The sequence below is a fragment of the Nicotiana tabacum genome, chromosome 13 (genome assembly GCF_000715075.1).
Source record: "Nicotiana tabacum cultivar K326 chromosome 13, ASM71507v2, whole genome shotgun sequence".
Taxonomy (NCBI): Eukaryota; Viridiplantae; Streptophyta; class Magnoliopsida; order Solanales; family Solanaceae; genus Nicotiana; species Nicotiana tabacum.
The window spans coordinates 51731788-51803876 of record NC_134092.1 but is presented as its reverse complement, the minus strand read 5'-3'; the positions used below and the strand labels follow the sequence as shown (position 1 = coordinate 51803876).

The window sequence follows — 72089 nt, the reverse complement described above, 5'->3', positions numbered from 1 at the left end:
TTCATCAGTTTTTTTATTATAAAAGGGCCCTCTTTTATAAAAACAAACGTCTGTGTGTATTTAGCCACGGCATATTAAAGCATCTATCAACTTTAAATGCAAGAAAAGGCTCAAGAACTCAAGAGCAAAAAGCATACATAAGATATGCCACAAAGTAATGTTAGCATTAATGTTGATATTAAAAAACAAGGGAGGAAAAGTTTCCCAAAACCAACTTCAGTAAACCAAAAACAAAATAATCCAAAATGATGATCATTAAAAGGGAAAGAAACTAAGGAGCATCATCAGAATGGGCGGAAGGATCGACTTGAGGAGAAGACGAGGACTGGGCTTCAACTTGGTCAGCTTCAGAATCGTCCTTGCTCAAATCACCCTTGGAACTTTTGTCCTTGGGTGTTGAGAAACTTTAATGTTTCTGAGCACTCTCGATTGCATCTTTAGCCTTGGCAATCTCAGCTTTCAAGTCAAAGCCTTCCTAGCCAGCCTCGATCAAAGTATCAAGGAGTGTATTTGAAAAAGTCCAACTAACATCAAGTGTTAGTTTGTCTGCAAGATCCCCGTAGTCTTTCTCTAGTTGCTCTATGTCAGAATTCAAGTCTTCCTTTTCAGCTTCTGAAGCTTTATAAGACACCTTAAGGTTCAAGAGTAGCCTCGCGAAACTTGACTTTTTTATAAGAGGAATGGAGATCCTCTTGAACTTGAGTCAATATCTGAACTAGATCACCTACGTATACTTCCTTCTAATTTAGAATCACTTTCAAGCTCCTAATTTCCTCAGTGGCCCTAGAATGCTATTTAGCAAAAGAGGATTCCAGTCTATCTTTTTCCTTTTCAACTTGATTGGAAGAAGCTTTCAAAACCACCAGTTCCGCAGTGGTAATCTTTAGCTACTGCACCAAGGATCCTTTCTCCTCAGCAAGCACATCTTTTTCCAGTTGAGGCTCTCAAATTGTTCCTTTCAATTATTAGCTTGTGTACAAAACTCAGCAACTTGCTGCTCAGTCCAGGCTATTCTCCTCATCAACTTCGTACTTGTTAAATTTATCTACAATAAAGGCATGATGGAAGATTTACGAACTTAAAGAAAAAGGAAAGAAGGTGAATAAGAGAATAGGAACATACCTTAAGGGCAGAATGAATAACATCATTCATTAAAGTAATGGAGCTTCGAGACTCAAGCTTTTCTCTCTCCACAGGGACGATCAACTATTTCAACCAAACTGCAGCTCTGTTGGACTTCTTTAGCAAATTGCCATTCTCGAGGACTTCAATTAATACTTACTTCATACCTATTCTTCTTCTAGAAGGGCCATCCTCTTCACGAGGAACGTCAACATGAGTAACAGTAGGTGTAGCAGTAAAAGTAATGGAAGGGATGGCCGAGGGAGCAACAGAGTACCATGGGTTTTCACTTTCCATCCGAACTTTGGGAGAGAAATTTCCAAGATATTTGACCTATAGGGGCGGCAGTCAGCATTTTTTCTACCCAATCACCAAAGTCAGGAAGTTCACCAAAAACTTTCATAATTACTGAAAAGTAAGAAAATAAGGATTAGGAAAGTAAAATTCCGAAAAGTAAGTGACGAAGGGAAAAAAGTAAGTGCAAAGTTCCACTTCTCAGGAAAAGGAATGTTGTCATCACCCACTAAATCACGAGTGGGAACAACCATGATTCGAGCGTACTGGCCTCGGTCACGGTCATCTTCGGGACTTACTAGGACTCTCCTACTTCTCGCCATAAGAGAGAAAATACCTTCGCGGAAAAGCTTCTGGAAATATAGATGGAGTAGGTGTCAGAAAGTGAAAGGGGTTGAAATTAAGCCTGATAAGTAATGAAGGCAAGCCACCACCATCCACACTATCATGCCAATTTGACCAAGACATACATTGAAGTAAAGACAAAATTCAATGATCAGAAGATCAATAGGTGGATTGAATCCTAAAGTATAATAATAGGTATAAACAAACTAATTACATTCACGATAGGAGGTTATTCGATTATCTGCACTAGGAGATACAATAGGGAAAGTAGATTTTGAATAGCATTCATGGCGTACTAAAGGAAGAAGGCCATGAGTGGTTAAAGAAGGGTAATGATCGGTAGGGTTAAGTGCAGCTACGGAAGAAACTTGTTTTCTCCATTCCTCACAATCTAAAGTGAAAGAGAATTCCTATGGAATTTTTTCAAAAAACAACAGGCTCGTGCAGTGGTTCACTTTGGTCTTTTCCTTTGGAAGAGGATCTAGGAGTCGATGACGTTTTGTCTTTAGAAGAAGAAGATTTTGAAGTATTCATCTGGGAAGGAGTGGTGCTACAACTTGATATGGAGCCTAAACTACGGATCCTACCACCTCTTCTACTCCTAACTAGGGCTGTAGAAGGAAGGAGTCCGTGAACAATGATCATTTTTCTTGGGTTTGAAGATGAAGAATATTTTGAAGAATGGGAAGCCATTTTTTGTTAATAAAAGTACAAAGGAAGCAGAGAAATTACAGAAGATGCTCGTAAAGGAGTGTAAGAAGTAGGAAGAAGTTCTTGATGAAATAAGAAGTGGTATTTATAGGACAAGAACATCATTACGAACCATCATTATGAAACTGTCACTTCGAACAGATGCAGCCGCTGGAAACCCTAAAAAGACGCTATAAATTGCAGAACCAATAATAGCAGGACACGTGTCTCGAGCATTAAATGAAAAAAACATATGACTCTTCGCTTCTGAAGAAAACATAATGATGTTGGGAAGAGGCGGCAAGACATTCCTGCCATAAATAAACTTATCACTTCCCGGATATTCAGTTGAGAATATTCAAAAAAAGGGGGGACTATCTGTATTATTGGAAAAATAGATGACACGTGAATTAATGGAATGCTGTCACGTAGCATTTGAATGAGGCCAATAAAGAAGAATGATGAGGCATGGTTAAAACACCCACTAGATTGATTACAAAAGATATCGTATCTAACAAATGGAAAAGGTAGGCACGAGATGTATAAAGACTGAAGGAAAGAAAGATTCATCGGCAGTTACAGATATGGAAAAAGGCTTAGTATAATCCATGATTATATGCAATTGTTTTTTATTACCCTAACCGTTACGAATAATTTGATTAACGGGCAATTAATGCAGTTAATGTTAGTAACGGGCATAAATTAAGTAGGGGAAAAGCAGTTACACATTGTATCCTTATATAAGCACCCCATACCTTACTTTGTGTCATCATCAGGAAATTCACAAATATATGCAATCAGTTTTTTACTTTTACTTCTCTATTTGATTGAAAATTCTTACTCGCAATTCTTGGGAGGAAACAACAATCATCAATAAGATTTTTTTCCTTTGTTTATTGAATATTAAATTTCAATTACTTTTTACTCTTTTATTTTTGGAAAAGTGAAGCAAACTTGGTTATTAGAAACCTGATTTACTCTAATATTAACTTTGACCACAAAAACTATTTTTTTTGGTTAAACACATGAGTTGGTAAACCTCTTGTTATCTTCTTTAGTTTATACCTAGTCAGTGTTTTGGAAAATGTCTTTTATATTATCTCTATTTATAGACAATAAATCTTAGGGTTAAGTTTCCATACACTGATATTATGAAAGTTTTTTTTATCTATCAGATCACTATACAAGTATTACTACTAACATATTTTTATAGTCAGTGGATACAAAATAAATCTTAAACCCTAATGTGGTTTCATCACATATAGTGTGCATTCCCATGACTGTCATGATTATTGTTTACCCGAAAAATGGATGGAGTTGAATTTGTATGTAGTTTTAAGGATATATGATATAGATTAATACAAATCGTAAGGATAAATAAAAATATCAAATATGGATTGCAAAGAATGCAAAGTAAGCAAGGTTGTAAAGAAGATGATTTTTTGGACTAAGCAAGTTGAATCAATTCATGAAACTTAAAATAATAACTCTTCAATATAAGAGAATATAGTGCTTGAATTACAATGTAAGCCAAAAACTGCCCTCTACAGAAATATAGCCATCCTCTTTATAGCGGAGGATCCTACTTTAGACATAATTAAAAATACATAGTGGAGAACCCATGATAAATCAGCTTTTCCCTAATTTCCGTCGAGATTCTCTCCCTTAGTGTGTTTGCAACGACTCTTGTCTGTGAGCTCAAGCTCGATCGGCCTCGGTGTTGTTCGGTATTGCTTCTGGAACTCGATATGGCCTCGAGATCAGGTGATAATTCGGACTCGATCCCGGTTAGCCTCTGCCCCTTAAGCTCAAAATTATCTCATCATAGTTCGATTCAGACCCGAGCTCAATAATGTCTTCGAACTCAGTGTTTGATCTATACCCGAAATCTGAAGCTTTGTTTGTACCACCTTCGGAACCCATCTCGATATTACGAAGTCTTTCTTTGATCCATTATGTTTTGACCCCGATCAATCATATGAAGGTCGAATCTATTTCGACCGTATACAGATAGTCTCTTCGTTTCTCGGGAAGGAAGTGGTGAGAAACGATATGATTTCTCAATGGCTCGATTGGATTATAAGCTGACATTCACATTGGGCCCGATCATGACGCACGTGATAGTTGTCCCGTCAATTTAGTTTTTCAAGGAATTTAATGCATGTCAGGCTGTATGGGCAGGTTCGTTCGAGTAAGGACTTCAAACTGGATTCCGACCGAAAAGATGCCTTTTCCCGAGGAGTGGAACATGAAGCGTAAGTGTAATTCTGTTGTTATCTCCTACTATTTTATCCTTTCATTTCCTTTCTCATCGATATTCCCCCTTTTGTGATGCAGCGGTTTCTTGGATGTCTGGCACAGTGCCCAATCTCAAGTACTGGGTATGGGATCTGGTTTCGACCTCCTCATACGCCGAGCGCTCATAGCGTGACTTGTCAAAGGGCCGATGGGATGCCAAAAATCTTGGTAAGCCCCTTTCTCGTATTTTTTGGTAGTTTGAACAAGATGTTTTTCATACACTTTAATAAAATTTCCTGTATGTAGGTGTGGGCAAAGATGCGGTTTTGAGGCCCTCGTCCGTCGAGGAAGAGGCTTTAGCCTCTGTCCCAAAGCCGGTGAAAGATAATAAAAGGAAAAGAGCCCCCATTCCCGAAGATCAAAAATCGAAGAAGAGGACGGCTCGTAAGCCGAACAAGAATACCATTTCTTTGACCGTAGAATCAGTTCTGTGTCTGAGGGATGAAGAAGAAGAAGAAGAAGAAGAAGAAGAAGAAGAAGAAGAAGAAGAAGAAGAAGAAGAAGAAGAAGAAGAAGAAGAAGAAAATGATGGGTCCGCGCTGGCGGCCCGAACGAAGAAGACCACCGACGTTCCACAGGCAGCTGGATCGATGGTGGTCCATAAGGCTCCGCCTCGAACTGAGCATATATCGGAGAAAGATTCGAGCAGAGTCCCCGAGTTATTTGAGATCGAAGATGCTTCCTATCGAAGCCAACGGATGGGGGATATGTCTGAAGGGGCTCTCCCCGAATCTCTTCGAAACGAATAGAATGCTTCAAGTGATTCACTTGGGGCAGTAGCAATCGAAGACTCACCCACCTTCCCTGCTTTTTTTGCGGGGGTGATTCGAGAAGCCCAAGCTTTGAGGGGCCTCGAACTAGACAGGCCTCATGATGGAGAGGATCCTTTTCATGACCTGTTTACCGGAGTCGAGGATGCTATCGGTACAGGTGTCGTATCAGATCTTTTTCACGGAGTGCAGCAAGCTTTGAATTAGGTAAGCCTTAAATTATTTGGCATTACCTTTATGTTTGCTTTTCTTTTCTAACTTCATTTCTTCTTTCTTTGCAGTCCGCGGAAATTCATCAAGAAGCATGTTCTCGGTCCCGAACTGAGCTACATAGATATGAGGCCGACCTTCAATGGGTTACGGAGGAGAGGAACTTCCTTAAACTCCTCTTAGGGAAAAGGGGAGAGGAAATAAAAGACCTTCGAGCTGAGTTGGCCAAGGCTTACCAAGATCAGACCGATCTGTCCGAGCAGGTAATGATACTTTTAAAAACCTATGGGCTGGATACCAGAATGATGGCTAATATTTTGGTCACACAGCTGCAGCAGAAAATTGAGATGATCGGGAAACTCCGTGAGGAGGTCAATGAGATAAAAGCAGAGTCTTTGAAGTGGAAAGAAGGTATGGACCGCTTTGCTGCAGAGAAAGAAACTGCTCGAGCTCAATTATCATCGGCTGAAAACAAACTTCAAAGTATGAAGGAGAAAAGCTCGGTTCAAGCAAGAAGAATAGAGGAGCTCGAGGCTCGGTTGGCCTCTGAACTTGCCAAGGCCGAATCTAATGCCGAAAAGGCAAAGGCTGATGCAGATGCACTCATGGCCGTATATCGGGCCGACGCTGTAGATGTCCAGGTCCAAGCAAGAGAGGCAGCCGAGACCGTCGATACTCGAGCACATTGGGATGCTGAACTTGCTAAGTGTCGATCTCGGAGTGAGACCGTCAAGGAAATCCATGCTCGAGATTTCGATCTCGCTGAAGAGATAAAAAATGGCTAAAGAACTTGAAGCCGATGTTGAAGCCTTGGCTTCCGATGATGACGATGATGATAATGATGATGATGATGATGGGAGTAAGAGCGGGTCCGAGAACGGGGGGAGCCCGATGGGGAAGAGACCGCTCCCGGAGATAACCAAGAAACTCAACCCTTAGTTTCTATGTTGTAATCAATCATGTAAACAATCTTGTATATATAAAATATCTTTCTCTTTTGCCGACATACTTCTATTTTGTTTCCTGCCTTGTTAGGATTTTATTCATGCCTTATGAATGTTTTCACAGGGATTTAGGCAATTCGATCGAATTTGGACTTCGTAGCCTTTATAACGAAGTGAGCGCTTTCTCAAACTTGAAATAAGGTAGCTCATAGGCTTAGTAGTCGAGTTGAGTGATTATTTGAATTTGAAGTGATGTAGCCCTTAGGCTTATTAGTTGAGTGAGTGATTTGAACTCGAAGTAATATAGCCCGTAGGCGTAATGATCGAATGAGTGCTTTCTTGAACTCGAAATAAAAATAGCCCGTAGGCTTAGTAGTTGAGTGAATGTTTCGAACTCGAAGTGATGTAGCCCATAGGTGTAATGGTCAAGTGAGTGCTTGCTCGAACTCGAAATAGAAGTAGCTCGTAGGCTTAGTAGTCGAGTGAATGATTCGAACTCGAAGTAATGTAGCCCGTAGGCTTAATAGTCGAGTGAATGATTTCGAACTCGAAGTAATATAGCCCGTAGGCATAATGGTTGAGTAAATGATTCGAACTCGAAGTAATATATCCCGTAGGCGTAATGGTCGAGTGAATTAGTCTAACTTGAAGTAATGTAGCCCATAGGCATAATGGTCTAGTGAATATTTTTGAACTCGAAGAAATGTAGCCTGTGGGCTTAATGGTTGAGTGAATGATTCGAACTCGAAGTAATGTAGCCCATGGGAATAATAGTTGAGTGAATGTTTTCGAACTCGAAGTGATGTAGCCCATAGGCGTAACGGTCGAGTGAATGATTCGAACTCGAAATAATGTAGCTCGTAGGCGTAATAGTCGAGTGAATGTTTTCGAACTCGAAGTAATGTAGCACGTAGGCTTATTAGTCCAGTGAATGTTTCGAACTCGAAGTAATGTAGCCCGTAGGCGTAATGGTCGAGTGAATGCATCGAACTCGAAGTAATGTAGCTCGTAGGCATAATAGTCAAGTGAATTTTTTCGAACTCGAAGAAATGTAGCATGTGAGCTTAATGGTCCAGTGAATGATTCGAACTCGAAGTAATGTAGCCCTTAGGCGTAATATTCGAGTGAATGTTTTCGAACTCCAAGTGATGTAGCCCGTAGGCGTAATAGTCGAGTGAGTGCTTGTTCGGACTCGGAGATTTATCTCAATCCTGTTTGCATAATAAATCTCGAAAATAGAGGAATTTATCTTGGATATAAGATATCGGTAAAGAAGAGAACTTTCTTTGCAAGTCTTTATACATGTGTTCATGTTTTGCATCAGGGCTCGGGCCAACTACATGAGCAAGGTTCGTTTTGACCATTTGGCTCTTACAACATTTTCTATTGGAACCATGTTGTTACGAAATAACTTTCTTGCATCAGTACTTTATATATTTGAGGGCTAATGCCCCCCCAGTATTCGAGGTCGATTGCAAAGAGGCCTCAGATACTGTCGAATTGTTTCTATGTTTAACAGGATCATTGGTTGCCTCATTAAAAACCTTGCCGAAAAACGCATTTGGGATAAAACCGGTCTAAGAGAAAAAGAGTGCAACGCATGCTTCCATACCTAGGGCTTCGTATTGAAGGATTCATCCTAGCTCCTGATCGGACTCCTGCAGGGGTTAGTTTCGAAATGTAAACGAATATGGGAGGGTCGTACCTTAGCAATAGTATCATTTTAGGTGCGACACATTCCAATTGCTTGATAGTTGTTTGCCGTTTATAATACCGAGCTTGTATGATCCTTTTCCGACATTTTCGAGAACCTGATACGGTCCTTCCCAGTTTGGTCCTAGTTTTCCTTCGTTTGGATTTCGGGTAGTGAGGGTAACTTTCCTTAGCACTAAGTCCCTGAGTTTAAAATGGCGATGCTTGGTTCTTCGATTATAGTATCTTTCGATTCGCTGCTTTTGGGCGGCCAATAGGACGAGAACAGCTTCTCGTTTTTCATCCGATAATTCGAGGCTAGTGTTCATAGCCTCGTTATTTGATTCTTCTATTGTATATCGAAACCTGGCACTGGGTTCCCCGACTTTGACTGGAATCAAGGCTTCGGAGACATATACTAAGGAGAGCGGGGTTGCCCCCGTACTAGATTTTGATATTGTTCAATATGCCCAAAGGACTTCGGGTAGGATTTCTCTCCATTTTCTTTTAGTGTCATTCAGCCTCTTCTTTAGGTTTTGAATGATAGTTTTGTTCGTTGATTCGGCCTGTCCGTTACCACTGGGGTGATACGATGTTGATAATATCCTTTTTATTTTGTGGTCTTCGAAGAATTTCGTCACTTTGCTGCCGACAAATTGTTTCCCATTGTCACATACTATTTCGGTGGGTATCCCTAATCGACATACGATATGATCCCAGATAAAGTCTATAACCTCTTTATCTCTTACTTTCACGAACGCCTATGCTTCAACCCATATAGAGAAATAGTAGTCATAAATAAAATGAACTTAGCTTTACCTGGGGCCGATGGCAGAGGGACGACGATATCCATTCCCCATTTCATGAATGGCCATGGGGATAGGACTGAGTGAAGTTGCTCTCCAGGCTGATGGATCATTGGTGAAAACTTTTGACATTTGTCACATTTTCGAACAAACTCCTTTGCATCTTTGCCCATATTGATCCAATAATACCCTGCCATGATTATCTTACGGATTAATGAATCGGCACCGGAGTGATTTCCACAAGTGCCCTCGTGCACCTCACGTAGGATGTAATCAGTGTCTCCTGGGCCTAAGCATACTGCTAATGGTCCATCGAATGTCCTTCAGTATAGCGTTCCATCTGCAGTTAATGTGAATCGAGTAGCTTTGGTTCGTAGGGCCCTCAAATTTTTAGGGTCTGATGGGAGCTTTCCATTCTTTAAGTATTCAATATACTTATTCCTCCAATCCTAAGTCAGGCTCGTAGAATTTATCTCGGCATGACCTTCTTCGATCACGGATCTTGAGAGTTGAACGACAGTCCCCGAGCTTATTATGCCTTCCTTAACCGATGATCCCAAATTTGCAAGTGTATCAGTCTCACTGTTCTATTCTCGTGGAACATGCTGTAAAGTCCATTCTTTGAAATGGTACAAAAGGACATGTAGTTTTTCCAAATACCTTTGCATTCTATCTTCACGAACTTCGAAGGTTTTGTTTACATGATTTACCACCAGCAAAGAGTCACACTTGGCTTCAATGACTTCTGCTACCAACCTTTAGCTAGCTCGAGACCTGCAATCATGGCCTCGCACTCGGCCTCATTGTTAGTCAACCTAGTAGTTTTGATAGATTGCCTAATAGTGTTACCCGTGGGTGGCTTTAAAACGATGCCTAGCCCGGACCTCTTCACGTTCAAAGCCCCGTCCGTAAAAAGGGTCCATACCCCCGATTATGTACCCGACTTCAATAAGAGTTCTTTTTCGACTTCGGGTACGAGGGTCAGTGTGAAATCGTCCATGAAGTCTGCTAAATTTTGAGACTTGATGGCCGTATGGGGTTGATACTCGATGTCATACCCGCTGAGTTTGACGAACCATTTGTTCAATCGGCCTGATAGTTCGGGCTTGTGCAAAATATTACAAAGCGGGTAAGTGGTTAATACGCATATGGGGTGATATTGAAAGTACGGTCTTAACTTTCTAGAGGCGCTTATTAGTGCAAATGCCAATTTTCTAGGTGCGTATATCTAGTTTCTGCTTCTCCTAAGGTTTGACTTATATAATAAACGGGAAATTGCGTACCTTGCTCTTATTGAACTAGGACACCGCTTACCGTGATTTTCGATACTGCCAAGTACAAGCAAAGTTTTTCGTCTGTTTTTGGAGTATGAAGTAGTGGCGGGCTCGATAGATATCATTTTAATTCCTCTAATCCCTGTTGGCATTCCGGGGTCCAAGCGAAATCGTTCTTCTTTTTGAGTAGAGAGAAAAATTGGTGACTTCGATCTGACGACCTTGAAAGGAATTGGCCTAAGGCTGCAATCCATCCCGTTAGCCTCTGTACGGCTTTTACGCTGTCCACGATGGCGATGTCTTCGATGGCCTTAATTTTATCGGGGTTAATCTCGATCCCCCGATTTGATACCATGAAGCCGAGGAACTTGCCCGAACCGACCCCGAAAGAACACTTCTCGGAGTTGAGCTTCATGTTATATTTTCTTAAAATCTCGAATGTTTCCTGCAAATGGGTCAAATGGTCCTCTGCGCGCAGGGACTTAACAAGCATATCATCAATATAAACTTCCATTGATTTACCTATTTTTTCCTCGAATATTTTATTTACTAGGCGTTGGTAAGTAGCTCCTACATGTTTTAGCCCGAAGGGCATCACATTATTACAATATGTTCCGTATTTGGTGACAAATGATGTTTTTTCCTGGTCATCCAAGTTCATTTGTATTTGATTATACCCGGAATAGGCATCGAGAAAAGTAAGGATCTCATGGCCGGCGTGGAATCGATCATGCGATTGATGTTGGGCGGCGAAAAAGAATCTTTGGGGCATGCTTTGTTCAAATCCTTATAATCTACACACATTCTAAGTTTGTTCCCCTTTTTAGGTACTACAACTACATTAGCTAACCATTCGGGATATTTCACCTCCCGAATGGACCCTATTTTGAGAAGTTTGGTTACCTCGTCCTTTATGAATGCGTGCTTGACTTCGGACTAGGGTCTTCTCTTTTGCTTCACCGATCTGAACCTAGGGTTCAAGCTTAGCTGATGTGTCGTTATATCTGGTAAGATTCATGTTATATCTAAATGGGACCAAGAAAAACAATCCATGTTATCGATAAGAAATTGAATAAGTCTGTTCCTGAGTTCGGGGGTTAATCCCGTTCCCGAGTATACCTTTCATTCGGGCAAATGCTCGATTAATATGACTTGCTCCAATTCTTCGATAGTTGATTGGATAGCGTCCCAATTCTTCGATCATTGATTGGGTAGCGTCGGAATCCTATGATCATCATCTTCATCGATCTTCTGATTTTCTGGTTGGGTTAAAGCTGGTGTCTGTGATTGCTATTTGGCATCTTGTTCCCCTTTTGAGCTCGATCCCTTTATTGGCGAAGGCGAGGATATCAGATTCTCTTCCTCGACGGCAAACATTTCTCTTGTGGCCGGTTGTTCTCCGTACACTATTATGACCCCCCTCGATGTTGGGAATTTAAGAAACTGGTGTAGGGTCGAAGGTACAGCTCTCATGTTGTGGATCCATGGCCTTCCAAAAAAGGCATTGTACCTCATGTTGCCTTTGATTACGTGGAACTTCATTTCCTGGATGGTCCCGGCCATGTTTATCGGCAAAATTATCTCACCTTTGGTGGTTTCACATGCCATATTGAATCCGTTTAAGACCAGGGTCACGGGTACGATCTGGTAATGTAGACCGAGTTGTTGTACGACCTTCAATCTAATGATGTTGGCTGAGCTTCCTGGATCAATTAACATACGCTTAACTTTAGTTTTATTCATAAGTACGGATATTACCAGTGCATCGTTATGAGGTAGTATGACTCCTTCTACATCTTCATCATTGAAGGACAATGTTCCAATGGGTGCGTAATCCTGAGTTTGAGATCGCTTTTCTCTCACAATCGATGTCTTAGTGCGTTTAAGCACCGGCCCTTGAGGGGTATCGACACCGCCGATGATCATGTGAATGACGTGATGTGGTTATTCTTGTTCGTTTTGCTTGCCGAAATCAATGTTTTTGAAATGGTTCTTCGCCCTGTCGCTTAAAAATTCTCGAAGGTGCCCTTTATTGAATAACCGGGCTACCTCCTCTCTTAGTTGCTTGCAATCTTCCGTTCTGTGGCCACGGGTGCCATGATATTCACACATTTGATTGGGATTTCTCTGGGCAGGATCGGTCTGCATCGGTCGAGGCCATTTAGTGTCTTGATTCATTGATTCTGTGGTTTCCATTATACAGTCGATATTGAACACTGATCGGACCTTGTTCTCGATTGATATCCCTTCGAGTAGCGAGTTCAGCCCCCAGCTGATTATCTTCGACTCTAATTTTTGATTGGTACTGATTGTGTATGTCGGCCTAAGTGATAGGTGGGTACTCGATCAGGTTATGCTTTAGTTGTTGTGATGCTGTCGAACTTCGTTCGTTCAAACCTTGAGTGAAAACCTGAACAGCCCAATCGTCTGTGACTGGTGGCAGATCCATTTGTTCCATTTGAAAACAAGATACGAACTCCCTTAGCATCTCGTTATCCTTTTGTCTTACCTTGAAATGGTCTGATTTCCTCGTTCGACCTTTATGGCCCCAGTGTGTGCCTTTACGAAAGAATCTGCTAACATGGCAAATGAATCGATCGAATTAGGTGGTAGGTTGTGATACCAAATCATTGCTCCCTTCGATAGGGTCTCTCCAAACTTTTTCAACAACACAGATTTGATTTCATCATCCTCCAAATCATTACCCTTGATGGCACACGTGTAAGAGGTGACATGTTCGTTGGGATCGGTCGTTCTGTTATAATTGGGAATTTCGGGCATACGGAATTTTTTGGGGATTAGTTTTGGGGCTACGCTCGAGGGGAAAGGCTTTTGCACGAATTTTTTGGAATCCAACCCTTTTATCATTGGTGGATCCCCCAGGAACTGATTGACCCTGGAATTATATGTTTCTACTTCTTTATTGTTGGCTTCGACTCGCTTTGTGAGCTCCTTTAGTATTTTAGCGATTTCGGGAGTAGTCCCTGATTCTTGCTCATTTGACCTCATTATGGCTGGCTCCGCTCTGTGGGCAATTACTCGGGGTGGACTGGGCTCCGGCCTACTTGGTAGCTAGGTTTGGCTCTGCAACTGAGCTATCGCTAGCTGTTAGGCTTGCAACATTTCAAAAATCATACGCAAGCTGACGCCGTTTTCCTCAATGTTATGGGTGTTTCGAGCTGCAGACCGAGTGCCACCATGAATGCTATTTTCAGGTTCAGAATGTATGTTCGCCTCAGTGGCTACATGCGAATTGATATCTATCGGCACTCCGATCCGAGCTCCAACGGCGTTGACAAGTGGCCTTTCGGTACTGGGTGTCAAGTTGTTGTTTTCATCTTGAAGACTAGCTCTGTTGTTGATAGGTAAGGCCATTTGATTGGTAGTTAGTCGTTGCTAATCCGAAATCCGAGATACTTTCAAAAACAAGTGCAAAACGGTGTGTTTTTGCAGATTCGTATCAAATAACCACTGTTATCCTTAGCCCCACGGTGGGCGCCAAACTGTTTACCCGAAAAACGGATGGAGTTGAATTTGTATTTAGTTTTAAGGATATGTAATATAGATTAATACAAATCGTAAGGATAAATACAAATATCAAATATGGATTGCAAAGAATGCAAAGTAAACAAGGTTGTAAAGAAGATGATTTTTAGGACTAAGCAAGTTGAATCAATTTATGAAGCTTAAAATAATAACTCTTCAATTTAGGAGAATATGGTACTTGAATTACAATGTAAGCCAAAAACTGTCCTCTATAGAAATGTAGTCATCCTCTTTATAGTGGAGGATCCTATTTTAGACATAATTAAAAATACATAGTGGAGAACCCATGATAAATCAGCTTTTCCCTAATTTTCGCCGAGATTCTCTCCCTTAGTGTGTTTGCAACGGCTCTTGTCTGTGAGCTCGAGCTCGATCGGCCTCGGTGCTGGTCGGTATTGCTTCTGGAACTCGATATGGCCTCGGGATCAGGTGATAATTCGGACTCGATCCCGGTTGGCCTCTGCCCCTTAAACTCGAAATCATCTCATCATAGTTCGATTCGGACCCGAGCTCAATAATGTCTTCGAACTCGGTATTTGATTTATACCCGAAATCTGAAACTTTGTTTGTACCACCTTCGGAACCCATCTCGATATTACGAAGTCTTTCTTTGATCCATTATGTTTCGACCCCGATCAATCGTACGAAAGGGCGAAATCTATTTCGACCGTATACAATCATGTCTCGGAGAATATTTGCATATGTATGTTCGCATCTCTGAGCTTGTTTGGGTTTGACATAGCCTCAGATTCCCTTGAAAATCAGCAAGAGTTAGACATTTGACCCATTCATGGTTGCTCACTTGATTGTAAGACATGTCCAAAACAGTTTATTTTACTAATATAAGATTATAACTTATATAATATGTACCTTGTTGTATGATTTAAAATCTTGTGACTAGTCCATTGCAGCCATTGCTATGTACATACGTCATTATGAATAGATTTTCAGCTTACATTTTGCATTTTTTACTTACGATATTTATTTCTACTGCAATTTCCCAAAAAAAAACTTATAATTTTTCTATGTATTCATTTTCTTTCCTTTAATAGTAAAAACCACGTACCTACATGTAATTAGTGTTACAAACCAATTTGAATTGGATTTAACATAATGCTAGCTTGCATAACTAAGGATCTCATTATCGTAGCTTTCTGCATGGTCAAATAATTGCTCCATTTGGTAAAATGCTGACCAAGTCAGTGAGGACGTAAATGGCAATGAAATTCATAAAGGAAAACACGAAACATAAGATGGACTTTCATCAAACTTGATTTTAGGGGAAATAGGAAAGTAGTATTGCTGCCCCATCTCCCGTGTCACTGCCACCTTGATTGGAAAGATTGTCCAAAAGAAGCAAATGGAGCATGTTAGGTTTCTTGTTGAAGGATATGCAAGTCCAGCTACTTGCCTCAAGGGCACAGCTCACTTCTTAATCCAAGCATTACTATAAATATAACACAACAAAATATTTTTAAAAGTTTCTTCCATATATATGAAGGTTCAATTGATCAAAAACTTTATGATTATAAAAATAAAGATAGAATATTTAATGAAGAATTTCTCTTCGAGGATATCCCATCAATTGAACGATACAGAGAAGTTAATAGGGGGCATGCTAGATGACATGCACAAATTGAAAATTGGTCCAAATATTTTAAAAAATAATTTTAAAAGAATGTTGACGATCAGAGTCGAACCCACCCACAGTGTTCCTTTCCTCCCCACAAAAAAAAAAAAAAAAGGAAAAAAAAACAATTGTTGGTGACCATATAATTCAGAAAAAAAGCAGAAGAACATTGATTGAATTAGTGATGCATGTAGTCAGGAAAAGGGGCTGTTCTATCATTGATAATACACACAATCACAATCGTTTAAGGCATGAAGAGGCACTTTCTGGTTGAACTTTTTGGTTCAGTCTCCTTTGTGTGCAGTACTTACCCATCTTTTTTGCCTTTTATATTCATTATATAGTGACTTTCCTGACATGAAAAAATTTCATTAGATCAACAACATTTTTAAATAAAACAAACGAAAAAATGCCCCATGTGAGGAGCATTTCATGAACATATATGTTAACGAGGCAAATTCCTTTGTCTATGCTAAATTTGGCATAGTCCGCACAGACCACTAGTCTATTTTTGCCCTTCTTGGAAGTCAGTCTCAGTTCCAAGTGAGTGATGACTGGGCTAGACAGGGGCAACTTGGGTAAATTTCAGCTCTTTTCTGACACGCAATGATCCATAACCCATTTCCAAGTAATTAAAGATTTAAAAAACTACTCAATCGGCTTCTATTTAGATGAGATAATTTGACTCGATACGGATTTTAAGAAACAGAAAAAAAACTTTTGAAATGTATGGTCTTAAAAGCTTAAGGTGTAAAAGTTTTGTGGGGTCGTGTCATTTGTGTGCTTATAAAAAGCTTCTCATTATAAGGATAAAATTAGTAAAATGAATAGTTTAAAGTTGAATGATTTCCAAATTTAGAAATGTGTTATTTATTTTAGAACAGACTAAAAGAAAAAGTACATCATCTAATTTAAAACGTGAGTAGTTAATTAGAGATTTACAAGCAAAATCTCCTTGGTGGAGATCCATCCCTTTTGAATTAATTTAGGTGCTTGACCCACTGATTGTTAACTAATTAAAGAAAAAAAGTAGCAACACAGCCAGTGATTCCCTTAAGTCAAATAACTAGTGTTATTTGAAAGAGTATTAGTTTTATGAAATTATAATATGATATATCATATTGTTTTAATAAAATTCAGTTGCTATTTTATTTTATAATGTAGTGTGCATAAGTATAACAAAATCTATAAAAAATTAAAGGATACGCATTATATGGTAATCAAATAAATTGATTAATCCTTATTTTATTTTTTATTAAATTAGCAAGTACTTAGTACAACTCATTTTTACTAATGTGACTTTTTATTAACTTGTCAATTGTCCTGATATTTAGTAACGTGACTTTTCAAAATTACAACTTTTAGACAAGTAATAATGCTATGAACTTTTAAGAAAGTTAATTATGCTTAGGTGTGGATAGATTCCTTAAAAGTTCAAAATTCTCAACAAATAAAAAATTCATATTCCCATTCTTAAAAGTTGCATTTTTCTTTTGAGCAATGCTTAATTCATGTTGTCCTCGTAGAGAAAGTATGATATTTAAGATTACCATTCGAATTGTCACAAGTTTAAATGCAGTGATTAATAGGCCGTCATTGTGTTAAATCGCCCTTTTTCGTTAGTTAAAAAGTTGTACTCGATGGTCAAAGTTTTTGGTTACTATAAACTAGAAACAGACTTGTCGCGATCCCAATTTTCCTCTATATGATGTCGTGATGACATTTAATCTTTAAGACTAGGTAAGTCTAACACTTACTAAGTAAACAGAAGAATTCGTCCATCAAATGAAAAATACGAGATAAAATCTTATACAAGTTACAATTTTCAAAACCGATAGTACAAGTCATAAGCTCTACTAAGTTCGCTAAGAGAATCCTTAAGTACAACTGTTCGGAATAGAAATCAAACAGTACAAAAAAACGAAATCAGAAGGTGACTCCGAGAACTGCGAACGCGATGACAGGTTTACCTTGAGTCTCCACAGCTCGACCAGCCAGCTAATAATCAACAACAATCGTGGGACATGGATCTGCATAAAAATGTGTAGAAGCGTAGTATGAGTACACCACAGCGGTACCCAGTAAGTATCAAAACTAGTCTTGGTAAAGTAGTGATGAGGGACAGTCAAGACACCGAACGGACTAAACAACCCGAACAAATGTGAATGTGAACTAACAGAGGAAACAATTTTAATATAAACCTACGCAGGATAAGGAATACAGATTAGTACTTGCAATGATACACCAATAACAACAATATTTAACAGGAAGCAGTCAGGTAATAATGTTGTAGAGTAAACTGAACACAGTCTAAGTCAGTGAAACCAAATAAAAGAAAACCAGCAAAAATTCAATAAGAACAACCGCTTTCACACCAGATTTGTTTAAGCATTTCCACGAGGTACCGATCCTCATAATCACAACTCACGGGTCCCAATTCTTGAACCCTAATCACTTAGCACCACGTGCCCACATTTTAATCCATGACCGCACGGACGACTCACGTGCCAAGAGGACAACTCTCACACAGAAGGAAAGTAGACAAGAGTACATGTAATGGTCAATAACGTTAGGACTCATCTCCTTAAACCGATATGGGTGATTCATCTGCGTGTATACTTGTGCAAGTGTTCTACCATAATTCAAGTCCACAATAAAGAGTGGAGATATGGAATGACACATAAGAAATGATCACCACGAAATATACAGTGTAAATAGGACAACAATGAAGTGGACGTAACGACAAGAACAACAAGATTAGCTACATAGAATTGAGCAAATAGAGTAACACGGAGGAAAATAATTAGCAGTATGCTAAGGAAAACAAAAATCAAAGACAAGTGCGCAGAAAATAAAAAATGACAACAGAGCCCTCCCGAGGTACCGCCTCATAGTCTCAAATCGTAAAATGAATCACAACGGCACCACAGAAATCTCGTGCAAACAATGACAATCGCACAGCAGAAACCTTGTGCAACAATAACGACCGCACGACAGAAACCTCGTGCCACAATAACAACTGCACGGCAGAAACCTCGTGCCACAATAACACTAAATACAACAGCAACAACGATAATAACACTGAATACAATAGCAACAACGATAATAACACAAGAATACGACAAGTAAATTAACTCAGGAACTCCAGAACACAAAGAGACGGAAGAACGAGCTCACAAGGAAAGATACAACAGGAAATAATTGTACAACATAGCAATAGCTCAACAAGGAAGAGATATTGTGTAGCAATGATTCCACATAAGTACAATTCAACAATAAGAGGAATAACGTGAATCAATGACTCCAATTAAGGGTAGGTCAACAATGATAAAGGATAACAAAACTTCAATTAGGGTTAAGCAATTACGGAAGAGATTCAACAAACTCAATTAAGGATAATTAGATTATGGGAAAGATAATAATTACTTCAACTAATGATAGACAATTACGGAAAAGATAGCATAGCAATAAAAGAAGCAACAATTTTAGTTAAGGCACATAAGAGTTTTAATCGGCAATAAGGGTGGAACATGAAGCAATTAATTCTAAATAAAGACACGTAGATGTGAAACTAGTAAATGTGGGATTTATCATAGCAAAACAACTTCATATCTAATGAACACAAGAATCTAAGAGCCCTAAACGATCAAATTTTCACAAATAAGCTCGAGCACATACTCGTCACCTCGCGTACACGGACTTCACATGATACAATTAGCACCAAAGACTCACATCCTAAGGGGTAGTTCCCCCACACACAAAGTTAGGCAAGATACTTACTTCAAAATTCCTATTTTCCTCGACTCAAAATACTAATTTAATGGTAAAAATAAAGATGAAATCATGAAGTATAATCAATTTCGGGTGAAGAACACTTACCCCAAAGATTTTCTTGAATAACCCATGAAGAATCGCTCAAATCTGAGATCTACAACTCAAAATGTGGACAATATGGCCAAACCCTCGACTTATATGATTATGCCAGGCACGATCACACCTGTGATGCATTAGCCGCTTCTGTGGCGTCGCATTTGCGACAAAACATCCGCTTTTGCGGAGAATCACTGGAGGTCGCTCAATGCAAATGGGGAAAAAGCCACACTTCTGCGCTAAAACAAGAACCCTTCTTCCAAAATTGATCCCGAATCATCCGAAAATTAAACTCGGCTATACCCGCAAGTCATAACATATAATACGAAACTGCTCGAAACCTTATACCGTCGAACGGGACATTAATTATCAAAATGATCGGTCGGTTCGTTACCGACCTTCTTCCCGTTTGGAATTGTAGCCATTTTTTCAATCAAATCTTTTTCGTGGACGATAAAATGAGATTGGATCTTCAACCATAATCTCATGTTTGACTATATGGAAAACGCATTTGAGAGAGAGCATTTTCAAAACTACTGCTATCAAATCACTTGAATAATGGAATGATTGAACTTAGATTTTAATGGATTCGAGGTTTATAAATGACTTATCTTATTGTACGAAAAGGAGATTATATTATCTTTTGGCATTTAGAATCTTTATAATGTTATCCCAAGCCCACCCCCAACATTTAAAAAGTCAATACTTTCTCCACCATTTTAGCAATGCCTGCTTTTAGCTACTACCTCTTTAGTTTACTAATTTGCAAATCAAATATTTTTTTAAACATGCAGAATTATACTTACTAGAAATATATCCCTTTTCAGAACTTTGACATCGCTAGCAGTAAGCTCCTTGGTTTTGTTTTTTAAGGCAAAAGGAATGTGGTATTGTTTGGATTCTTCTACCCTTAACGAGAGATGAGAATTGAAGAATTTTATAGTAGGAAACAGTTTACCCCTTAATAGGTCGTGACAAAAATATGAATTAATTGGACCAATGAATTTCATTAGGCTCTCTCTTTATTTGTAAAATAAAAGTAAGAGTAAGTGCGATCAATCAAATTATTGTTATTTCATTTGAATTACACTGCCTCTATTGAAGCAGCATAACTCTTAAGATTACAGCCTAATTTCTTGAAATTCCATTTCGGCATCTCGTCCTATCTCTATTTGTGTTAATATTTGGCGGAAAAGAAAAAGTTACAAGTCAGGGTAGAAGACGCACTAAGGTCCGATTCCCTTTGCACGTACCCAAAAGATAAAAAAAAAAAATAACAAAATATGATAAGATAAAAAAGAGAGTGGGAAAAAAAGAGAAAAGAATGTCAACTTGGCTATGGTCTTTAAAGAAGTAATATTCCTAATTATTTCTTTTTGCACATAACCACTAGAGGATCTCAGGTTGTCTATAAGAACATTTTGACTTGTGTTTAACTTGTAAATTTAGCAGTGTGGTGCTGTTCCAGCCATCATTGTTGGCAATCTGAAAGCTTAGTTTTATATATAATTATTAATTAACTCACTTATGCGTGATGGTATTAATATATAACCTTTTGTACTAGAGATAACATTTGATAATGAGGGATTCCAATTACCAATAACATTGGTTAATTAGTTGGAGATGCTATTGAGTTCTCCACAATTCCTTCACCTCATTCCCCCAACCCCCAATATATGTGGATTTGAAAACTTTCTCGTTAACTAGAAATTTTGATTTCAATGGGCTGGTAGCCCAACAAAATTTTGTTGTAGTACGAGGCTCAAGTAGATGTTAGGTCTCATATTAGAGACCTCCTAAATGTGGTGTAATAACCCAAAATAATGTGATGCTACTTTTAAAGTAGGATCTTTACCCAAAGCCAGCAAATTTCATTGTTCACCTTTTCTTGTCTATATACAAAAATTATAGACTAATTATACTTGATAATATACATACTCTACATATATTTGTATACGGTCGAAATAGATTTCGGCCTTAGCACGTCCGATCGAGTTAGAATGATGATTTATCGAAGTAAGATCCCGAAGGTGGAACAAATTAACCTCGAACCCGGGGAGGCCGATCCGTGTCGAGTTCGATATCATTATCAAGCTCGAATCGAAATCGAACCATGATGCAGAGTAGATCTATCGTGCTGATAATCTAGAGACCAATCAATATTGACCTCGAATCAATTCGAGGGCTCTAGCCAGGATCGGACTCGAACCGAGATCACGAGCGCGAGTCGAAATCAAGCTCAAACCAAAATCGAGGGTTCTAAGCAAGATCGAGCTCGCAGACAAAAGCCGTTGCAATCCCACTAGAGAGAATCTTGGCAGAAATTGTGGAAAAGCTGACTTATCATGGGTCTCCCACTGAATATTTATTTTATTATGCTTAAAGCCAAATCCCTCCACTATAAAATGGCTTGGTTACCATTTCTGTAAGACAAGTTTTTCTCAGGCTTACACTGTAATAAAAGCACTATATTCTTCTACAGTAAAGAATCGTTCTTTCAGATTTCTTAGATTGATTCTATTTGTTGAATCCTAAGGTTCATTGTTCCTGACAAGCTTATCTATTTCGCATTCTCTACGATATATATTTATATTTCTATTTATCATTACATTTTGTGTTAAGTTACGCCACATATTCTCGGAACTGCATACAAATTCAAATTCTATCCATTTTTCGGGTAAACAGTTTGGCGCCCACCGTGGGGCCGAGGATAACAGTGGTTATTTGATACAAATCTGACAAAATATGCCATTGTTCTTTGCGCTTATTTCCGAAAACATCTTGAATTTCGGATCAGCTACGAATAACCCCCAATCAAATGGCTTCACCGATCGATAACGAAGCCGGCCTTGAAGATGAAATCAACAACTTGGCACCCGGGGCCGGAAGGCCAATTAACAATGGTACCGAGGCTCGAATCGAAGTACCCGAAATTCGAGCCGATATACCATTGGATGTCAATTCACAAATATCTTTGGAGGCGAATCAGCGTTCCGAACCGGAAAGAAGCATTCAGTGCGGTACTCGATTTGTAGCCCGAGATACCCAAAACGCGAGGAAAATCGGGGCCAGCTTACGTATAATCTTCGAGATGCTACAAGCCCAATAAGTAGCGATAGCTCAGCTACAGAGCCAAACTCGTGCACAAAGCAGGCCGGATTCCAATCCACTTCGAGAAGTCACCCCCAGAACAGAGCACGCCATAGTGAAATCTAACGAGCAAGAATCGGGGACTACTCCCGGAATTACTAAATTGCTCGAGGAACTCACAAAATGAGTTGAAGCCAACGACAAGAGGGTGAAAACGTACAATGCCAGGGTCGATCAAATCCCGGGGGCTCCACCAATGATAAAGGGGCTTGATTCGAAACAATTCATACAAAGCCTTTTCCGTCGAGTGCGGCGCCGAAGCCAATCCCCAAAAAATTCCGTATGCCCGAAATTTCCAAATATAAAGGTACGACCGATCCTAACGAACATGTCACCTCTTACACATGTGCCATAAAAGGCAACGATTTGGAGGACGATGAGATCGAATCCGTGTTGTTGAAAAAGTTCGGGGAGACCCTCTCGAAGGGAGCTATGATCTGGTACCACAATTTATCACCGAATTCCATCGATTCTTTTGCCATGTTAGCAGATTCGTTCGTAAAGGCACATGCTGGTGCCATAAAGGTTGCAACAAAGAAATCAGACCTCTTCAAAGTAAAGCAAAGGGAGAATGAAATGCTTGTGAACAACTAATTTTTTACCACACCTGAATTCTATACTATTTTAGTGTAAATATTTCTTTTAGATCTAATCTTGATATTTTAAACTTTTAGTTTACTTTTATAGTTTTTATTTGAGAAAAATTAAAAATTACAAAAAATATTGCACGTTCTTAGAGTATAAGTTTTGTTCCTATTTTTAAATAGAAGAAAATTATCAATTTTTTTTTTTAAAATTAGGATCTTAGTAAGTAAACTAGTAACTTTTAATCTATTTTTAGTGTAATTTAAATCATAGTCCAAGTATATGTTTGTATTAGTCTAAAAATAGGTAATTAATGTTCTTATCTTTATATTTTCTTTTTTTTTTCTCTGAATAAAAAAAAATGGAGAAAAGATCCTAATTTAATCCTTATCTCAAATCTTTAACCTCCTAAAAATCCCACAAGCCTCACGTCTCTCATCCCACACTCCCTAACTTTCACTCCACTCACACACACACGACATCACATACACACACAATCTCACCAACATTAATTTCTTTGAATGCATAATCCCATTAATCTGTATAAAGACATAAAAGGGAGGAGTATGAGGGGAGGGGAGAGCGAAAAAAATCAGCAGCTAAGAAAAAACTAGCATTGTTCTTTTAGAGTAAAAATTACTTGGAGTTAAACTGTTTGGTGGACTTATTAGGTTCGGAGTAAAAAAATCATAGTATCCTTCGTGGTTTTAAGTTCGCGGGTTCAATTCAGCAGATTATAAATAATTCTTTTTATATTGTAAAATCTTACAAAAAAGGTAACACTCAATCTCCTCTGTATAGTTTAAACATGATATATGAGATCTACGTCTTCTTAAAGTTTGAAAATTTTCTTTAATTCGTTTGTAAGTTTTTTGTTAGAATTTCTTTTTTTTGCCATCTTTTCTTTTTCTCTGGTAAGATAGAGAAAAGTGGCTACAGTTTGTTATTCCTCTTTGTATGCAATATTTAATATACTAATTCATGAATTTGGAGGCAAGATACAGTGAGAGGTAGCATGTTATTCTTAATTAGTTAAGTCTATATAGTTTGTAAAGCTCGGTCTTGTTTTGAATTAGTAAATCCTATTAGGGGTGGTGGTATTAATCAAATTATTTTAATAAGGCAGTAAATTGGTCAAATGACTTTTATCAATCGAGTTTAGTAGGCTGGCAATTTTGTAAGAATTCCATTGGTAAATCTATTAAGTTTGGTCATGTTATTTAATACATTTAGTTTTACATCTTCTGGATATGAAATTCAACTTTAGTCTCTGTTAAGACATTGATTTTTGAAATTAGTTTGTATTGGTAATATACTTATTGTCAAATAGATTTAACGAATTAAAAATATTGAGTCAAAAGATTTTATATTTGATTTTTGACGAACTGATTGTATTCTTTGGTGCAAGTTTATTTGTTTTAGTCACAGATTATATTTAGGCTACAATTTTAGATAAATAACAATTAATTTTTTTTTAGAAGAATGTAAGTTTTAAGTTCTATATTTTCCATAATATTGATATGTAAATTTGGTAGTTGCTTATATTGACGTGTGCCTTTGTAAAAGAATGATTTCATATCATATTTAATTGCTTCATATTGGTTATCCACTGTTTTTCTTTATGACAGATCAATGGTTGAGGATATTTAATTGTTCAAATATTATAGCTTGTTTGGTAAGCCTGCTGCAAGAACTAAAATAATTAGAGTGGTAAGAACAAAATTATTGTGAGGGAGCGAAATGATCCAAGAACTAATTCAAGACTCGTTCCAATAAGTAAAAAAAATATATAATAAAAATGTACAATTAAATATCACGAATCTAAAAGAGACAAAATATTTTAAATATTCTAAATACAATATTAGCCCATGTGTTCATACCCGAACCTTGGATTGTTATGCTTAAATAATAAAAGGATCATGTAAGCATTCTCCGCGTCTTGATACCTTTAAATTTAAAATAATTATGTTTTAACCATGTGTACATTACGTACATTGGCTTAACATCTAACTTCAAAGAAATACCTTGTGTGCGTATCACATTTGGGTCCAAAAAATTAATAAAATATAATAATTAAGTGAAGTGGTAATAGATAGACACGCCATAAACAATAAAAATATAAAAATAGCCAAAAATTGATTTAAGCCGGACATATGTCAATAAAAGCGACCGTGCTAGAACTACGGGACTCGAGGGGTGCCTCACACCTTCCCCTCAGTCAACAACATTTCTTATTCAGTCTTCTATTTTCGTAGACCATAAATTAGGAGTCAAACCTTCCTTTTGATAAGGGATTCAAATGAAAGGTGACTTGGAACACCAAAACTCAATTCCAAGTGGCGACTCTAAATAATAAATAATCCCTTTTCAAAACGTCACTTCAATTGGAAAAACTCTTCTAACTCAACCTCGTAGTAGGGTTGTGTGGGAAAAAAGAGATGTGACAGCTCTGGCGACTTTGCTGTGGAAAATTAATAAGAATTCGAGCTTTATACATTGATTCTTGTTTGGGTTTTATCATGTTTTGGATATTGTTGTGTTTCAGAGCCTGATGTACTATTTGTTGCTTATTTACCGCTTTAATATTTATTTGAACTGTGATATAAATTGTATCCTCTCTCGCACCCCTCTGAATCTTCTGATAGGTAGTTATGTTGTATTTTCCTACCAGCATCACAAAAATTCTGTCTTGAGATAAAGCCAATTAGCCTACCAGCTTCTGGTGAAAGATTTAGTCACACATGTTTAGGCGGGAGAGCCGTTAGCTAGCCAGTGTTATTCTATTACTGGTGACGCTTGATGCTCCTCGGCTCGGGTTGTCCACCCGGGTAAGCCAGGTCTAGATACCATATCCTTTAGGATTTGAAAACTTAGAAGAATAAGCCACAAGCAATGAATATCCCTAATAGGTTACGCTTTATTTGCATCATGTGCATTGGACTTAGCGGGACTCGGCACAGGGGTCGGGCCCGTCTAGGACATGTACCAATTTTTTAGACCAACATGTTCATTTTTATGTGCTACATGTAACATTATTTGATAGGCTTTACTCAAATGTTGACAGGGTTTAGGATAGATTAATTTAACAAGGGAGAGAGAAAGAGCAAATTTTCTCAAAATTTCATAAAGTACCCATTTTGTTTTTAATAAAATTTTGAAGGGTTCTAATGTGTAAAATCACAGTTTTCAAAATAGTTTTTTTAGTTATTTTAACCGAACTACGCGGGTCTGATTCTCACCGGATGTGAGATACGTAGGCAAACCTCGTCGGTTCCGGCCCCCAATTTTCAAAAAAATCGAAAAATATTTTCCTTTCCTTAATTCCTTCTTAGAATTCTTTCCTTAGAAAAAAAAAATTATTAAATCCAAAAATATTTTTTTTTCCGAAGTCTTTCATTCGAAAAAAAAAAAAAAAATTTGCAAATCAAAATCCAATTTTTTTTCTTCTTCTTTAGAAGTCTGTCTTCCAAAAATTCAAAGAAAAATCAATCAAAATCCAAAAAAAAAATATATTTTCTTTCTCCTTTAAGAAGTCTTCTTTTCAAAAAATTTCAAAGAAAAAAACAGAGCTAGCTTATGTACTTTGTTCCCGGTATTCTCGAACTACGCAAGATCTGATTCATGCGGCGTCATGATACATAGGCAATCCCCATCAGATTCGATCATTGCCATCAAATAAACTGAGTGAAAAAAAGGAGTGACAAAAATAACTAAATATAACAAAGAGCGAAAAACAACAACAACAACAAAAAAAAGCAAGAGTGAAAAAATACAAAAAGAGAACTCTTTGTCCAATTTGAAAAAGAAAAATGCGGAAACTTTCCGTGAATGGTGTCAAATGGCGCAAGCAAGCCGCCAAGGTAAAGCCTCCAATAGATGAAACAGAAATGGTTACGGTCTTCCTACATGCCCAAGAAGCGGACTACTTCCAGAACATGATGTCCGTTAAGGGTAATTCGTTCACCGAGGCTATCAAAATTGGAGAGATGGTCGAAAGTTGTTTAAAAATGGCCAAATCTTGAGTCATGCTGCCTTTAAGGCCACATCACAGACCGTTGAGAATGGTTCGGGGAGTTTGATGAACAGAAACAGGAGGGAAGAGGGAGCCATGATGGCTTTGAGCTCGAAAGGGGCCCGCAGGTCATTCAACCAATCATATATGCTTCCTAAGGTCCCACAACAATATTATCCCCATCAAGATATTGTTTATGCAGTGGCACTACCTCTTTATGCGGTGATAAACGCGCAACCTTACATGCGGCCACGACATTATACACAAAATCGAGCTCCACCTCCCAGAAATGCCCATCCCTACCAAGCTCCATATAACCCCCAACCAAATGTTCCCCAATACAATCCTCGCCCAAGAGAGCTCCTCAGAAGGAATCAGTTCACTCTTATTGGTGAATCATATTTAAGTTTGTTTCAAAAGCTAAGCGGGCTAGGTCTGTTGCAGCCAGTGGCCCTGAACCGGCCAAATCCTGATTCCCCCTCGCACCAAGCTGATGCTAGATGTGAATACCACTCTGTAGCAGTAGGACATGATACAGAGGACTGTTGGACCCTCAAAAGGGCAATTAAAGAATTTGATCCGGCTCTGAAATCCATTGTAGCCATTAACGCAATAGAAAAGAAACCTAAAAATGGACGCCAAACCTGAAACTTTCACTATCAGATGGGAATCTCGGTAGCCGGTCTTGCTATCTTTTCTGTATTTCGGGTTATTTTAGGGTGTAATCCGAATTCCTTTACTTTACTATCTTACTTTCTGATGTAAACCCTTCTATTTTGTTTACATATAAAATTCAAATAAATGAAATCAATATTTCATCATCCATGAATGTTTCTTTTATTAATCTTGTCACCTTTCTTATTCTCTTTTCAGTTTTGTTAATGTAGATTTTAATAACATGACATACTTGTGGACTTTATGCCCAGATCCTAAAATGATGTCAGACCTTGAAATAATGAATCAAGAAGTAGAATGTGCCGAAGATAAGGCTTGTAAGAAAATAAACAAAGAAGGGAAAACAAGCCTAAACAAAGTTCAAATGAAAACCGCCCTTACTTGATTGGTTTATGGTACTATAGCCATGGTATCAGTAGAAGTTAAAATTTCTTCTCTTCAGATCGTTGTTGAAAACAAGTTCGAGGATGGAGATTGAGTCAAGACCCGATTGAAGAAAATGACTTTGGTTGATGAAAAGCGATTGACTGCAGTTTGCCACAGGCAGTTGTACCAACAAAGAATGGCCCGTGCCTACAACAAGAAAGTGCGGCCCAAGAAATTTGAAGTAAGGCAACTCGTTCTGAGGCGTATTCTTCCGCATGAGGAAGCTAAAGGAAAATTTGCCCCGAAATGGAAGGTACATAAATTGTAACAAGAATGCTGCCAAAATGGAGTACTGTATTTGGGAGACATCGAAGGAAATATTTCCGATACAAATGTCAATGCAGACGCGGTCAAAATGCACTATGTTTGACCCTTTACGCAACTTTAATGCTCTCTGATTGGGATGACAAAGGCTTTAATTCTCACTACCCAAATACTATTAACCCTTTGCTAGCCCTTTGAGCCAGATACTTTTTCCTTGGCCTCCCTCTTTGGAACCTTGTATGTAATGAGAAAGAAAAAGAAAAGAACAAAAAAGAGAGAGAAAGAAGAAAAAAAAGAAAAGAAAAAAGAAAAGAAGCAAAAGAAAACAAAACAGAAGAAAAACAAAAAAAATATCAACACAAGTTCAAGTTAATTTAACTACGTTCAACCTGATTCCGAAAGGATACGTAGGCAGCCTCAATCTAGGGTTCGGTCACACCGGAAAAAAAAACCACATTCCCCCAAAAATGAAAACTGGGGCAGATGTCACAATGGTTCGGCGATGATTTCGTTCGAAAGATTTCAAAGTTGTAACTCAATCCAAATTCTTTTTACCCAAATCCTTTCAAGTCCTTCCGATCAATTGGCAAGAATGTTCAAGAGCTGGAGGATATGATTACTAGGATCGGATGCAACCAAAATAGAGAAATAAAATGAGAGAGTCCTATTGGTGAAAACCCTCATGGGCACTGTAGGGCGATGGTAAGTAGAGGAAATAAAATGAGAGAGTCTTGCTAGTGAAAACTCGCAAAGGGCACTATAAGGCGATGGCGAGAAGAGAAATAAGAGAGATAAGCTAGTGAAAACCAGCAAAGGGCATTGTTGATCGAAAAGAGGAACCACGCAGCCATGGAATCAACACAGCAACACAGTCCTAAGCAAGATTTTTCGGTTTCAAGTCAAAAGTTGTGATGTGTTTCTAAGAGTCGGACAGTTTACACAGATCAGGCATCCAGTCCAAAAGGCATGTCATGTTCATTGAAGTTCGCATGTACTCCCAGATAAGTCTATCTTTCTGTTCTCCGAAAGGGACACCTTTTGTTTTAAACTCATTTTCTATTCCATTGTTTTATATTTCTTTTAATCCCTTTAGGTCTAACTTTGTTTAACAAATAAGTCAAAGAAAAGACGGCAAGACCGATTTACAGGGTTCTCGTTTGAAACGAGTTGATATATTCAAAAGGCGCCCAGTCTCGGCAAGGGCATCAAGTCGACCCCGACTAGCCATGATTGGCCGATGCTTTGAAATGGAAAACTTTGAAAGAAGCCAAAATAAAAATGCCCACAAAGGCAAAATAAAGTTGAAAACGGTTAAGTCCCACACGACCAACCGTTATGGCAAAGTTTGAAAATGCCAAAGGTTCTCCGGGGTCAGAAATGGAGTTGGTATTCAGGAAATAATCAGTTGCAGTTGATAAGAAGATGAGCCGAGATCAAGAGATCGAAATAATCAAGTCCACAAACCGACCTGCAGTTTAAAACAAACGATTCTTTCTTTGTTCAGAAAAGGAACAGAACACTTGTAGGAAATAGTTCGTGAAAAGACGAACACCACCAAGTGAAGTTCTCAAATCCTTGATTATCTTCCAATATACATGTAATCATTTTATTTTTAGTTTCATTTTAAGGAACCAATACCCTATCTTCAACACAGGGTACTTCATCCCCTGGTTGCATTACTTTCTGCCAAAATAGGGTACAACATTCCCTGGCTGCATTCCTTTCTGCCAAACATAGGGTACGACATTCCCTAGTAGTATCCCAGAGTGCCAAGAGCCTCACCTTATTGCCAACACATGGTACTACATCCCCTGGTTGTATTTCTTGTTGCAAACATAGGGTACGATATTCCCTAGTAGCACCCTAGAGTGCCAAGAGCCTCACCTTATTGCCAACATAGGGTACTACATCCCCTGGTTGCATTTCTTGTTGCAAACATAGGGTACTACATTCCCTAGTAGCATCCTAGAGTGCCAAGAGCCTCAACTTATTGCCAACATAGGGTACTACATCCCCTGGTTGCATTTCTTGTTGCAAACATAGGGTACGACATTCCCTAGTAGAACCTCGGAGTGCCAAGAGCCTCACCTTATTGCCAACATAGGGTACTACATCCCATGGTTGCATTTCTTGTTGCAAACATAGGGTACGGCATTCCCTAGTAGCATACCAGAGTGACAACATCCTCACCTTATTGCCAACACAGGGTACTACATCCCCTGGTTGCAAAGCACGGATTGGATATGCAAAAATAAGATTCCAGCTCTTTCTAGATAAAGGGGAACGTTTGATCCCAATACCAGCCGTGACCAGCTCTGACGTAATGCATGCGGAGACATAGGGTTTCAAGATCCATTTTCTCATCATCTGATCAAGAATAAAGCCCGGGAGAATATTTCATAATTTGTTACATCGAGAGCATCAAGTTTCAGTCTAAAGTCAATGGGGGAAGCAAGTCAAGAATTAAGACAAGACTCCAGATGGCATTTAGATAGAAATTTTGTAACTCTTAGATTTCAAGAGTATGTAATTTTCTTTTCATTTTGATATAATAGTAGGAACCGCGGATCGGAACCTCGACGGAACTTCGCTCGACTCTCCATCTAAGCATACTCTATCAGTCATTTTTTACTTGAACCACACGTGACCTGATTCCCTTATAACTTGGGATATGTAGGATGCCTAAAACCAAGGCTCGGTCTCATCTTTTACTTTTATTTTTTTTTCCTTATCAAATAATAGTGAGGTCAAAAATCAGTCACCTTGTTCATTTTCTTTGCCTGAAAACTCTTCATATTTCCATGCAAAGAGGGGCATGCTGTGAAACAACTAATTTTTTACCACACCTGAATTCTATACTATTTTAGTGTCAATATTTCTTTTAGATCTAATCTTGATATTTTAAAATTTTAGCTTACTTTTATAGGTTTTATTTGAGAAAAATTAAAAATTACAAAAAATATTGCACGTTCTTAGAGTATATGTTTTGTTCCTATTTTTAAATAGAAGAAAATTATCAATTTTTCTTTTTAAAATTAGGATCTTAATAAGTAAACTAGTAACTTTTAATCTATTTTTAGTGTTATTTAAATCATAGTCCAAGTATATATTTTTATTAGTCTAAAAATAGGTAATTAATGTTCTTATCATTATATTTTCTTTTTTTTTTCTCTGAACAAAAAAAAATGGAGAAAAGATCCTAATTCAATCCTAATGTCAAATCTTTAACCTCTCAAAAATCCCACAAGCCTCACGTCTCTCATATCACACTCCCTAACTTTTACGCCACTCAAACACACACGACATCACATACACACACAATCTCACCAACATTCATTTCTTTGAATGCATAATCCCATTAATTTGTAGAAAGACATAAAAGGGAGGAGTATGAGGGAAGGGGAGAGCGAAAAAAATCAGCAGCTAAGAAAAAACTAGCATTGTTCTTTTAGAGTGAAAATTACTTGGAGTTAAACTGTTTGGTGGACTTATTAGGTTCAGAGTAAAAAATCGAAGTATCCTTCATGGTTTTAAGTTCGCGGGTTCAATTCAGCAGATTGTAAATAGTTTTTTTATATTGTGAAATCTTACAAAAAAGGTAACACTCAATCTCCTCTGTATAGTTTAAACATGATATATGAGATCTATGTCTTCTTAAAGTCTGAAAATTTTCTTTAATTCGTTTGTAAGTTTTTTGTTAGAATTTTTTTTTTGGCCATCTTTTCTTTTTCTCTGGTAAGATAGAGAAAAGTGGCTACAGTTTGTTATTCCTCGTTGTACGCAATATTTAATATATTAGAAACACTTTTATACTAATTCATGAATTTGGAGGCAAGATACAGTGAGAGGTAGCATGTTATTCTTAATTAGTTAAGTCTATATAGTTTGTAAAGCTCGACCTTGTTCTGAATTAGTAAATCCAATTTGGGGTGGAGGTATTAATCAATTTTATTAGAGTGGTCAAATTATTTTAATAAGGCAGTGAATCGGTCAAATGACTTTTATCAATTGAGTTTAGTAGGCTGGCAATTTTATAAGAATTCCGTTGGTAAATCTATTAAGTTTGGTCATGTTATTTAATACATTTATTTTTACATCTTCTGGATATGAAATTCAACCTTGATCTCTGTTAAGACATTGGTTTTTGAAATTAGTTTGTATTGGTAATATACTTATTGTCAAATAGATTTAACAAATTAAAAATATTGAGTCAAAAGATTTTATATTTGATTTTTGACGAACTGATTGTATTCTTTAGTGTAAGTTTATTTGTTTTAGTCACAGATTGTATTTAGGCTTCAATTTTAGATATATAACAATTAATTTATTTTTAGAAGAATGTAAGTTTTAAGTTCTATATTTTCCATAATATTGATATGTAAATTTGGTAGTTGCTTATATTGACGTGTGCCTTTGTAAAAGAATGATTTCATATCATATTTAATTGCTTCATATTGGTTATCCAATGTTTTTCTTTATGACAGATCAATGGTTGAGGATATTTAATTGTTTAAATATTATAGCTTGTTTGGTAAGTCTGCTGCAAGAACTAAAATAATTAGAGTGGTAAGAACAAAATTATTGTGAGGGAGCGAAATGATCCAAGAACTAATTCAAGACTCGTTCCAATAAGTAAAAAAAATATATAATAAAAATGTACAATTAAATATCATGAATCTAAAAGAGACAAAATATATTAAATATTCTAAATACAATATTAGCCCATGTGTTCATACCCGAACCTTGGATTGATATGCTTAAATAATAAAAGGATCATGTACGCATTCCCCGCGTCTTGATACCTTTAAATTTAAAATAATTATGTTTTAACCATGTGTACATTACGTACCTTGGCTTAACATCTAACTTCAAAGAAATACATTATGTGCGTATCACATCTGGGTCCAAACAATTAATAAAATATAATTATTAAGTGAACTGGTAATAGATAGACACGCCATAACCAATAAAAATACAAAAATAGCCAAAAATTGATTTAAGCCGAACATATGTCAATAAAAGCGACCGTGCTAGAACTACGGGACTCGAGGGGTGCCTCACACCTTTCCCTCGGTCAACAAAATTCCTTATTCAGTCTTCTGTTTTCGTAGACCATAAATTAGGAGTCAAACCTTCCTTTTGATAAGGGATTCAAATGAAAGGTGACTTGGAACACCAAAACTTAATTCCAAGTGGCGACTCTAAATAATAAATAATCCCTTTTCAAAACGTCACTTTAATTGGAAAAACTCTTCTAACTCAACCTCGTAGTAGGGTTGCCGGAAAAAAGAGGTGTGACAATGCTGAGGGAATTCGTATCCCGATTTCAAATGGAACACATGGAATTACCCCCGGTCACAGACGATTGGGCCGTACAAGCTTTCACCCAAGGGTTGAACGAGCTAAGTTCGACAGCATCACATCGGCTAAAACATAATTTGATCGAGTATCCAGCGATAACTTGGGCAGATGTACACAACCGATACCAATCGAAAATTAGGGTCGAGGATGATCAGTTGGGGGCTCCGTACGAACCCATTCATCAGAACAGGACAGTTACTAAAAACCAAAAGGAGATCGATAGAGAACAAAGGACGAACAGAGACCGATATCGACCGTATGTTGCAGATTGGGTGAACAACGGTTCAACACGCAATGCAGTTCAGAACAATTGAAGGATTGATCGAGGACAAAATTATCGGTGGCTTATGAGTAAGAACGACTTCGATAAATATGCCGATCCTATGAAGCACCTCGATTATCAGAATATAACTTCAGCGTTGGTGCATCCGCTATCGTGTCAGCCATCGGACGCATCAAAGACACTAAATGGCCGCGACCCATGCAGACCGATCCTGCGTGACGAAATCCCAATCAAATGTACAAATATCATGGTACCCATGGCCACAGAATGGAAGATTGCAAGCAACTAAGAGAGGAAATAGCTCGCTTATTTAAGAAAGGGCACCTTCGGGAATTTCTGAGTGATAGGGTGAAGAACTATTTTAAAAACAGGGATTTCAGCAAGCAAAACGAGCACGAAGAACCGCAGCATGTCATCCACATGATCATCGGTGACATCGATACCCCTCAGGGACCAGTGCTTAAACGCACTAAAACATCGATGGTGAGGGAAAAGCGATCTCGGACTCAAGATTACGCACCAATGGGGACTTTGTCCTTTAATGATGAATATGAAGATGCAGAAGGGGTCATCCAACCTCACAATGATGCACTGGTAATATCCGTACTCATGAATAAAACTAAAATTAAGCGTGTGTTAATCGATCCAGGTAGCTCGACCAATATCATGAAGGTAGTAGAGCAGCGCGGCCTACAGGATTAGATTGTACCCGCAACTCTGGTTCTAAACGGGTTCAATATGGCATGTGAAACAACCAAAGGTGAGATAATCGTACCAATAAACATGGCCAGAACCATCCAGGAAACAAAGTTTCACGTGATCGAAGGTGATATGAGATACAACACCCTTTTCGGAAGGCCATGGATCCACAACATGAGAGCTGTACCTTCGACCCTACACCAAGCCCTTAAATTCCCGACATCGAAAGGTGTCAAAACGATGTACGGAGAACAACCAGCCGCAAAGGAAATGTTAAACCAATATCCTCGCTTTAGCCGATAAGAGGATCGGGCCCGGAAGGAGAATGGGACACCAAATAGCAATCACAGACATCGGCTTCAACGCAACCAGACAACCAGAAAATCAAAGAGGATGATGATCAAAGGGTCCCTCGATCTTTCATGATTCCCGATGACTCCGACACTACCAAATCAATAATCGAGGAGCTAGAGCAAGTCACATTAATCGAGCAATGGCCCGAGCGAAAGGTATACTTGGGAACGGGGTTGAGCCTCGAACTCAGGAAGAAACTCGTTCAATTTCTTATCGATAACATCTACTGTTTTGCCTGGTCCCATTTAGATATAACAGGTATCCCGCCAGACATAACGACGCATCGGCTAAGTTTGGACCCCAGGTTCAGACCGATGAAGCAAAAAAGAAGATCCCAGTCCGAGAGAAAGCACGCATTCATAAAGGACGAGGTAACCAAGCTTCTTAAAGTAGGGTCCATTCGGGAGGTGAAATATCCCGAATGGACTATAAGGATTTGAACAAAGCATGCCCCAAAGATTCCTTTCCGCTGCCCAACATTGATCGCATGATCGATGCCACGACCGGCCACGAGATCCTCACTTTTCTCGATGCCTATTCCGGGTATAATCAAATCCAGATGAACCCGGAGGACCAGGAAAAGATTTCATTTATCACCAAATATGGAACGTATTGTTATAATGTGATGCCCTTCGGGCTAAAAAATGCATGGGCTACTTACCAATGCCTAGTAAATAAAATGTTCGAAGAACAAATGGGAAAATCAATGGAAGTTTATATTGATGACATGCTAGTTAAATCCCTGCGTGCAGAGGACCATTTGACCCATTTGCAGGAAACGTTCGAAATTTTGAGGAAATACAACATGAAGTTCAATCCCGAAAAAAGTGCTTTCGGGGTCGGTTCGGGCAAGTTCCTCGACTTCATGGTGTCACATCGGGGAATAGAGATTAACCGCGATAAAATCAAGGCTATCGAAGACATCGTCGTCATGGACAACGTGAAGGCCGTACAAAGGCTAACAGGTCGGATTGCAGCCTTAGGCCGGTTCATTTCAAGATCAGCTGACCGAAGTCACAAATTTTTCTCTCTACTCAAAAAGAAGAATGATTTTGCTTGGACCCCGGAGTGCCAACAAGCATTAGAGGAACTAAAGCGATATCTATCAAGCCCACCACTACTCCACACTCCAAAAACAGACGAAAAACTTTGTTTGTACTTGGCAGTATCGGAAGTCGCCGTAAGCAGTGTCCTAGTTCGAGAAGAGCAAGGTACGCAATTCCCCGTTTATTATACGAGTAGAACCTTAGGTGAAGCGAAAACTAGATATCCGCTCCTAGAAAAATTGGCATTTGCACTAATAAGCGCCTCAAGAAAGTTAAGGCCGTACTTTCAATGTCATCCCATATGTGTGTTAACCACTTACCCGCTTCGTAATATTTTGCACAAACCCGAGTTATCAGGCCCACTGGCCAAATGGGCCGTCGAACTCAGTGGGTACGATATCAAATATCAACCCCATACGGCCATCAAGTCTCAAATTTTAGCAGACTTTGTGGCCGATTTCACGCTAACCCTCGTACCCGAAGTCAAAAAAGAACTCCTGTTGAAATCAAGTATATTATCGGGGGTATGCACCCTTTTTACGGACGGGGCTTCGAACGTGAAAGGGTCCGGGCTGGGTATAGTTTTGAAACCACCCACGGGTAACACTATTAGGCAATCTATTAAAACTATCAGGTTGACTAACAACGAGGCCGAGTATGACGCCATGATTGCAGGTCTCGAGCTAGCTAGAAACTTGGGAGCAGAAGTCATTGAAGCCAATTACGACTCCTTGCTGGTGGTGAGTCAAGTAAACAAAACCTTCAAAGTTCGAGAAGGTAGAATGCAAAGGTATTTAGATAAACTGCTTGTCACTTTGCACCATTTCAAACAATGGACTTTACGACATGTACCACGGGAATAGAATAATGAGGCTGATGCACTTGCGAATTTGGGGTCGTCAGTCGAGGTGGATGACTCGGACTCGGGAAATGTTGTTCAACTTTCGAGATCGGTAATCGAAGAAGGTCACATCGAAATAAATTCTACAAGCTTAACCTGGGATTGGAGAAACAAGTATATTGAATACTTGAAGAGAGGAAAACTCCCATCGGACCCCAAAGATTCCAGAACCCTACGGACTAAAGCTGCTCGATTCACGTTGGCTTCGGACGGAACGCTGTACCAAAGAACATTCGATAGACCATTGGCAGTATGCTTGGGTCCGGGAGATACGGATTACATCCTACGGGAAGTGCACAAGGGTACTTGCGGGAATCACTCTGGAGCCGATACATTAGTTCGGAAAATAATCAGAGCAGGGTATTATTGGATCGATATGGGCAAAGATGCGGAGGAATTTGTTCGTAAATGTGACAAATGTCAAAGGTTTGCACCGATGATCCACCAACCCGGAGAGCAACTGCACTCAGTCATATCCCCATGGCCGTTCATGAAGTGGGGAATGGATATCGTCGGCCCTCTGCCATCGACCCCAGGTAAAGCCAAATTCATTTTATTTATGACTGACTATTTTTTTAAATGGGTTGAAGCGCAGGCGTTCGAGAAAATAAGAGAGAAATAAGTTATAGACTTTATTTGGGATCATATCATATGACAATTCGGGATACCCGCCGAAATAGTGTGTGATAATGGAAAACAATTCATTGGCAGCAAAGTAACTAGATTCCTCGAAGAGCACAAGATAAGAAGGATACTATCAACGCCATACCACCAAAGTGGGAATGGACCGGTCGAATCAACGAACAAAATTGTCGTTCAAAACTTAAAGAAGAGGTTGAACGACGCTAAAGGGAAATAGAGAGAAATCCTGCCCGAAGTTCTTTGGGCATATCGGACGACATCAAAATCCAGTACGGGGGCGACCCCATTCTCTTTAGTATATGGGTCCGAAGCATTGATACCAGTCGAAGTTGGTGAACCCAATGCCAGATTTCGATTCGCAATGGAAGAATCAAATAACGAAGCTATGAATACCAGCCTCGAACTATAAGACAAAAGACGAGAAGCTGCTCTCGTCCAATTGGCCGCCCAAAAGCAGCGAATCGAAAGATATTATAATCGAAGAACTAAGCTCCGCCATTTCAAGTCTGGGGACTTAGTGTTAAGAAAAATTGCCATCAATACCCGAAATCCGAACGAAGGAAAGCTAGGACCGAATTGGTAAGGACCATATCAGGTGCTCGAGAACATCGGAAAGAGATCGTACAGGCTCGACATTATAAACGACAAACAGCTATCAAGCAGCTGGAATGTATCACATCTAAAATGGTACTACTGCTAAGGTACGACCTTACCATATTCATTTATACTTCAAAACTGACCCCTGCAGAAGTCCGAACAAGGGCTAAGATGGATCTCTCGCTTGAAAGCACGCGTTGCACTCTTTTTCCCTTAGACCGATTTTATCCCAAATGGGGTTTTCAGCAAGGTTTTTAATGAGGCAACCATTGATCGTGCAGCATTTACAACAATATTCGAGGCCTCGCAAGAGAGTTATTTCACAACAACAGGGTTCCAATAGGAAAATTTGTAAGAGCCAAATGGTCGAAGCGAACCATGCTCATATAGATTGGACCCAGGCGTGTAATAACATGCAAAGAAAGTCCTCCTCTTTACCGATATCTTATATCTAAGAAAAAATTCCTCTATTTGGAGATTTATTATGCAATCAGAATTAAGATAAACTCGACCACTAAGCCTACGGGCTACTTTTATTTCGAGTTCGAGCAAACACTCACTCGACCATTACGCCTACGGGCTACATTACTTCGAGTTCGAATCATTCACTCGACTAAGCCTACGGGCTACTTTTATTTCGAGTTCGAGCAAACACTCACTAGACCATTACGCCTACGGGCTACATTGCCTCGAGTTCGAATCATTCGCTCGACTAAGCCTACGGGCTACTTTTATTTCAAGTTCGAGCAAACACTCACTCGACCATTACGCCTACGGGCTACATTGCTTGGAGTTCGAGTCATTCACTCGACTAAGCCTACGGGCTACTTTTATTTTGAGTTCGAGCAAACACTCACTCGACCATTACGCCTACGGGCTACATTGCTTCGAGTTCGAATAATTCACTCGACTAAGCCTACGGGCTACTTTTATTTTGAGTTCGAGCAAACACTCACTTGACCATTACGCCTACGGGCTACATTGCTTCGAGTTCGAATAATTCACTCGACTAAGCCTACGGGTTACTTTTATTTTGAGTTCAAGCAAACACTCACTCGACCATTATGCCTACGGGCTACATTGCTTCGAGTTTGAATCATTCACTCGACTAAGCCTACGGGCTACTTTTATTTCGAGTTCAAGCAAGCACTCGCTCGATCATACGGGCTACATTGCTTTGAGTTCGAATCATTTACTCGACCACTAAGCCTATAGGCTACTTTTATTTCTAGTTCGAGCAAGCACTCACTCGACCATTATGCCTATGGGATATATTTCTTCAAGATTGAATCATTGACTCAACTAATAAGTCTAAGGGCTACATCGCTCCGAGTTTGAATGAGCGCTCGCTCTGTTACAGACGCTACAAAGTCCAAATTTGATCAATTTATTTAAATCATTGTGAAAACATTCATAAGGCATGAATAAAATCCTCACAAGGCAGGAAACAAAAACAGAAGCAAGTCGGCAAAAAAGGAGATATATCTATATATAGATTTATCTGTATGGGTGATTACAACATAAAAACTAAGAACTAAACTTCTCGGTCAGGAGCGGTCTCTTCTTTAATAGTCTCCCCCCCATTTTGAGATCTGCTCTTGCTCCCATCATTATCATCATCGTCATCATCATCGCCATCAGAAACCAGAGCTTCAGCATCGACTTTGAGTTCTTTGGCCCTTTTTATCTCTTCAGCGAGATCGAAACCACGAGCATGGATCTCCTCGAGAGTTTCCCTTTGGGATCGGCACATAGTAAGTTCGGTGACCCAATGTGCTCGAGTATCGGCAGACTAGGCTGCCTCTCTTGCTTGGACTTGGGCAGCTTAAGCATCGGCCCGATAGATGGCCAAGAGCGCATCCGCATCGGCCTTTGCCTTTTCGGCATCAGATTCGGCCTTGGCAAGTATAGAGGCCAACCAAGCCTCAAGCTTCTCAATTCTTCTTACTTGAACCAGGCTTTTTTCCTTCATTTTCTGAAGTTGGGTTTCGGACGATGATAACTGGGCTCGAGCAGTCTCTTTTTCTACAGCAAAGCGGTCCATACCTTCTTTCCACTGCAAAGACTCCGTTATTATCATGTCGACCTCCTCACAAAGCTTCCCGATCATCTCAATTTTTTGCTGCAGCTGTGAGACCGAAATGTTAGCTATCATTCCAGTATCAAGCCCATAGGCTTTCAAAAGCATCATTACCTTCTCAGAGAAATCAGACTGATCTCGATAAGCCTTGGCCAGCTCAGCTCGGAGGTCTTTTATTTCCTCTTCTCTCTGCCCTAAAGAAAGTCTAAGGGAGTTCCTCTCGTCAGTAGCCCGTTGTAGGTCGGCCTCGTATCGATGCAACTCATTTTGGGATCGAGAACATTGTTCTCGATGAACTGCCACTGCCTACAAAGAAATAAGAAGCGAAGTTAACGAAAAATGAACATAAAGATAGTACCGACAAAGTAATTTTAAAATCTCACCTGATTCAAAGCCTGCCGCAATCCGTGAAAAAGATCTGATTCATTGCCAGCACCGGCAACGTCTTCAATGCCGGTAAACAGGTCACGAAAGGGATCTTCTTCATCATGACGCTTGTCTAGTTCGAGGGCTCCCAGAGCTTGAGCTTCTCGAATCACCCTTGCAGAAAAAGCAGGAAAGGTAGGTGAATCCTCGATTGCTGCTACCCCAAATGAATCGCCTGGAGCCTTCTCCTCGGTTCAAAGGGGTTTGAGGGCCTCCTCGGTCGTATCCCCTGCCCGTTGACTCCGATGATATGCGTCTACGATATCCGATAGTTCGGGGACTCTACCCGAATCTTTCTTCGGTATATCCTTAGTTCGAGTTGGAGCCTCATGAAGCATCATCGATCTAGCCGCCGATGAGGCATCGGTGGTTCTCTTCATTCGGACCGCCAGCGCGGACTCATCATTTTCTTCTTCTTCTTCTTCATCCCTTAGGCGCAGAACGGATTCCTCGGTCAAAGGAATGACATTTTTGTTCGGCTTACGAGCCATCCTCTTCTTCGGTTTTGGATCTTCGGGAACGAAGGCTCTTTTCCTTTTATTTTCCTTCACCGGCTTTGGGACAGAGGCCAAAATTTCCTCATCATTGGACAAGGGCCTCAAAACTGCGTCTTTACCCAAACCTCCATATAGAAAACCTTGATAAAATATTTTGAAAACCACCTCATTCAGATCATCAAAGAGTACGAGAAATGAGCTTACCGTGATTTTTGTCCTCCCACTAACCCTTTGACAAATCATGCCATGAGCGCTCGGCGTATGTGGAGGTCGAAACAAGGGCTCGTACCCAGTTCTTGAGATCGAGAACTGCTCCGGGCATCCAGGGAACCACTACATCATGAAAAGAGGAGTGTCAATGAGAGAATAAATGAAAGAACAAAGTAGAAGTAACAGCAAGATCACACTTATGTTTCATATTCCACTCCTCGAGAAAGGGCATCTTTTCAGTCGGAATCAGGTCCGAAGTCCTTACTCGAATGAACTTGCCCCTCCAACCCCGGTCCTTGTCCTCGTCAATACTCGAGAATAGAGCCTTGGTAGCCCGACGCTGAAGTTTATTAACCCTCCTCAAGAAAATCGAGGTATAATCGGATAAGATGGTCGAGGGTGAACGGCATCCCCTCGATTTTGTTCACAAAATATCGGATCAGGATAACGATCCGCCATAAAGAAGGATGGACCTGGCCTAAGGTTACCTGGTATTGATGACAGAAGTCAATAATAACGGAATCTAGGGGATCTAAAGTGAAAGGGTAAGTATACACATTCAAAAATCCTTTCACATAAGAAGTGATATGTTCGTCAGGGGTGGGAATTATTACTTCTTTTTCACCCCAATTGCAATCCTTCTTTAGCTGTTTGAGGTGCTTCTCGGTTATCGAACACATGTACCTCGATACCGGCTCATACTGGCCAGGGACCGATGAACCTTTATCGACCTTAAAATCTGAAGTAAGAACACACGCCCCGGGAACACACTCCTCAGGCCGTGGTTCTGCCGGTGTCTTATCGGCAGCACACTATGAAGATGAAGCCTTCTCTTTCTGAGGAATGGTTTGTGATGTTTTCTCCATTTTCGAATTCAAAGGTTAGGAATACAAGAAAATGACAAAGATTTGGTAGAATTGAAGAGGGTCTTTTGCAGAAAGAAATCACAGATTTACTGGTAAGTTGGAGAGTACGAAGAAGAACTTGGGAAATTTGGAAGATAGAAGATGTAAAAGTGGTAAAAGATAAAAGAAAGGGTTATTTATAGGTTCAAGCGATGGCGGTTCAGTATCAGCGGTGGCCGACCACCGCCTGACATGCATTAAATGCCTTGAAAGACTAAACCGACAGCTACTAGATGCGTCGTGGTCGAACCAGATGGAAACATCAGGTTATAATCCGATCGAGCCGTTAAAAAATAATATCGTTTCTCGCCATATTCTTTCTGAGAATTGAGGGGACTATCTGTATACGGTCGAAATAGATTTTGGCCTTAGCACATCCGATCGAATTAGAATGATGATTTATCAAAGTAAGATCCCGAAGGTGGAACAAATTAACCTCGAACTTGTGGAGGCCAATCCGTGTCGAGTTCGATATCATTATCAAGCTCGAACCGAAATCGGACCATGATGCAGAGTAGATCTATCGTGCTGATAATCTAGAGACCAACCAACACTGACCTCGAATCAATTTGAGGGCTCGAGCTAGGATCGGGCTCGAACCAAGATCACGAGCTCGAGTCAAAATCAAGCTCAAACCAAAATCGAGGGTTCTAAGAAAGATCGATCTCGTAGACAAAAACCATTGCAATCCCACTAGAGAGAATCTTGGTAGAAATTATGGAAAATCTGACTTATCATGGGTCTCCCACTGAATGTTTATTTTATTATGCTTAGAGCCAAATCCCTCCACTATAAAAGGGCTTGGTTACCATTTCTGTAAGACAAGTTTTTCTCAGGCTTACACTGTAATAAAAGCACTATATTCTTTTACAGTAAAGAATCGTTCTTTTAGATTTCTTAGATTTATTCTATTTGTTGAATCCTAAGGTTCATTGTTCCTGACAACCTTATCTATTTCGCATTCTCTACAATCTATATTTACATTTCTATTTATCATTACATTTTGTGTTAAGTTACGCCACATATCCTCGGAACTGCGTATAAATTCAACTCTATCTATTTTTCGGGTAAACAATATTTTACATTTGCAAGGTCTTTTAGTTTAAATTATTGGATAAACTGCTATTTCGGTTAATTAATCATTTTTATAATCGAGCGATAAAAGAAAGAAGAGTTGAGCAAGCGAAAATTTGGTGGGTTGTCGGCCATGAATTGCAAAAATGATGAGATAATGGGGTGATTGATAAGAATGACCCTATAAAGGGCTGGTCTTTAAATATTTTCTCCGTTTTTGAATGTATTTAAAAAATAACCTCTAGACCCACGTAGCTCTTCAAGGACTTCTCATTGGATCGATAAATTTTATGCTATATTTACTCTACCTATGTTGATAATTGTTCATAAAAAAGGCTACTCGGTTCGCATGATTTTTGCTTGTTCAATTGTTCACCAAACTCTACCAGATTAATATAATTTTGTATTATCTGCAATCGAACTATGCATTAAATTCTTTATCAACATTTAACCGATTGGTATAATTTTTCTATGTTCCACTAAATATTCTTCAAATTTGCAATTTCAATTTCGATCAATTCGTCCCAAATCTGCTCCAAATGATATCAAATTTAAAATAAAGCCTCCAAATACGAGTACAAACGATCCCCAATCACCAAATTAGTCAAATAACACAAAGTAAAGAAGACCCACATTGTCTTCTTCAATATTTTCTAAGGACTAACAATAGAGTATTAAGATTTTTAAAGAAAATCACTAAATTGGTATTCAAACAGAAGTTTAAGTATAAATAATCAAAGTACAAATGGTTTTAACATTAATTAACCATTAAATTTGAATTTTCAACCCCAAACAATAATTTTAAGCTTCCAAAGTTGAAGAATTATGGTGTTGTTGGTGAACAAGAAGAGATGGAGAAGAAGAAGCTGAAGGGACAAAGAAGCAAATTCCATTTATTAAATACCACCAATTACGAGAACATTCAACTAAGACCAGTCTCATTGGGGAACATTCCACACAATTATCTGGAGATAGAGGCTTGATGAGCCAAGAACAACAATAACAAAAAGTGGGATCTAGGGAGGGTAGTATATACGCAGAACTTACCCCTACCTGGTAAAGATAAAGAGACTGTTTTCGGTAGACCCTCATATTTACAGATAGTAATAATAATAATAATAATAATAATAATAATAATAATAATAATAAGAAGAAGAAGAAGAAGAAGAAGAAGAAAAAGAAGAAGAAGAAGAAGAAGATGACGATGATGATGAAAGAAGAGGAAGAAGAAGAAAAAGAAAAGAAGAAGAAGTGGAGGAAAAGAGGGGAAGAAGAATAAGAAGAAAAATAAGAAGGAAAGAAAAAGAAGAAAAATAAGAGTTAGCCTAAACACTAACAACAAGAAAATAAGATATCTGAAGCAAATGAAAAAACATGGCATAAATAATGCTTTAAGAGTATGAAGGAGTGCTACTAATACTACTGGTAATGGACGGGGAAACTCTCGACTACTTACTACCCTCTACCCTAATTTTCGACCTCCACACTTTCCTATTAAGGGTCATGTCCTCGGTAAGCTTAAACAGCATCGTGTCCTATCTAATCACCTCTCACCACTACTTATTTGGCCTACCCCTACCTATTCTCAGACTCGCCATGACTAACCGCTCACACCTCCTAATAGGAACATCAACACTTTTCTTCTTCACTTGCGCGAACCACCTCAGCCTCGACTCCCGCATCTTTTCCTCCATGGGGGCCGCTCCCACTTTGTCCCGAATAACTTCATCTCTAATCTTATCTCTCCTGGTATGCCCACACATCCATCTCAGAATCCTCATTTCTGCTACTCTCATCTTCTAACCATGAGAGTTCTTGACTAGTCAACACTTAGCCCCATATAGCATAGTCGATCTCACTACCACTTTGTAAAACTTACCCTCAAACCTTGGGGCACATTCTTATCACATAAAATATCAGATACGAGCCTCTATTTTATCTCCAATACATTGCACGGCATCCTCATCAATCACTCCATTACTTTGGATTATGGACCCAAGATACTTGAAACAACTTCTATTGGGGATGAATTGAGTATCAAGTTTCACATCCACGTCCACTACATGGGTCCCAACACTGAATTTGTACTACAAGTATTCTGTTTTGGTCCTGCTCAACTTAAAATGTTTAGACTCTAAGGTGCGTCTCCAAACCTCTAGCCTTGCATTAACCCCACCTCACATCTTGTCAATCAATACTATGTCATCGGCAAATAATATGCACCATATAATCTCCTATTGGATTTGTCGCGTTACCACATGCATTTACAAGGAAAATAAAAATGGGCTAATGACCAATCCTTGGTGCAACCACATCACAACTGAAAAGTGTTCTAAGTCACCTCTCGTGATCCTCACCCGAGTCATAGAACCATTCTAGATATCCTTAATCACCGTAATATACACTAGCGGAACACTGCTAACCTCCAAGCATCTCCACAGAACCTCCCTCAGGACTTTATCTTATGCTTTTTTTGGGTCAATGAACACCATATGAAAGTATTTCTTACTCCCCCAATACTGCTCCACCAATCTCCTCACCAAATGAATAGCTTCTTTAGTCGATCGTCCTGACATAAATCCGAATTGGTTCTCGAAAATAGACACACTCCTCCTCACCCTGGCTTCTACTACTGTCTCCCTAATTTTCGTAGTGTGACTTAGCAGCTTGATACCCATATGATTGTTGCAATTTTGAATATCATGCTTGTTCTTGTACAAAGGAATAATCGTACACCATATCCATTCTTCTGGCATAATCTTAGTCCTAAAAATAATGTTGAACAACTAGTAAGCCACTCTAAGCCTGCTCGGCCAGCGTTCTTCAAATATTTTATCGGGATTTCATCTAGCCCATACGCTCTACCCTTGCTTATGTTACGAAATTCCCCCCCTCAACCTCTTGAACCTTAATGCTCTTACAATACCTAAAATCACACCGACTCTCAGAGTGCTCTAAGTTACCCAGCACAATGCTTCTGTCCCCCTCCTCATTCAACGGTTTATGGAAGTAAGTCTGCCATCTCCATCCAATAAGTGCCTCTTCCATCAATACTTTGCCATCCTTGTCACTGATGCACTTCACTTGGTCTAATTCACGGGTCTTCCTCTCCCTCACCTTGGCCAACTGGTACAACTTCTTATCCTTTACCTCCAAGTTCCTCGTACATTTGCCCATATGCAGTAGTTTTAGCCGTCGTAATTGCTAACTTCGCCTCCTTCTCTGGCTTCATATAATACTCTCGATTCGTCCTCCTCTCCTTCTTTGGTATATTATTTTATTTTTTACATTTGATATACAAAATCATAACTGCAAAAATAATTGCGAAGGTATTTTCAAGAAAGAAAATCAAACACAACCAATATTTATAAACCAACGGGCCTCAACGTGTTTCAAAATCAAGGTTTCGATTGAGATTGATAAGGTATACTCATTCAAACTTGAGGCATATTTTAAAATGGCTCACTTATTCTACTAAGTTACATATGAATAACCACATTTTTCAAATAAAAGATTTCTTACAAGATTTTTCTCGAAAATAAAGTGTATATAGTTTTCAACTTAACAAATACACATGCATATATTAAAGGGCGATTTATTATAAAACCAAAAACTTATGATTTCTTTTCAAAGTACATACATGACCCTTTTTCTTAAATAGTGAACTTTAGGATATTTTCACTGACCTTAGAAAACTTGACTAAGCAGAATACAGACCCTTCTTTCCTTAAAACCTAGCCTAAACCTAAGGAGCTACCTCAGGTAGATTTTGAGGGGTGCCTAACATCTTTTCCTTAGAATAACTAGAACCCTTACCCAAATCTCACCGATTTATAGCCCATTAAGATAATAATCTTACCAACTCATAGGTATCCTAATATATCTTAAAGTATTAGGTGACGACTCTTTTTATCAGCTTCAGATAAACCATTAGTTTTATTTTATTTTGACTAATGCAAAATAGGGTGCAACAACATGGCAACTCTACTGGGAATTATTACACTTAGGTTCTGACTTTAGCAGATTTAGGCTAGACTTGAACTTTGGGGATGCTTGTTATATTCTACGTTAATTATGCTTTAATTATGCTTAACTTGCAAATACATGTCTACCCTCTTTATTCCACTTGCTTATGCTTTTCAACATGCTGAACATGCTTACCTGTTTATGTTACTGCTTTACCACACTTACCTGTTACTGCTTCATATACTGTCATCATATCTTTCCTATCAAGTCATGGTCATACACAATCACATACAAAAACTCTCTAGTTTCAAGGAACGACTTTGTTAGGTCAACTAACATAACGTCTCACAGTTATTAATTCCAACTCAAAAATTAGGAAACACTCTACTCATAGAAAACATAGGTCATGCTGCGTAAACCTTAGGTGAGTCAGCCCTTGATATTGACTCAAAATTAGAAAAGCTACCTTAATGTCAACGGGTAATGTACCGAACAACATGCCTTTTGTGGAACGACAAACCAATCTAGATAGGACACTAAAGATCCAGAGCAAAAACTTACCGAACCTTTCACCTCTTTAGATGGAAATTAACCACAACGTCCCCGATATTAACATGGTCATGGGTGGGCCGCACAAGCTGAAGCAGTGGTGGAGAGGATGAGGAGGAGGTTGAAGAGGACCCTGAGGAGGAGCCGGAAGAAGAAAGCTTGGGAGGTGACTCCGGGGATGATTATTGAGTTGTTGGTTGATTTCCTTTTCATATACCTTTTCATTCCCTAAGGGCGGATCTATAAGCCCACGCAATCTTTTGTGAACCTTTGAACCATGTTGTAATAATTGTCCCCATCTTGTATCAGTGATGAAGCCTTATTGTATACCATAAAGCCTATCAATGAAAATTAAAGTTTGTTCTGGATCCGAATGTGTCAAAATCTAATTGTTTGTCAAAATACTCACGATATAGGCCTACCTATGACAAAGAGAGGTCCTTATAAATCTTAGAAAATGCACTTGTATGAATACGCGAACTAACTACTCTATGTGCTTATATTTGTACAATCCCTGAAACTGACTTCTACTTTTCCTTATTTTTCACTTTATCGCTTTATTTTATCCTCGAAACAAAGGTTGATTTGTGTTGATACCTAAAACTGGCTGAGCCATCGTACAATCTAAGATCCAAGGGGAAAATTTCTACAACCAATAACCCGGCTGGAAATGCTCTAGTAGTAGCCGACAACCCAGAGGGATCGGGGGAAAAGGGGGGAGGACGATACCCGAAATGATGAACACGTTGCCAGAATGGAACATGAAATGGAGTCACTGAGAGAAGAAGTAAAATAGATCCGGGAGCTGGCATACTTGGTCGTGACGATGCTCCGCAACCACCCCACTTCCCTTCTTTAAATTCAATCCCTTACCATTTCCCTTCATCAACCTTACAAATAACCAATACCCAACTGCTATCACCACAAATCCCACAACTCAAGTTATACTACTAGTAACCCCCGCAAATCCACCAAACACTCTTGTACACACACCCTATGTTCCAAACTATATCCAAGCACCACAAAATCCACCATACACCACCAATTTTATTCACACCCTCCCTGTGACAATGCCACTTTTACCAACAACCACACACAGTATATACATGCGGCACATACTACCACATATGAGCGGTATGTTCCACCTGTATATGCCACTTCTGAGCCTACCTTTACCGCATCCATCATGGTCAGAGTGCCCAATGAGATAGATCAATATACCGAGATCGAGAAAGTAGAAAAATACAAGGAAGAGGAGTCAGTATCGGAATAATTGCGAGTATTGAGGAAACAAATGAAGAATCTCCAGGTTGCTCGAGAGAGCGAGAGACTTGATTATGAGGACCTGTGCATACATCCTGATGTTGATATGCCTGTGCGGTACAAGCCTCCAAATTTTGACATTTTTGATGAAACATGCGACCCCCACACTCATTTAAGGGCATACTATGACCAGTTGGTTGGAGTGGGGAGCAACAAAAAGCTAAGAATGAAACTATTCATAAGGAGTCTGATTGGAGAAGCGCTTACTTGGTATACCAGACAAAAACCCAAGAATTGGAGGAAGTGGCAGGACATGGCGAAAGATTTTATGAATCGCTTCAGATTTAACACTAAAATCACTATAGAGAGATTCGCTTTGGTGAATCTACAGAAGAAGCCCTATGAATCATTTCAAGAATATGCTTGCCGCTGGAGATTAGAAATTGCTAGGACTCAACCTCCATTGGATGATAATGAGCTAACAAACTACTTTATCCGTGCTCAAGAGGGTATTTATTTCAAAAACGATGATGGGTATGATTAGTCAGAAATTTCCTGAGCTGGTCAAAATGGGAGACTTCTTAGAGGAAGGCATCAAGTCAGGAAAGATACAGTCAATGGACGTGCTACAAGCTGCTAGAAAGGCTATACAATTCGGTTCCAATTGCAGTGGGAAGAAGAAATAGGAAGTAACGATGATCATCCCATACTATCAGTCAAGTCCTCCTCGTCGAACCGACCCCTACCCCACAAACATTTATCCTCCGCATCAACCCGCTTATACCCTAGTATATAATGCCCAACCATACTACAATGCTCAACCTCACTACGATGCCCCCCCAGCCAATATACATCCAAACCCACCATAACCATATGCTCCAGTTGAAACCACCACCCACCAAAACAGACCGATTTATGCATCTAGGCCACGCCCAAACTTTGAAGGAAGAAATCCCAGAAACTTCACTCCAATTGCCTAGCCTTTAGCCCAACTGTTCGAGAGATTGAGAAGAGCCGAACTAATATACCTGGTGGAAGGAAGGATCCCCGACCAACCCTCCAAATATTTCGATGCCAGCAAGCATTGTGCCTATCATTCAGGTGTTCCTGGGCATAACACCGAGGATTGTTATAGATTAAAAAATGAGATCGAACTATTGATCAAGAGTGGAGCTAACCAGTGCACCCCAGCCCTACCAAGTGTAAATTGCAGCCCACTACCAAACAATAGAAACTAAGTAACCATTATGGTCACATTAGACAAGGACTATGACTTGAAAGGTACCATCGTCACTATTGGGAATGTCGAAGCTTGAAGAACACCCCTCAAGTAACTCCATTGATCACTGTGCAACTGAACGCTCTTGTGATGGTCTAGGCATACCAGCAACGGTCCACCACCACCATTAGCGATGATGGGAGTTGAGAATACAAAATAGTTCCATGGACTTATCAGTCAAAGGGTAAGGGTAAAATGACAGACACCGCAGGTGCTCGCAGGATGACGAGGTCAGGAAGGTGTTATGCTCTAGAAGCGGTGAATTGAGGGAACCTGGGTAAAGAGAAAAATCAAAGGAGAAACATTATAGACACAGATGCAACAAAGTTTTGGAGGAAGATGCCGATTAAAGAATAATCCGTAGAAGAAAAATTGACTAAGACCCCTGCCCCCATATAAATTAGGGATTTGTTGATGAGCTCTGACAGTCACAGGGATGATCAAGTAAAAGTACTAAGTGGGGTAAGTGTGCCTAGCAATACTACCAGCGAGGCTCTAGCAATAACCATTGGGAAGATGGTCGAAGAAAACAAGATTTCCTTTCAGAGGGATGAATCTCTTGTGGGGGTATGGATCACAACAAGGCTCTACACATCACATCCAAGTGTGGAGACAAAGTCGTATCTCAGATGCTTGTCGATGGAGGATCCGGAGTAAATATGTGCCTGTTCTCTACTCTGCGAGAATTTGGCATACATCGTAGGGAAGTGAAAGAGAGCCATGTAAGAGTAAGGGCTTTCAATGGGTCACATAAGGATGTCATCATAAAGATCTACATAGCCTTGTAGATTGGACCAATTGAGTTCCTGATATTATTTCAGGTGATGGACATTTTGTCTTCATAGCGTCTACTATTTGGAAGGCTCTGGATACACATGGCAGGAGCAATTCCTTCCACTCTCCATCAATGTATAAAATTCGAGTGGGATAGCCAGGGGATTGTGATACATGGGGAGTGGAGCCGGTAAGCTTACATGGAGCATGCATTTCCTTTCATAGAAAGATTAGATGGGGTCACCTTCCATGCAGTCGAGATCATGCAAGTAATAGAAATAGAGAAAAATGAGGAGAATCACAACACACAGTCACCATATAGGTCAAAGAAGGCGATACGAGAGATGATGAAGTATGGATATCACTAGGCTGGGAGCCCGATTATATGGGATAGTAGAGCCAACTGAATCGAAAGGGTCAAAAGGTACCGCCGGCTTGGGGTATCAACCTACAACTGAAAGAACCTATAATGGTAACACTGGGAAGAAGGTTTTGATACCAGAGCATATTTTGGGCCCGTCTCAAAGCTCACCACCAGAAGATGATATCATTGACGGGATGGGAAGATTGTTTGTGGCCATGATCGAGGAATATTGTGGCGAAGTTGATTTCAAGACACCCATCATTCAGGATAATGAACCAGGAGAGACCTTGCATAACTGGACTGACAGTCCATCTCTAGTTCGCCGGGAGTCTTGGTAGTGTGGAATTGTAGTAATTTTGGAAAAAATGCATGATCAATTGAGGCTTGAACCATGACTGTACGTTTTTTTTAAAATACCTCTTTGAACACTGAGATGTTCCTTTTGATTAAGTAAAAAGAAATATTTTTTTGAAATCATCGCGAATTTATCTTTTCCTTTATTTATACTCAATTTTTCTTTTTAGTAATCAAATCAATAAGAACTTGCATTCCGCGATTATGACATGTAACAAACTTGAGCAAAATGATCCAGACAATGAAGAATACGACGGGAGTATGATTCCTGAGAACCTCCCGCAAGAGATCTAATAGCTAGAAAGCTAGAAGAAGCCCAACCTCAAAGAAACATAAGTTATTAACCTAGGAAATGAAGAAGATGTGAAAGAGACTCGAATTAGCATCCATCTGAAGCCAGAACAGAAGGAAGAATTGGTAGAGCTCCTACGACAATACATTGATGTATTCTCTTGGTCATATGATGACATGCTCGAATTGAATACCGACATCGTCTCGCACCGATTGCCCACCGACCCTACCAGGCCACCAGTCAAACAGAAACCCAAACTCTTCAAGCCGGATTTGAGTTTAAGGATCAAAGAAGAAGTCACTAAATCGATAGAACCAAATTTGGTGAGGGTCACCAATTATCGTACATGGTTGGCAAACATCGTACAGGTACCAAAGAAGGATGGGAAGATCAGGATATGTGTGGACTACCGAGATCTCATCAAACCTAGTCCTAAGGATGACTTCTCTCTACCAAATATCCATATCTTTATCAATAACTGCACGAAACATGAGTTGAAATCATTCATGGATTGTTTCGCTGGATACCACAAGATGCTAATTCGCGAAGAAGACGTGGAGAAGACAACATTAACCATGCCATATGGAGTTTACTGCTAGCGAGTCATACCATTCGATCTCAAGAACATCGGTGCTATCTATATGAGGCCATGACAACCCTCTTTCACGACATGATCCACAAGGAAATTGAAGTATATGTGGATGACATCATCATCAAGTCTCGAAAGAGTGCAGATCATTTTGAAAGGTCGCGAAGGTACAGTTTGAAGCTAAATCATGCGTAGTGTATGCTTGGAGTTCCCACAGGAAAACTCTTAGGTTTCATCATTAGTAAAAAGGGGATAGAGTTGGATCCCTCAAATATCAAGGCCATTCAAGACTTGCCTCCACCCAAAAGCAAAAAGGACGTGATGAGTTTCCTTAGAAGATTAAATTACATCAGCGGGTTCATAGCCCAGTCAACAGTAATCTGTGAGCCAATTTTCAAGCTGTTGAAGAAAGATACCGCTACAAAGTGGACAGAGGAATGTCTGAAAGCTTTCAACAGAATCCAGGAATATTTGTTGAGTCCACCAGTATTAATCCCTCCTGACCTGGAAAGTCATTACTACTATACTTGTATGTTTTGGATAATGCATTCGAATGTGTCTTGGGACAACACGATGATACTGGAAAGAAAAAGCAAGCTATCTATTACTTGAGAATGAACTTCACACCATACAAAGCTAGATACTTCTTCTTAGAGCGGACCTACTGCGCTTTGACATGGATCGCTAAGAATTTAAGGCACTACCTATTGTCATATACCACATATCTGATATCACGACTCGACCCGCTCAAGTACATCTTTAAGAAGGCGATGCCTATAGGAAAGTTGGCCAAATGACAGATTCTTCTCAGTGAGTTCGACATAGTGTACGTGATGCAGAAAGCTATCAAAGGACAAGCATTGACTGATCATCTCACAGAAAACTCAGTGGGCAAAGATTACAATCCACTTATAACATATTTCCCAAATGAAGAAGTGTTGTTCGAAGGGAGGACATTTCAGGGTCATATCTAGGATGGAGAATGTTTTTCGATGGAGCAGCAAGTTTCAAAGGAGTAGGAATTGGGGCAGTCCTAATTTCTAAGTCGGGATAGCATTTTCCATCTTCAGCTAAGATAAGGTCCCCCTACTCAAATAATATGGAAGAATATGAGGCAAGCATCCTCGGGATGAGGATGATAGCCGACATGAACATGAAGGATCTTTTGGTCATAGGAGATCCTAATTTGTTTATACACCAAGTTCAGGGAGAATGGACCACCAAGAATGTCAAGATCCTTCCATACTTGCACTGCGTAAAGGAGTATGTAAGAAGTTAACCAAGATCGAGTTCAAGCATGTTCCCAGAATCAAGAAGGAGTTTGCCAACGCTCTAGCAACCTTATCATCCATGATCCAGCATCCAGACAAGAATTACATCGACCCCATTGAGATAGAGGTTCGAGATCGACACGTATACTGTTTCCATGTAGATGAAGAGCCAGATGGTAAGACTTGGTACCACGACATCAAAAGGTTCCTCAAAGTAAGAGAATACCCAAAGAGTGCCACTAATGGTTATAAGCGAGAATTGAGAAGACTAGCAAATCACTTTTTCCTTAATGGGGAAGTCTTGCATGTTAAGGTGTGTAGATGCTACTGAAGAAACAAGGTTATTGGAAGAGATACGCATAGGAACGTGCGGACCTCATATGAATAATTTCACCTTAGCCATGAAGATTTTGATAGATGGATACTTTTGGATGACCATGAAAAATGATAGCATCCGCTACGTGCAAAAGTGTCACTAGTTTCAGATTCATGGGGATTTCATCTGGGTTCCACCGAATGAGTTAAACGTAATGGGTTCTCCTTGGCCGTTTGTTGCTTGGGACATAGATGTGATTGGACCTATAGAACCCGCCATATCAAACGAGCATCGTTTCATCTTGGTAGCCATCGACTACTTCACCAAATGGGCCGAAGCCTCTACATATAAGGCTGTCACGAAGAACGTAGTTGCAGATTTCATCCGTAACAACATAGTCTGTAGATTCAGAATTCCAGAGTCAATCATAACTGATAACACAACCAATCTTAACAGTGATCTTATGAGGGAGATTTGTGAGAAGATCAGAATCATCCACTGCAATTCCACAGCCTACAAGCCATAAATGAATGGAGTAGTTGAACTGTTGAAGCATCCAAAAAAACATCAAGAGGATCTTACAGAAGATAATGGACAATCACAGGCAGTGGCACGAAGAGCTATCCTTTTCCTTACTGGGTTACTGTACCACTATGAGAACATCTACTGGGGAAATGCCAGACATGTTGGTATATGGCACAGAAGCTGTGATAGCCGCAGAGTTCGAGATACCATCTTTGAGAATCATCCAGAAAGCCAAGCTATATGATGCAGAATGGATACGTGTTAGGAAAAAAGAACTCATGCTCATTGATGAAAAGAGTATGAACCAGTGTGCCATGGTCAGCTGTATCAAAATAAGATGGCCAACGTATTCAACATAAAAGTGAATACTCATTACTTGGAAGAAACCCCTTATTGGAAGGATCAAAGTGAATACTGATGGAAGTTATTTCAAGGAGACAAGACGAGCTGGAATAGGGGGAATAGTGAGGGATCAACAAGGTGAACTAATTATGGCATTCTCGTTATTTGTCAAGGGTAAGACCAACAATATCGCTGAGGCCATGTCTACTAAAATGGGAATCTAGTGGTTTGTCCATCAAGGGTACAACAACATCGACTTAGAGATAGAGTCATAAATAATTGCCAACATGATAATACAAGGAAACACCAATAACCTCAAACTCAAGTCTCACTAAAGATGTTAGATAGACCCTAACTCAAGAAGATGTGGATATTAATCACTGCTATAGGGAATCTAATCAAGTAGCCGACATGCTCGCCAAAAATACTGCTACTAGTGGTGATAGTACTTTCTTTTTCAATTTCCAACAACTACCAGGAAATTTAAAAAGGACCTTTTCAATTACATAAGTATCAACGGTAGAGTCATCACGAATCCTATCAACTCGGACGTAGTCATGAGATACTACATTTGAAGACAATAGAATTAGGGTTTTGTTGTAACAGAACTACACTTGACCTGACTTCCCACGGTGGGATACGTAGGCAACCCACGTAGGGTCTGGTCTTCCTCCACCTCTTGTAATAGAAAATCCAAATGTCATTTTGTATGTATTCGGAACTATGCTACGACTTGATTTCCTTTTGGCAGGAATACGTAGGCAATCCACATCGGATTCAGTCATCTATTGTAATCAAACTAAGTTTTGGCCTGATTCTATTTGAATACAAAGGCACTCTGAGTCAGACTCAACATATCATTTCAAATTTCTTACCACTTCGAATCTATTATAATATGAACTACATCTTGACCCGATTCCATTTGGATATGTAGGCTGCCTGAGTCAGGCTTGGTCATCATAATTCATTTAAGCATTTTATGATGTCATATGCTTTCTCTAGATCAATGAACACCATATGTAAGTCTCTCTTCCTCTCCCTATACTAATCCAATAATCTCCTTACAAGGTGAATGGCTTCCGTAGTTGAATGTTCCGACATGAATTGAACTGGTTTTTGGAAATAGACACATGTTTCCTCACCCTCACTTCCACTACTCTCTCCCGGGCATTCATAGTATGGCTCAGCAGCTTGATACCCCTATAGTTGTTATAATTTTGGATATCTCTCTTGTTCCTATACACCGGAATCATCGTACTCCACTTCCATTCCTCGGGCATTTTCTTCGTCCTAGAGATGGTGTTAAACAACCCCGTGAGCCATTCCAAGCCAGCTCTACCCACGCTCTTCTAAAATTCTACAAGAATTTCATCTGGCCCGATTGCTCTTCCCCTGTACATCTTCCACATATCCCTCTCGACCTCCCCCATTTTGATACGCCTACAAAAACCAAAGTCACGACGACTCTCGGAGTGCTCCAAATAATCCAATACATTACCCCTATCCCCCTCTTCATTTAAGAGTTTATGGAAGTATGACTGCCATCTACGTCTAATATGCGCATCATCCATCAATACTCTACCATCCTCATCATTGTTGCACTTCACCTGATCTAAGTCACGGGCCTTCCTTTCTCTCACCTTAGCTAGCATGTACAACTTCTTATCTCCACCCTTGTCACTAAGTTCCTCATACAAACGTCCAAATGCTGCTGTTTTAGCCGTTGTAATCGCTAACTTCGCCTCTTTCTTGGCCCTCTTATACCACTCCTTGTTCGTCCTCTTCTCATCTTCGTCCTTGCTCTCCACCAGTTTCAAGTACGCTACTTTCTTGGCTTCTACCTTTACTTGGACCTCGCCATTCCACTACCAACCCCCTTTGACCTCCAGAGTAACCATTCGAGACCCCTAACACCCATCTAACAGCTTCCCTAATGCAGTTCGCTATCAAAGTCCACATACCACTCGCATTCCCACTACTCGTCCATGCCCCCATAACCTCAAACTTCTTCCCTAGCACCCGAGATGTGTCTTCAGTCAAGGCTCCCCACTTGATCTTGGGTAGACCACACACATCCCTCTTTTTCCTCTTCCTCCTGGTCTCCAAATCCATCACTTATAGCCTATGTTGTGTTGAGATATTCTCACCTGGAATAACCTTGAAATCCGTGCAAAGACCTCTATCGTACCTCCTATGGAGTAGGTAGTCAATCCGAGTCCTGGAAACCATACTCTGAAATGTTACCAAATGTTCCTCCTTCTTCTGAAAACCTGAGTTAGCTATCACAAAATCAAAAGCCTTTGCAAAATCCAATAGCGAAGAACCACCTCCATTTCTAACCCCAAAACTGAAGGCGCCATGCACATCATCATAACCCTCTAAAGACAACTGGATGTGGCCATTGAAGTCCCCTCCTATAAATAGCTTCTCATTAAAGAGGATACCATGAACAACCTTATCCAGCTCATGCCTTTTGACCTCCTCGCCCAATCTTACTTGAGGAGTGTAGGCGCTAATAACGTTCAACATAAACCCTCCAACAACTAGCTTAATAGCCATCAGTCTATCATTCACCCTCCTAACCTCAACCACTAGATCTCGGAGTTCTCCATCCACCAAAATACCTACTCCGTTCTTACCCCTTACGCAACCAGAATAACATAGTTTATACCCGTCAACATCCCATGCCCTAAAACCCACCCACCTAGTCTCCTGGATGCATGAAATACTAATCTTACTCTTCTGGGGGATCTTTGCTAACTCTATAGATTTACCCGTCAAAGTACCTATGTTCCATGACCCATTGTCATGCCCCGATCTCGGGGAGCACGACTGGCGCTCAACTGAGATACCCCCGTCAAGCAAGCCTACTTGATGCCTTCTACCCAACCTTACCCAAGAACAATTTAAGAACCAATAACAAGAGATAGACATGAGAGGAGTCAAGTGCTCCACATTCTTTTCCATTACTCAAAAGATATTCATTTACAATTTTCATAAGATCACAAATCCATATTTATGGGGGAAAAATATGTTTGACCAATACCAACACTTCTAATTCATTACACAACATTGAACGCCACCGACAACATGTCTACGGAGCCTCTAAGTACAATAGAAGAGTAATATAGATGTGTCGGCGACAAGACCTCGGCTATACCTCGAAATAAAAAGTACAACATCAAGTGAAATCAGGCCCGGAATAGAGTAGGGCTCACCAAAACCGGCTGAATAGAGAGTAACTGCTAGTGAAGACCAAAGCTGCCCACTGTCAAACCACCTGCATCCATTGAAGATGCAGCACCCCGACAAAAGGGACGTTAGTACATGTGGAATAATACTATTATGTAAAGCTATATGTACTCTTTCGAAATAGAATGCCAATATAAGAGGGGGAAACCCATGGAAGCAACAAGTAACAATCAATAATATCCAAATGCCAAGTTAAAACATAACAATTTTCAAAATACAAAAATAATATTATTTTTGGTTGGGAGATCATTAGCACCGATATACTACCGTGTTTTTAGCACGGAGTGCGATCACACCCGATCGTCTAGGTCATCTCTCCACTAACAATGTGGATAGACATGTGATGTGAATGAAAGGTGTTACAAAGAATAGGAACCACCATGTGCGCGGCATGGTATCTGATCTCCACGCGATCGGCTAGGCCGCCTTCCCATATATGCTATGTGGGTCGACTTCATCACTTACAATTCATAGCTATCATCAATATCATCCTAATTAAGGGAAATAATCTCATAACATCAATATTTAAATCTCATCCCAAATATGGGAAGTAATCACAATCCACTCCTACACCGTCACGTGTAGTTTCGGGTGTGGGCCGTTTCGACCCACCTTTCCTCAGTTCACTAATGATGCTCCAAAAATCATTTTTGTTTTGTAGACAAGGGAAACATAAGTACACAGAGATTCACCTCATAACCTTTCACATGATATATAGCCTCATTAGTACTTTCAGGCATTCACAACATCATAATTTCCTTGGCTCTCTTGGCCATACGTATGATTCTTCATTCATGGCACGTTGGCCATATTTCATATTCCACACTTTCATTTATTTACTTTCAAGGATCATCATCAGAAACATCGACATATAGAATATTACGAAAATCACAACTTTAGGTTCATTAGTAATCAAGGCTTTAAACACAATAGATTCCTTTTCAAAGAGTGGAGAAATATAACTAGCAATTGAAGTACGAGTTAAAAGCATAAATGGGTGATACACCACTTATTCTAAAAATACTTTTTCCCAAAAGGGCAATACACAATTTCAACTCATGAGTATATAAGGAGAGAATGGTGATTTACGATTGAAACACGAATACAAATCAAATGCACTAGTTACAACAACCATGGCCAAGTTTTACATCTTACTCTCACTTCTTCCACTTCCAAACATCATCATAGGTTACCAACAATTAAGGCATTTGGAATCAAGACCTCAAATATGTATATGATCAATGTGAGTCTTAAGCACATTGAGTTTTCTTTCCAAGTTAAGCATAATGCACTTTCATTTGAACATGAATTGAAGTTATAACACTTTTATACCTAAACCATAATTAAAAACATTCTCGTATGTCATAATATGATAGGAATAATTAGAACCAGTTTTGAGTATATGCACCTTTCAACACAACACTTACTAGGGATAATTGAATTTATTAGGAACAACTCGGAACATGGGAATTAGGAACCGGGGCCAACCATACTTGAAACTTAAGCGAACATCATGTAATTCAATTCTAAGAGAGAAGTTTAGCCAACATACATTGCTTGAGCTTTCCTTAAGTTACTACAATATCCCAACACCTCAAGCAATATCAATCTATAGGAAGATAGCAAAAATCCGATAACAATTACAAGGATTCTCATGATATAACTCTCTTGGGAATTTTGTCAAACACCTATTATGCAAAATCGACTACAAAGCTCTACAATGGTAATCTATTTCTCCCTCTGTAAAGCACTCCCTTCTCTCTAAAATATATGTTTAACCCGGCCAAAATAACCCCAAAATTGTTTTATAAGAAATATCAGGTTATAAGAATAGAAAATGGGCCCTCCGAACTCAACTCCGCGGTCGCAGAGTGGACCGCAGAACAAGTACGCGGTCTGCATAAGGGACCTCGAAATTGATGCCAAAAACTAGGTTTATCTGGACCAGTATGCATTCAGGTTTGCAGTCCGCAGACCAGTTGTGCGGACGCAGAATGTACTGCAGAATCACCAAACAAAATTCTTCATGCCAATTCTGCGATGGAAGTGCGGACTGCGAAATGGATATGCTATCGCATAATGGACCGCAAAACAACCTTTAAAATTCAAAAAAAATTTTGCTCAACTCCGCGATAATTATGCAGACCGCAGAATGGTTCTGCGTTCGCAAAATTGATCGCAGAACTGCCTTTTTCTGCCAAATATTTCCATCAACTCATAGTGCATTCTTCAACCCAAAAAGTCCGTACCTCGGCTACCTCCGAACACTTTAGCCTACCTCGGCTCCACAAAACCTTAAATTACTTGCCAAATATTTATGGGGACTTACACCCAACTCTCATCCTCAAAACACTCTTGCCACCCTCGCCCCACGCCCCCTCCCCCTCCCCCCGCCTCACCTGAGGACAAGACCTTACTCCATCAACTACTCCAACCACCAAATTCTAAGGGCTCAAATCTAAAATTATCACTAATACAAGGTAATAGTCAGCCTAAATAAGTAAACTAAATTTATTTTATCTTAGAGAAATAATTACAAGTACAGATAAGAAAATCACGTACAAGTACAATTGAATACCCATAAAATGGAAGTAACTCAACTAATTAACAAGTAAAGGTAATCAATCCGAAGTAGACAAGGAAGGGAGATAAGAAAATGTAACTGGATGCCCGGAGGTCCCAACTCTAGAGCGGAAGAACCTGTATATAGTCGGGGAGTCGAGGCATTGCTGAAGAATTAGCCGACATCGGTTACCGTAATGTGCCACGATGCGCCGCCATACCACTAGCTAAAACTTCTGAAATTCCACCGCAAACCCTACGCACTACTCCGATTAACCTGGATAATGGAAGGAGAAGAAGAATCAGTGGTCTCGCCGTCACTACTGCCACTGTACAGTTGGTAGCAAAGGTGAACGAGAAGGCAAGAGAGGGGGGAGTAAAGAGTAGGGGAAAGGGAGGAGAAAGAAAAAAGGGGGAAAGAAAAAAACAGGGGAGAAGGATCTAGAGGGGGGAAGTAATGAAGAACAGCAAACGGAGAGGCGTGGATTGATAGAGAAGAGGGTTTCCGACATGGGTATCGACAGAGGAGAGGGTTTTCAGCACGGGGGAAAGAGAGGAGAGAGAAGGGGAGAAGGGGGAGAGAGGAGAGAGAAAAGACTACTTAACTGGCGCAGATTTATCGGCGACTGTTTCCGGTGTAGGGTCGCCGGCATGGGGAGGGTGGGTGGGAGCAGAGAGATGATATAGAGAGAGAGTGAGGAGAGAAAAAGCAATAAACATTAGGTTTCCTCCAAAAAATACCTAATTGAACATCGCGGAATAATGCAAAGCCTTGCCTACTCATCAATGAGCATCACTTTAATCCTTTGTCATCAACCACATCTCCCGTATAATGCTTGACTATTTGCCCATTCACCAAAATAGTTCTTTCCCCATTTCATACGTGCAACACAATTGCACCATATGGGGTGACCTTCACCATCTCAAACGGACCTAGACACCTTCATTTTAACTTCCCAGGGAATAATTTGAGCATGTAATTGAACAACAGTACCCATTGGCCTGATTCGAATTGACGGGACATGATATGCATGTCGTGCCATCTTTTGGTTTTCTCCTTGTAAAGCTTCGCATTATCATATGAATGTAGTCTGAACTCATCCAACTCATTCAATTACAAGAGCCTTCTCTCGCACGTGGATTCTACATCCATGTTAAACTCATTAACTTTCTAATAAACCTTATGCTCAAGTTCAACAGGCAAGTGACACATTTTCCCATACACAAGCTTGTACAGATATGTTCCAGTTGGCATTTTATATTCATTTCTATATGCCAAAAAAACATCATCCAACTTTGCCACTCAACCCTTCCTATTCACACTCACTATTTTCTCTAATATTTGCTTTATTTCTCTATTTGATACTTCATCTTATCCACTTGTTTGCGGATAGTAGGCAGTGAAGACTCTATGGAGGACCCCATATATAGATAGAAGGTTATTTAGCAACCGATTGCAAAAGTGTGTTCCTTCATCACTAATTAAAGTATATGGAGCCCCAAACCTCGGCATCATTGGTCAGCAAAGCCTCCACCCTTTTTGACACGTAATCCACCGCGAGCAAGATGTACTTTTTTTCTATTGACAATGGGAAGGGTCCCATGAAATCTATGACCTATACATAAAAAATCTCCACCTCCATGATATTAGTCAATAGAATGTCATGTCGTCTTGTGATTGTTCCTGCTCTCTATCATTAGTCACACTTCTTCACAAACGCATGGGCATCTTTGAATAGAGTTGGCTAATAAAACCATGACTACAGCACCTTTGTAGCCTCCAATCGCCTCCATGATGACCCCCATAAGGTGAAGCGTGACAATCATATAACCTCTGTTCCACTTCTTTTTTCAGGAATGGATCTTCTCATCAAGTGATCAACTCACTATCTATACAAGAGTGGCTCATCCCAATAGAAAAAGTTCACATTATGAAGGAACCTCTTCTTGGCCTCTGATTGGATATCTGGAGGAAAAATTTCACTTACTCTATAGTTCACATAATCCGCCTACCATGGGGTAGGATAATGCATGATGGAAACAAGTTGTTCAACGGGGAATGTCTCCTTAATTTTTTCCTCCTCTTCTACATGCTCATGGTTCTCCAATCGAGACAGGTGATTTACCGCATGGTTTTTTTGTTCCTTTCCAATCTCGTATTTCTATGTCAAATTCTTGCAACAGTAAAACCCAGCGTATCAATCTAGATTTAGATTCCTTTTTTGAAAACAAATACTTGATTGGTACATGATTGGTGTAGACTATGACTTTGGCTCCTACAAAGTACGCTCAATATTTCCCGAATGCCCATAGAGCAGCTAACAACTCCTTCTTAGTGGTGGTGTAATTTAATTGTGCATCATCAAGAGTTTTACTCGTATGGTATATGGATTGAAACATCTTGTCCTTTATTTGGCCCATCACCGCTCCAATGGTATGGTCACTTGCAGCACACACGAGCTCAAATGGTAAGGACCAATCTGGTGCCACAATGATTGATGCAACCACCAACCTCTTCTTGAGTTCATAAAATGCCTTCATATAGTCCCTATCAAAATTGAATACCACATCTTTTTCTAGCAACATTCACAAGGGAGTATAAATTTTAGAGAAATCGTTAATAAAGCATCTACAAAAACCCGCATGTCCCAAGAAACTTCGGACACCCTTCACAAAGTTGGGTGGAGGAAATTTTGCAACTGCCTCCAATTTAGCCTTGTCAACTTCAATTCCACTCCTTGAAACTCTATTCCCCATACAATACCCTCTTGTACCATTAATGTAGCTTTTTCAATTTAGCACTAAATCGTTTCTTTACATCATGCCGGCACATTAGCCAATTTTTTCAAGAAATCATCATCAGAAGACCCAAAGACTAAAAGGTCAGCAATGAAGAATTCGACAACACTTTTCACATCATCGGTGAAAATGGCTATCATGCACCTTTTAGAAGTAGTACTCATGTCAAGCAAGCCTGTCCAATATCTAATCAATAAAATTTGGGGGGGGGGGGGGTGATCCTTGCGAGTAGCCTTGTTGAGCTTACTATAGTGAATATAAACTCTACACCCTGTCACAGTGCGAGTAGGAATTAGCTTATTTTTCTTATTTTCCACAATAGTCATCCAGCCCTTTTAGGCATATATTGCACTGAACTCACCCAATTATTATCTGAAATAGGAAAGATGATACCAATATCGAGCCACTTGATTATTTCTTTCTTCGCTACCTCTTTCATAATGGCATTTAGCCTCCTTTGTTGTTTGACACCTGGACGATGTCCATCTTCCAGAAAATGTTTTTGCATGTAAAATGCTGGACCGATCCTTTGATATCAGCAATGGTCCACCCAATTGCTCTCTTATGCTCACGAAATATTCTTTATTGATTTTTTTCTTACAAAGTAGTCAGTCTAGATGAAATGATCACAAACAGTGTTTCAGCGCTTTCCAAGTGAGCATAGCGTAAGTGCGTTGGTGGGGCTTAAGCTCCAATTTTGGGGCTCCTTCAATAGGTGGTTTAGGAGGAGCCAATGTCAACGGTCGATCTAACTCCTCAAATATTCCAAGCCCATGAACATACTTGCTTGCCATGTTAAGAACTTTCTCAATTTCCTCAACCACCTCATCTTCACTTTCTTCCTCATCACCCATAAAGCTCGTTCAAGGGGGTCCATGGGACTCATATAAGACATCACCATGGTCACATTATTGTCCACAACAGAAATCATGGCCAAATTTTCATAGTATAATTGCAACTTGAGCGCCTTGTAAACATTAAAAACCTCTATTAGATAACCCGCACTCATTGTCATCTGCCCTTCACAAACATCAATGATAGCTCAGTTCGTGGCAAGAAATGGCCGCCCCAAAATAAATGGGACTTCTTGATCAAGATCATAGTTCAAGATAATAAAATAAAAAGGAAATATGAAAGACCCCAGTTGAACTAACACATCTTCAATCACTCCTTCTAGGCTAGATAAAGATCCATCTTCCAATTGAAATATCTCTATGGTCGGTCGAGGATCTCCCAATACCAATTGTCTAAATGCAGATAGCAGTATCAGATCTATCTTGGTCCAAGATCACATAGAGCTCGTCCAACTGTATGTTTACCAATCGAGATATAAATATCGAGAAATTTCTTGTATACATTATTGTACTTCACTTTTTGCAATCTTCGGGGGAAAGGGGGTAGTGACTTTGCTACTATAGGTGATGGTGTCTTTTTCACTCCCTCTTTAATCGGCCTTTCTTCAATAATGTCTTCTGGTGCTTCATCTTCCACATTAACCTATTTTTCAACAAAAGTGACTTGTTTCCTATTTTTGGTGGGCACTTCCACCAACTCCCTTCCATTCTGCAGTGTCATAGAAATATCATGGGCCTTGGAACTTGCTTTGTTTTCATTTGGAAGGGTCCCAGCTGGCCGAGTGTTTAGGTACTAGCATGTTTCCCCATTTGTCGTTCTATATTCCGGATAGCTGTTGTTTGATTTTGATTGTCAACCATTATATTTTTAAGCATCTCTTCTATATTACTCATTGGTTTCATGAGCTGTTCAACTCATGGTTGTTGAAATTTTTGTCGAGGAGCTTCCGGCATGTATAGATTGTGAGTACCTTGATTTCCACCTCATGAAAACTTTGGATGGTTCCTCCAGTTCGAATTATAGGTGTTCCCACACTGGTTTTCTTGGCCTCGATTTGCATTACCCACAAAGCATATTGACTCTAGATTTGTTTGGCATAGATTACTCATGTGGCCTTCCCCACAAATTTCACAAAATTCCTGCACTCGCTGCACTGGTTGGGCTTGTTTTTTATTTAGAGCCATAGACATTTTATTGAACTGATTTTCAAAAGTACCCGCTTGTGCCGACAATACAGACACAACATGTAACTTAAGGACCCAACGGTTTTGTCGACTATGTCTTCCTGTTTCTCCTTGCCGATATGGATTACTCCTGGGGAATTTGTTCAAAAGTGCATAGATCTCACCAAAGTTTTTCTCCGTGAATTGGCCACTACCTGTAATAACTACCATGATCTTGGTCTCAGGGTGTAACCCATCTATGAAAGTATGATCCAACACCTCATTAGTCTGATTATGATGAGGAAAATATTGAAGCAACCCCTTGAACCTTTCCCAAGCAGAATATAAGGACTCGCCTTCCCTCTGTTGAAAAGCGACTTTCTCACTTTTGATTTTTACTGTCTTGCCTTAAGGGAAGAAATGTGTTAAGAACTTCCGAGCTAGATCGTTCCAAGATGTGATGGACTTAGCTGGTTTTACCTTCAACCATATTTTTGCTTCGCCCAACAAAGAGAAAAGAAATAGTGTGAGTGTTACATAGGCTAGTGTGACTCCATTTGGTGATAATCCACGCTCATTGTCATCTGCCGATAGCTCAGCTCGTGGCTAGAATTGGCCGCCCCAAAATAAATGGGAGTTCTTTATCAAGATCATAGTTCTGGATAATGAAATCAGAAGGAGATATAAAAGACCCCAGTTGAATTAACACATCTTCAATCACTCCTTCTAGGCTGGCTAAAGATCCATATTCTAATTGCAATATCTATATGGTGGGTCGAGGATCTGCCAATCTCAATTGTCTAAATGCAGATAGCAGTATAAGACTTATGCTCTCTCTAAGATCATATAGAGCTCGGCCAACTGTATGTTTACTAATCGAGATATGAATATCGAGGAATTTCTTATGTGCAACATTGTACTTCACTTTCTGCAATCTTTGGGGGCAAGGGGCGGTGGCTTAGCTACTATAGGTGATGGTGGATTTGTCACCGACACTTTAATCAGCCTTTCTTCAATAATGTCTTATGGTGCTTCATCTTCCACATTAACCTATTTTTCAACAAAAGTGACTTGTGTCTTCTTTTTGGTGGGAACTTCCACCAACTCTCTTCCATTCTGCAGTGTAACATAAATAACATGGGCCTTGAAACTTGCTTTGGTTTTATTTGGAAGGGCCCTAACTCGCCGAGTATTTTAGGTACTAGCAAGTTTTCCCATTTGTCGTTCTATAATCCGGATAGCTGTTGTTTGATTTTGATTCTCAACCATTATCTTCTTAAGCATCTCTTCAGTATTATTCATTGGGTTCATGGGCTGTTCAACTTGTGGTGGTCGAAATATTTGTTGAGGAGCTTGCGGCATGTATTGATTTTGAGCACCTTGATTTCCACCCTATGAAAATTTTGGATAGTTCCTCCAGTTCGAATTATAGGTGTTCCCACACTTGTTATCTTGGCCTCTATTTGCATTACCCACAAAGCATATTGACTCTGGATTTGTTGGGCATAAATCACTCATGTGGCCTTCCCCACAAATTTCACAAAATTCCTACACCTGCTGTGCTGGTTGGGCTTGTTATTTATTTAGAGCCATAGCTATTTTATTGAACTAATTTTCCAAAGTAGCCACTTGTGCCGACAATACACACACAATATGTAACTTAAGGACCCAACGGTTTGGTCGACTATATGTCTTCTTGTTTCTCCTTGCCGACCTGGATTACTCTTAGGGAATTTGTTCAATAGTGCATAGATCTCATCAAAGTTTTTCTCCAACGATAGGCCACTAGCTGTAACATCCACCATAATCTTGGTCTCAGGGTGTAACCCATCTATGAAAGTATGAGCCAACACCTCATTAGTCTGATTATGATGAGGACAATCTCGAAGCAATCCCTTGAACCTTTTCCAAGTAGAATATAAGGACTCGCCTTCCCTCTGTTGAAAAGCAACTATTTCACTTTTGATTTTTCCTGTCTTGCCTGAAAGGAAGAAATGTGTTAAGAATTTCCGAGCTAGATCGTTCCATGATGTGATGGACTTAGCTGGTTTTAGCTTCAACCATATTTTTACTTCGCCCAACAGAGAGAAAGGAAATAGTGTGAGTCTGAAATAAGCAGTGTGACTCCATTTGTTGATATTAATATCTTTGATCTACAAGTAATTCAAAATATGTTGTTGTGGATCCTCATGTGGTAGACTCATTGTATCGACCAGACCGGTCATTTTGAGCATTTGCATTCAATTTGGTAGTTTGAGGTCTTGAATAGCTTCATATGGTGTATTATGATTTGCGTGTATTTCTTGTTTTAGTTTTTGAGTTGTTCTAGATTGGTTTGGAAGAATAATTCTCAACTAGGAAGATTTAAGTTGGAAGAGTTGACCAAGTTTGACTTTTGTGTATTGACCTCGGATCAGAGTTTTTATAGTTCCATTAGGTCCGAATGATTATTTAGGACTTGAGCTTATGCCCGTATTTGTATTTGGATATTTCTATAAGGTTTCGGCTCTCTTTGGTGAAAGTTGGAAATTTGAAGGTTTACAAAATTCATAGGATTGACCGAGAGTTGACTTCGATGTTATCAGGTTCATATGATAGTTTCGAGAGTTGGAATATTTTCGTTATGTCATTTGGAACTTGTGTGCAAATTGAGGTTATTTTGAGTTGTTTAGATATGTTCGGCGTAAGTTTGGAATTTGGAAATTTGAAGTAGTTTATTAAGCTCGATTTGATTTATGATTTGTGATTTTGATATTGTTATGTGTTATTTAAGGCCTCGAGAAGGTATGTGTTATGATTTGATAAGTTATTGGTATATTCAGACAGGGTCCCACGGGGCTCGAGTGACTTTCGGATGGGTTTTAGACCATTTTAGATCATGTTTGATATTGCTGGTTTTGGCAGGGATCTGGTGTGGTCGCACTTGAGGAACCTTGGGCGTAGGTGCATAGCCACAGATGTAGTCATTGGGGTGCATAAGCACAATCTTGATCTGGGCAGGAGTTCGTTGGTGCAGAGATTTTAGCACATCTGCGGGATCGCAGAAGCGATCACTCTAGCGCAGACGTGAGCGGGGAGGCTGGAAGGGTGTGTGCAGATGTGGAACATTCTTTGCTCCTGCGATGTCACAAAAGAGAAAAATGATCTGCATATGTGAAAGGTTGGGGCTTCAATGGAACTCACAGATACGAGCTATTTGTCGCACATGCGATGCCCAAGATACGACTGTAGGGTCCGCATATGCGGAAGTGCCCGGGCAGACTTGATATATCAAGATTTTGGTTCATTTTAATACAAATTGAGATTTGGAGCTCGGAAATGAGGTATTTTGGAAGGGATCTTCACAACATTGATTTGGCTAAGTATTTTTGACTCGGATTTGATTATTTTACATGATTCTACCTTTGATTTTGGAATTTTATTAATGAAACAAAATGAGAAATTGGGGGTTGTTGTCAAAACTTTTCTAAAGTTAATAATTAAGTTTTGAACGTCGATTCAGAGATGGATTTGAGTGAAATTAGTATGGTTGGACTAATATTCAAATGGGTTATCGGAATTTGTGAGTTTTGCCAGGCTCTGGGGTGCGGGCTGTGGTTGACTATTAGGTTGGCTTTGAGTATTTCATTAAAGATTCGACCTTTATCATTTGGGTATGATTTCTTTGGCATTATTTGATATTTTTCAGTTGCTTTTGGCTATTTTCGAGCCGTTCGGATGTCGATTCTCGTGGGTTGGCATTTTTAGAGTATTGATTTAGCTTGTTTGAGGTAAGTATCTTACCTATACTTTGTTGAGGTACTAGTTTCTCGAGTTATTTGTTATAGCAACGTGCTATTGGTGGAGTATATGTGCGGGGTCGAGCCCATGTGCGTGCACGAGGGTATTGTCCATGCCCGGGGTAGTATTTAGGCTATGATATGCCTTGGATTAATTGCCAAGCTTCATGTTGTGATGGTTCTTATATATGTACCCCTGTTGTGAGCTATTTGAGCCATGTTTGATGTTACATAGAGGTTAATCTCTTGATATAACCTAATAATTTCTACATTCATGATGTATTTACCTGATTTGAGCTATGATAACTCACTTTGCACATGCATACACTTTAGCATGTCACTTATACCAGTCCAGGAGCATGGAATTTAATGTTCTTTGATCATGTATTCTTGTATATCTGCTTTCTGTGTGATGTGGATTGGACTGGTAGCATGTGACCACGCCAGGCAGATTGTGATGTAGCCTGTGACCATGTCGGGCGGATTGTGATATAGCATGTGACCATGCTGGGTGGATTTATATATAGCCTGTTGTCATGCCCCAACCTCGAGGAACGCGACCGGTGCTCAACTGAGATACCCCAGTCAAGCAAGCATATTCAATGCCTTCTACCTGAACTTACCCATGAATAAAGTGATGGTGCATTCTCATTAATTAGACAATAAAAATATCACGTGTACAACACAATTCCATTACAGTTAGTTACTTCATTTATAATTCCCAAAATACATTGCACATTCATAGTTTGAAGTGGAACATGTGATACAAATACAACGTTTCTAGTTTGACTTTCCCAACAACAATATACAACCCACACTATGTCTACGGAGCCTCTAACGGATACAAAAGAGTACTATCATAGTACCGGCAACAAGGCCCCGGATATACCTCAAAACATCATACATAAAGAACAAAAGATACAAGACTACGATTAGAAGTGAGGCTCACCAAGTCAGCTGAGGAGAGGGTGTACTGCTATCACTGATCAATGCCGCCTATTGTGGAACCACATGCATCCATTAAAGATGTAGCACCCCCAACAAAAGGGACATTAGTACATACATAATAGTACTAGTATGTCAGACTAAACACCCTCTCAATAGAATGCGTAACAGTAAAATGAGAAAGAAACATCGAATCAATGGGAGCCTCAAACAACATTAAAGTGTCAAGTTAAAAGAAAGTTAGATTTCAAGTAAGTTCTAATATTTCAAGTTGAGAGATCTTTAGTACTGATATACCACCATGTTATTAGCATGGAGTCTGATCTCGGTACGATCGGCTAAGCCATCTCACCCGGAGATACAGAATCACAACACCATCATGTGCGCAGCATGGCATCCGATCTCAGCTTGATTGACTAAGCCGTCTCACCACAATGCCATGTGTATCGACATCACTTTCCGCTTGCAATCATCTCATCACAATTAAGGGGAACAATCTAACCACATCAATCTCATCCCATTTAAGGGGAATAATAGCAACACATCAATTCGGGGATTTACCCCTCAATCACTCCTACACCGGCATGTGTATTTTTGGGGGGTAGGTTATTTCAACCTACCCTCCCTCGGTAACTAAATTATACTCCCAAAACATTTATTATAAAAAGAAGTTACGGTTCATTTCATAACCTTTCACACATCTTTTCATTTCATTGGCACTAGTGGCCACAAGTGTAATTTCGTTCTTGGCACGTCGACCGTATTTCATATTTCATATACACTCCTTTCACTTTCAGACATCATCATGGATTATCAACAACAATGCATTTCTAATCAAGACTTTAACTACACATATGAGCAGTAAGAGTCTTAAGCACATTGAGTTGTTTTTCACAATTTGGCATAACAACTTTTATTTGAAACAAGTATTAAAGTCATAACATTTTAATACACAAACCATTCTAGAACACATCCCCAAAGGAGAGCATAATGTGATAGGAGCAATGCTTATTTGGAATAATCGAATTTATTAGGAATAACCCAATGTTTACCCATTTGAGCTCAACAACCTTCCCACAACCCTAGTTGGTACATGCATGCATAAATAACACTCTCATACCAAAGAATCACACTCCCCATTACCCATCTTCTATGCCAAACTCAAAATTGAA

General features: G+C 39.6%; 2 protein-coding genes and 2 non-coding genes across 4 annotated transcripts; 3 read left to right on the top strand and 1 right to left on the bottom strand.

The window, feature by feature from the left end:
- The first annotated feature begins 55285 nt into the window (after window positions 1-55285).
- Window positions 55286-55786, top strand: LOC142168120 (uncharacterized). The gene is made up of 2 exons (XM_075228781.1): window positions 55286-55537; window positions 55604-55786. Exons 1-2 carry the CDS (start codon window positions 55286-55288, stop codon window positions 55784-55786), a joined length of 435 nt encoding a protein of 144 aa, XP_075084882.1.
- A 1125-nt stretch (window positions 55787-56911) lies between these two features.
- On the bottom strand, window positions 56912-57674 carry LOC142168119 (uncharacterized). Its single transcript, XM_075228780.1, has 2 exons — window positions 57486-57674; window positions 56912-57427 (listed from the first exon to the last, which is right to left on the bottom strand). Exons 1-2 carry the CDS (start codon window positions 57672-57674, stop codon window positions 56912-56914), a joined length of 705 nt encoding a protein of 234 aa, XP_075084881.1.
- An 8808-nt stretch (window positions 57675-66482) lies between these two features.
- LOC142168502 (small nucleolar RNA R71) lies at window positions 66483-66589 on the top strand. Its single transcript, XR_012698360.1, has one exon. It is a non-coding gene; the product is annotated as a small nucleolar RNA R71 (small nucleolar RNA).
- Window positions 66590-68056: 1467 nt separating this feature from the next.
- LOC142168496 (small nucleolar RNA R71) lies at window positions 68057-68163 on the top strand. Its single transcript, XR_012698354.1, has one exon. It is a non-coding gene; the product is annotated as a small nucleolar RNA R71 (small nucleolar RNA).
- The last annotated feature ends 3926 nt before the right edge of the window (window positions 68164-72089 follow it).

Excerpts from the sequence above, each read along its gene's own strand:
- LOC142168120 (XM_075228781.1), top strand. The coding sequence starts at position 55,286 with ATGGACAATCACAGGCAGTGGCACGAAGAGCTATCCTTTTCCTTACTG. Across the intron at positions 55,538-55,603 it reads GTATGAACCAGTGTGCCATG|AAACCCCTTATTGGAAGGAT; the intron begins GTCAGCTGTATC and ends ATTACTTGGAAG.
- LOC142168119 (XM_075228780.1), bottom strand. The coding sequence starts at position 57,674 with ATGGATTTGGAGACCAGGAGGAAGAGGAAAAAGAGGGATGTGTGTGGT. Across the intron at positions 57,428-57,485 it reads CGAACTGCATTAGGGAAGCT|TGGAATGGCGAGGTCCAAGT; the intron begins GTTAGATGGGTG and ends GGGGGTTGGTAG.